This window comes from Phytophthora infestans, genomic scaffold (assembly GCF_000142945.1).
Source record: "Phytophthora infestans T30-4 supercont1.45 genomic scaffold, whole genome shotgun sequence".
Taxonomy (NCBI): Eukaryota; Oomycota; class Peronosporomycetes; order Peronosporales; family Peronosporaceae; genus Phytophthora; species Phytophthora infestans.
This window is the reverse complement of record NW_003303714.1, coordinates 386,980-458,728: the sequence shown is the minus strand read 5'-3', so window position 1 is coordinate 458,728 and position 71,749 is coordinate 386,980. Positions and strand designations below refer to the sequence as shown.

The window sequence follows — 71,749 nt, the reverse complement described above, 5'->3', positions numbered from 1 at the left end:
TTGGAACAATCTCGCAACACCCGTTTCGGATCTGTGTAGGGAATGTTATTGCTTTGTGGATGTATGTGAGCCAGAACGTGAGAATTGGAGCTGTAGCTTTGTCGGGTACATACAAACTAGAAATTGATGGAGGTATCAATGCTACCGCTATAAGCATAGGTGGAGTATCTGTCGCTTCTTCGGCTGATACAATTTCATCAGTGGTGTCACAGCTGGAACAACTTCACCTAGTAGAACTTCGGTTCTTGATAGCTCATCAACCATTGTTGGCATCAATTCACTCAGCGCAACGGCATTAACTTCTGTCGGTCTCAATCTGAATGGAGTTGCTGTGACTGCAGATGCGAACGAGCACAGCTATAATAATTTAACCACCCTAGGAACGTTTCAGATATTTAAAACAATGACATTGGATAGTTCTGGTGTAGGCTTGATGCCTCTGGGCATGTCGAGCACCAATTATTTGCGTTTTTACGGAAATACACGCTAATCGTGAAACAATAAACATTTATCGAGTATCTGATACAAATGGATCGGTCATAGCATCGATAACGACATCAGCATCAAACAACAAAACGTACCCGGTGTTGAATTTAATATCAACTGATAATCCAAGTGGTGTTTCAGCTACAAATGCCGATTTATTTAATAGCAGTTGGAAGGACAAGCCAACAATGGGTTTAACGTCATCGACTCTGTTTCAATGTTGGAAATTCACAGCATACAAAAGTGGTTTCCCTCATTCATACACCCTTGCTACATCAGCGGATGTTTTTTGTATATATCCTGCCGGATCATCGCCTACGCCAGCAAGTGGTTGTCTTTACCTTGTTACAGACACTGTTAATAAAATGATATTCAACAAAAATACGCCATACACTAGTTCATTTGGAACAGCTTCAATTACACTAAGTTCTGGAAATGTTTATATTAAAGCTTCTAGTGCACTCAATCATTGAACCTCTAATTTTAAAATGCCGATTTTCATGGAATCATCAAGTACCACGCCCATTGATTTTGAATCGCAACTGAGCAACGCAACAAATGCAACCTCGACTAATAGCGCATATTTTGGAGCTACTACTACCAACGATTTAGTTTTGGTGACGTCGAGTTACAGTATCTTCGGCTGGTAGAGTCGGTATTGGAACTGGATCACCATCGGCAACATTAGATGTTTCAGGTAGTTTTTCATCGACTATAGACATTCGCATCGGGTGTTGCCAATTTTCCTAATCCGGTGGTATTGTTTCGCCTATTGACTCTCTAACATCGATTGCTGTATCTGTTAAATCCTCGAGCGCCGTTAGCTGGTGGTTTATATACAACATTGGATAAACGAATAAAAAAAGACATCAAACCAATTAGTGATTCTTTCGGACATTCCATCATGAATCTAGGCCCTGTTCAGTATCGTTATAAAAGCCAAGGAGACGATGTGCCATTGCAAATAGGATACATTGCCCAAGACGCTATAAAACTTGGTCTAGGATATATCGCTAATTTCAATGATCGCGAAGGATTGGATGTCGAAGATGATTCAGTAGATCGAAAAGATGTCATGTTCAGTATTGATTATTTAACGATATGCGCTCTGCTCGACACGTTGAAAACCCAACAAAAAGAGATACGAGAGCTTCGATAGTTAGTTGTAGAGTTACAAAAAAATTACCCAAACGAGCTATCAAATAGAGATATCATCAAGCCATCCTTTCAGTTCTGGTTTGTGATGGTTCATCGCTGCTGCCGACATTTTTCGACTTTTAGGCGATTAGGGGGCATTTTCACTATAATAGTATTTGATTTTGCGCAAATCGACTTGCGCTACATATCTGAATTGCATATCGTCGTAACAATTTATTTGCAAATAAGTTTTTGTAGCTGTTGATGTCTGCTGTATATTCTTTTTTTATGTCCGGAATCATTTTTTTATGTTTTCTCTCTTTTAATGTCTTCTTTTGTTTCTTCGTCGTCGCTGCTTTCCTTTTTCGTGTCTTCATCAAATAGTTCTCGATTAATCGAATACTCTGTTTCATTTTCAGCTCGCTTATAGCTGGACGTTTGTCGGTGGGAGATTTGTTAGGAGGAGTTTCAGTTAGTTTTCGTTTAAGCTTTTGTGTATCTTCCATAACTTCTTCAGCAACGGTTTTTGCCATTTTTGCGCGTCTTCGATTTGAATCCTCAGTTTGAAACTTCTTTTGTCTGTTAAGATACTTCCAAACTTGCTTATCAACGGCTTCTTTGAGCGTCTTTTTTTTCTTTAATGTAGGATGGACTTTTAATGGATTTTTGTGTGAGTTGGTTTCGGCAGGTATGTATGCTTTTGTTTTGCTTGATTCAGCGCTCTACTCATCGCCCATTTCAGCCGTTATTTTTTTTCACCCTTAATAATTTTTGGCGAACCTTTTGGACCACTCAGTAGCTTTTTCGTGACTTGATCATACTCCTATTCACGATTCTTACCCATTACTTGCTGAAACAAATTCGCAAGTGAATCAGCACTTGCATTATCCAACGACTCGTTTTGAATTAAGCGTTCAGTTTGTTGCCTTGAGCAAAATCATTCTTTGCAATGGTATTGTAATGGCGATCATATGCGTTTTGCTTGGTCTAATTATCAAAGAAAAACTCCTGATTGATTTCGAATTGGTCACGTATATTGAAGATGATTAAAAAATGGTTAATAAGAATTACATTCGATCTTAGTGTTGAACTGTCCCTTGCGAAACCGTGCCCATAGCCGTATCAACGCTTGCTACAGCTTCACGCAATATGTGGTAATAAATGGTGAGAGCATAGCTACAGTTGGAAGTACCAGACACGATAATACTCTTACTAGCACCATTTTCACTAGGAGGACGACGACAAAAATCAACACCAACAAATCGATACAATGACTCCCATTGACGCTGAGATAGCCAACTAGCCGATGTTACATCATCAAGGCCACCATCAATGCCAGACTTCGACATCTCTTGCACAAACAAATCATATCCAAAACTCACAGGATTGTTCCAGATAGGGACGTTTCCAACAGTTACTAGAAGATGTTTCAATGCAGCAAATGGACTTGTCGCAGCAGGTACAGTCGAGAATGGGCTACGGAAGGGATTGATTAAATCTGATACAGTATCACCTGCGGTTGGATTCGTACTAACAGGTTGCATGATTAAACGCTTTAGGTTAGCCATGGCATTACTGACCGTCCAAGTGCGCCTGTCGCAGCAGTGAATTTATTATTAATCCGCTCGAAGTATCGGAATATTTTTCTCTGAGCTAGTGCATGGTCGGCGCTTGGGTTGGGCGAATAGGTTGGAGTTAAAAGACTTGAAAATGATTGCGATGGCGTGATGCCAGCTGCAGCAGTGGGTGTGCCAGTAACATCGGTGTAATCGTAAGAGTTACAGCAGACGCAGGGAGAGCAAGACCACCGGCCAGAGTAGTTGTTTTTGCACCACTGCTAAAATTCCAAAGCACTGAGCAGGTGTTGATTCATATTGTTGCTCAAACTAGCAATAGTAGCAGGCGCAACTACACCTGCAGTACCAGTTGTAACCAGCGTAGTAGATAATCTGTTGTAATTCAGGTAAATGAAGCCGCGCGTATTCTTCTGTATTGGGCATTTCTTGAAATGGTCAGAGATATCCCGCAATTTGATGCAAGTCAGATAATGAGCAGCGTAAAATGGTGAACCAACAGCAACGGCTCCAGCAGGAGTCACATAGACTTGGGGTTTCGACACGGCTTGAAGATTTGCGCTACCCCCCATAACATCGAATGCAAATTTTGAGCTTTGTCAATCAAAAGCAGTAAAGAACGATCGTTCGGCGGCTTCTCGAATAGAGTAAGTGTTAGCCAATCCAAACTCACCAGCGCTTGTAGTAGCTGTTTTAAACGACGAAGTGGCAAAGTTTGACGACGAAACCACCTCACAATCATCATTCCATTGGAGCAACACGTCCTTCTTCTTCAGGCGTTCCGGAGGTGCTGCAATGACCGCAATGTTCAGTATGTAACGTCTAAAGTAGCTGGTCAGCCCCAGGAACGCCCTCACAGTATGCAGGTCATGAGGCCTCTCTATGTTCATCATAGCCTTCGCCTTTTCGAGGCTCGGCATGATGCCGTAGGCGTATCAATATGGCCTAGAAACACCACTTGGTCGCGCCCCCTATGGCACTTCTTTATCTTTAACTTGAACCCAACGGCTCTAAAGTGTTTCAATACTTGACGCACGCGAATCAGGTGAGTCGGGAAGTCGTCACTAAACACCACGCAGTCATCGAGGTACACGTGGCAAGTCCTCCACTTAAGGTTGACGAGAACGCTCTCCATCAGGCGTTCAAAACCCGGAACGGCGTTACACAAGCCGAACGGCATGTCTAGTTACGCATAGAGCTCAAATTTGCGCGTGAAAGCCGTTCTCTCCGCGCTGTCTGGGTCCATTGGAACGTTCAAATACCCAGAGTCAAAAACCGTGGTAGAGAATAGAGAGGCGTTCCCGAGGACGTCCACAATGTCATTGTAACGGGCCAGGTATTTACTTCGTTACTTGCTTGCACTATAGTGTTGAGGAAGCTCGCAATAGGACGACTGAGTCTTAGGTTTAAGGAAAAATCAACTCTGACTTTATTTTAGGACCAAGGCCACAGCCCTGGCCACTCAAATACACGTCGTTGTCCAATTGGCTAATAATGGGTCTGGCTCCCCATATATCAGCTATTGGCATGACAGCATTTCAGCACACGCTAGTCGTGTGCTGATGCACCTTCTTATGTAAAGAAATCTACCTACTTATGTAATGGAGGGGCCCATTACATTACCCCCTCTTAAAGTTGAACTTACGCAACATAAGCACTGGTGAAGAACATTGGAGAAGACTGCTGGAACGGCAAAGATAGCGGCGACTCTCGCGACATCAAGCCACTGGCGTATCAACAAGATACACCACGCTCGGCATCGAGCGTGCAGAGCGAGAAGCCATCTCAGACAACAGCTTGGAGGCCACCGGCGCTGGCGCTGGTGTCGACACACGTGGGCTTCGAGGAGTCAGGTCAGGTTCTGGTGGAGTGGAGCTTGGACCTTTGGAGTTGCCCTGAGGCGCATCGAGATCTTTGCGACGTCGTGTCCGAGCGGGTAATGGAGAATGCTCACGCGGAGTACGCGTGAGTTCGATTCCCACGGAGATCAAACTCCGCGACAAGTGCACGAGCAAGTTTTTTTGCAAGGAAACGCTGGCACGATGATCACCACAGACGCAAAGACTGAGCGCCGACTGGAGACTTCCTTGTGCTTGGGGATACGCTCATCGTGGAACGTACACGATGTTCTAGCAGACATGAGGATCACGAAGACAGCGCACAAGGTACTTGATACCGCGAATACGGGGATGACAACCACTTCACTCAGTTGACGGAGCGACGATGTGCGACTGCACAGCGTACGCAAAAGTATCCTGTAGACCCAGGCGACTGCGACCTCGGAATATAGGTGACCTGCGAGCTGGGTTTCACTCGTCGTCGTGGAACCTCGCGTCACTCACGCACACACTCACTCACTCACTCACTCGCTCTCACTCACTCGCTCTCACTCACTCACTCACTCACTCACTTGTTCACTCGGCTTACTCACCGAGTGGTCAGCAGTAGTTGGTCCCGGTTCGATCCCGGTGTCGACTCCAGTTTTCTTCTTAATCATCACGGCGAGCGCCTCCGTGTACTCGCGAAGGCTGGTCGTCTTCTTCTCTGCGGGTACCAAAACCCGGCTCACTCCCGCTTCGGAACGTGAGTGTCTTTTCGTATTCGTTCACGATGTCGGGAACGTCCTCCAGCAAGCGACAGCGCGGCTCCCAAGTAACTTCACCTGGCGAGAGCCCCAACCAACGCACGCGATAGTGTTGTTCCTTGTCCTGTGGAAACGCTTCAGTGTGACCGTCATGGGTACCATGACACTGGCGAAAGTCGTGGTCGACGATTCGCTCAACGATCCAACGCTAAGCGCCCGAAGAGTCGATCCAATGAGGAGGACCATTTCGCTGGAATGTTACCGCGTCACTCGAGGACAAATCAGCGTCCGGGATCTCGTACGGATGGTATTTCTTTAAACGTCCGACGTAGAACGTCGGATGTAGCCGTAGTGTCGAAGGAATGTCCAGAGTGTAAGCGTCACCAATGGTCTTGATCACCGTAAACGGCCCAATAAAGCGCGGCGCGAGTTTGTTCGCGCCGAGGTTGGTAACCGCAGAGTTTTTGATACCTTCAGTCGACAGGAGCACTCGTTTGCCTGTCGTAAACGTGACCGTGTTCTTGCGGCCAGCCTTATCAGCGTTCTCCTTCTGCTTGTCCATTGAACATAGCGGGTGACCGCTTGGCGCAGTAGTACAAAGTCGGAGACGACTGCGGAGTCGATTGGTCGCGCCGCATGCTTCGGCGCGTAGTTAGCCGGCGCAAGTGGGCTCAATGCGGAACGTGTGACTGCGTTGACCGATGTGGGGACTGGGGATACACTCGAGATATCATTAGCAACCGGTGTGTGTACCGGTTGACCCAGTACGGTGTTGCCGCCGGAGACATCGGAGCTGGCGTAGACGGCTTGTCGAGAGCTTCTTCCCCACCCAGAGTGGAGACACACGGCGCTGTGGGATGGCCCACGGCGAGAAGAGCAGGGACACGCGGGTGTCGCGCGCTGTTAATGAAGAAGGGCGTCAGCCCAGTCGACGCGTGTACCGCGTTGTTCAGCGCGAACTCGGCCAGAGGCAGAAAAACGCTCCAGCTGGAGAACGACGTCGCGTAGCTTCGAAGGACGTCTTCGAGGACGCAATTTACGCGCTCCGACTGGCCGTCCGTTTCCGGATGGGCTGCTGTGGACATCAACAGCTTCGAGCCCAGTAGCTCGAAGAGCTTCGACCAGAAGGCCGACGTGAAGCGCGGGTCGCGGTCGGAGACGATGGATTCAGGAAGACCATGATGGCGGAAGACCACATCGATGAAGTGCACCGCGGTATCTGCCGCGGTGATCGTATCCGACACCGGAATCAGGTGGAAATCTTGCTGAAGCGGTCTACGAACACCAAGACACCTGAGCGTCCTTAAGCATCGGGTGGGAGACCGAAGATGAAGTCCATCGACACCGAGCGCCAGGCCTCGGTGGCCACCGGTAGAGGACGCAGGGGAGCTTGCGAAGACGAGGCAGGTTTCACGCGCTGGCAGATCTCGCAGGTACGCACCCACTTTCGTACCCATTTGTACAGGTGGGCCAATAGAAGTCGCGTGACACAGCGGCAAATGTCTTCTCGCGACCGAGACGAGCACCCAGCGGGGTATCATGAAACTCATGGATAATCCGTGAGCGCAGATCGGGGTCGTTAGGGACAACGATACGTGGGGTATCGAAGTTGTCGATGCTGTACGTCAGCAGCTCGTCCTTGAGACGATATCGGTGGATTTTGTTTCGTACAGAGCGGGAAAGGGCTCCCAGTGTATCGGCGCTAAGAGAGCGGAGATGCTCCAGGATACTGGAGCACATCGAGTCATGGTCGTAAGCAGCTTGGATCTCGTCGAGAAGTGGCATTACCGGGGAGACGCTCGTCAGGTTGACGCCTGACGCCTCGCACGTGGCACACTCGTCTACATCGTCTTCATCCAGCGAAGCTTGTCGACCCAATGCACCGCGTGGGTCGAAGTCGGGACGCCGAGACAAAGCGTCGGCGAGAATGTTGTTCTTGCTGGGTTTGTAATGGACAACGAAGTTGTACTCAGAGAAGAACGAGAGCCAGCGGGCCATCCGCTGGGAGAGATGAGGACTCTTCATCGCTGTCCTCAGCGATGCATGGTCGGTGTACACCGCGAAGGTATCCTCACCCAACAAGTACACTCTGAACTTTGTCAGAGCGTAGCGTATCGCAAGGATCTCCTTGTCGTAAACAGGGTAGTTGCACTCCGCCGGCTTCATCTGCCTGGACTGGTAGCTTACGACACGCTCTCGACCTTCTTCATCGAATTGCATCAGCGCACAGCCGATGGCAAAATCGCTCGCGTCGCAGACGACGTGAAAAGGCTTCGCGTCATCCGGGAGCGCGAGGATTGGGGCCTCGGCGAGACTCTTCTTCACCGAGTCGAAGGCGGCTTGATGTGCGGAAGTCCGCGACCACGACACATCTTTCTTCAACAACGAAGAGAGCGGCTGGATCAATCCGGCGTAATTCTTCGTGTACTTGAGGAGATAATTTGCGAGACCCAGCCATTGACGCAGTTCAGTGGGATTCTGTGGCGTAGGCACGCACATATCGACGACACTTTTTTGGGGTCGGCGCGGACGCCGTTCTTGCTCACAAAGCAGCCAAGCACCGGAATCTCCGGCGCGCAGAATATACACTTCTTCAAGTTGGCATATAGCTTGTTTTCGCGCATCACTTGGAAGCCTTGCCTCAGATGCTTCAAGTGGACTTCAAGCGCGCTGAGGCCTCCCTCAGCGCGACTGTGTACGAAGATGTCATCGAAATAACTCGGTGCGAAATCGCGGAGCGGGCGCAGCACATGGGATACCATGCGATTGAACGTGGCGGGAGCATTCTTCAAGTCTTGTGGCATAACAAGCCACTCCCAGAGCATACCACTGGGAGTGCTTACCGCTGTGAGCGGTATATCGCTCAGCCTCATGAGGATTTGGTAGAGCCCATCGGTCAAGTCGATGGCGCTGAAGACCTCACTACCCGACATTGCGTCGAGCACCATGGCCTTCCGAGGAATCGGCGTCTGGCCAGGAATGGTAGCGTCTTTCAGCCTGTTGAAGGCATGGACGATGCGCCATCCGCCCGTGGCTTTCTTCACACAGAAGGTCGGACTGGAGTGCGGCGATGTGCTCTCACGCACATGACCCGCCTTGCGGCGGCTCTCGAAGAAGTCATCGATAGCTTGGACCTAAACTCGCGGGAGCGGCCACTGCCGCGTCACACAATACTTCGAGCCGGGCACGAGATCGATCTCGTGGCGAATTCCTCGGTCAGCTGGCAACTCAGCTGGGATCTTATCCGGAAATACATCTTCATATTCGCGGGCGGACTCGTAGACTGGATTGCCGGATTCGCGTAGCGCTTCCCAAGACTGCGCTGCGAAGCGCTCCTCGCGGGCCGACTTCGTCTTTGGACGCGAGACGTCGTCACCGGCTGCATTCACTTCGGCGTCGGTGATCAGGCAAATCTGTTTAATTTTATCGGCTTTGAGGCCGCGAAGAAAGTTCTTCCAGGAGAGACCTGGAAGTCGAGTAATCGACCCTGCCTCGCCAGGCGGGTTTGCAAGCTCGAGTGTTCGTCGGCGGCCAGAGGTACCTTCCACATACTCAAGCACGCAGACCGACTCCGTCGGTGAGCTGTCACTTGGTACGGGCTCTCGGCGAGGTTTCAGCCGACGCCGCTTCGCCTTCCTCTTTCGCCGCCTCGAGTGCGAACTCGAGGATGATAAGTCGCTCTCGCTGAGCGAGATGTCACCCTCCTCTAGCGGGAGCCCCTGCTCGACCGCGGTAGTGTTCAGCGGGAGCGCCAACTGCTCGACCACCGGCTCAATTGACGGGAGCCCCTGCTCGACCGTCATCTCGTTCGTCTGCGGGAGCCCCTCCTCGACCGCCATCTCGTTCGTCTACGGGAGCCCCTGCTCGACCGCCATCTCATTCGTCTGCGGGAGCCCCTCCTCGACCGCCATCTCGTTCGTCTGTGGGAGCCCCTGCTCGACCGCCAGTTGGTCTTTATCCCCGCGTCGCCGCGGGGATTCGTCAGTTAACAGCACTGCGCAAGCCGTACAGAGAGGGCCATCGCTCACTCTGTGCACAACGTGCGTCGTGGATGAACGGTCCACGACGGTGACGTGAGGCCAATCCTTCTGGGCGACCAGAAGGTGCGTGATCACCTCGCTCACATCATAATCACTGCGACGCTTGACCGACCGGGCCAGCCAGTCAATCTCTGGTTGATAGCGCGTCAACCACGGCATACCCAAGATGCAGTCAAACGCGTAATTCATCTCAATGACAAGGAAGTCGTCGTTGCTTCGGAAACCGTCGAACGTGTACGGAATTGTAATCTCGCGCCGCGCGACGCGGTGTGATTTCCCATCGGCCAACTTGACAGCGACATCCCCTCTACCTTTGCGGACAGTGATGTCCGACGGGAGTACCGACAAGCACGACGCGCGGAAGAAGTTGCTGGTCGCTCCTGAATCAAGGAGCGCTCGCAGTGGTCGCCGGGCACCGGCGACATGAAGACTGACAATGATCAATCTTGAATCGCTCGGCGTGGTGGTGGCATGAAAGTGTGCATGCAGCACAGGAGGGCTAGGAGGTTGGGTTGCCACCGGGGGACTCGGACCTCCATTTCAGCCAGTTAGGTGCCCCGCACCTACTGACCCTGACCTTTTTCTGGCTGGTCAGAACTCACGGGCTCGGCATCGACATGCGCAAGCCCTGAAGCTGGCGCGCGGCACTCTGCCGCGCGATGACCGACCTTCCGGCAGCGGAAGCAGGTGCGAGAACGACTGTTCCGAACACCGCTCCGACGCGCTACATGACGCTGGCGATTGCTCGTCGCATCGATAGCGTCGATGTCCATGGGCTCGGGCGCAGAATCCCGAGCTGAAGCAGGTAGCGCGTGAGCGTATGACGCCGCAACCACGTAGTCCTCGCGTAGGGAGAGGGCGAATGCCTCTTCGAGCGTAGAGGGGTCCGATCTTGTAAGGCAGTAGCGCGTCATGCCTTCGCGCATACCATACACGAACACATGAACCTGGGAGGCCATATCGATCGGCTTAGACACGATACCCGACGCGAGGTGTCGTGTCTTCTGGACGTAGTCGCGCATAGTCATCGTGCCTTGCCGAAGAGCGAAGAAGTCTGCTCGAATTCGGGATTCATCTTGCGGCAGCTCGAGCGCGAGCCGAAGGTCACTCTGGAGGGTATCCAGAGTGGGGAAGACGTTGGGATCGACAACCAACTTGCCGAGAGCCCATTCCTTGGCTTTCCCAGACAGCTGCGAGAGGAGGAAATGGACCTTCGCGGAAGGCGCCTCGATCAACCTCGAGGCGATGGCGATGTCGATCTCTCGAAACCAGCGATTCAGCGGAAGTCGATCATCTCCGGCACCGGAGTAGGTGGACGTCTCTAGCTTCACGACGTCATTCGTGGAGATACGCGAGGGAGTTGACACTCGCCGATTCGCATCGGCGAGCACGCGTTCCATGAATTATTGTGCTGCAACGCGTTGCTCGTCGGGCGTCGCTGAGCGCAGCAGCGACGTGACGACGGCTTCTCCGGACACCGCCGCGAGGCGGTGGAGAGCTTCCCACTCGATCCGAGTGAGATAGAGAAAGCACCAATGCTTTTCGACGAGCAAGGCGAGTAAATGTATGTGGTATCGGCCTTGCTCCAGAGACGTCGACACCGCCGCCGCGCTCAGTACCTAGTCCAGTGGGCCGATCTCCCAAGCAGAGAGAACTCTTGGGAGTTTCAGTCAAACATCAGCCATGTTGCGCATTGGCAGCAGCTGTTGGCGGAATTCCGGCGTCGTACTTCAACTCGAGGCGGACCACGCGATTAAGCGGTGGGGGATGTAATGGCTGTACCAAATCCAGTGGCAGAGCTCAGCGATATCTACAAACATCAACGGCCTGCTCTTCAGGTGTCACCAATCAAGCCGAAGAACATAGTTGCGTAAAGCAGTGCCTGATGACGAGACCATTTCCAGCCTCCCAGAGCTGCCACGACACTGCATGTGACTACGGCACAGCTCGCGTTCACGCGAGCTGGCCTTGCGTTTCTTTATCTGTCAAGAAGGTCCAGGTAGGGGAGAGCATTAGAAGCTAAAGGCCTGGCCGTTTGAACTCATTCTGCATTTTGCTTCAGTCTGAGCAAGTGGTTCACGCCACACAGTCTAATCATAATACTGTAATTGCAACTAACAACACGGCCAGAATGACTATCTCATCAAGTGGTAATATCGCTATGGCTGATACAGTTTCTGGACTACAACTAGATCTAGGTTCAACTGGAACGGGTCTAAATGTGCCGAATTTAACGTTTAGAGGAACTACATTTCCCGATACTTTCTACACTGGGATTACTCTTGGTGGAGCCGTGGCGTCAAAAGCTGTTATATTGAATTCAACTCTTGATTATTCTGGTCTTCGTGATTATCTATTACAAGAAAGTTTATTGCTTCAGCATCAGTTGCTTCACTTTCTATTATATGTAATACAATAACTAGAGATAATGGAGCTGGAAGCTCGATATTGAATATTAGCTATTCTACATTGAATATTGAAGACTCACTATGACAGCTGATGCTATCAACTAAATTGCAATGATTTAACAACTCTGGGTACATTTCAAGCATCAAAATCAATGACACTCGATAGTTCAGGTGTCGGGTTGATGCCTTTAGGCACATCAAGCACAAATATTCTGCGTTTTCACGGTGGAACTGTGAATCATGAAACTATGAACATTTATCGAGTATCTGGTACAAATGGATTGGTCATCGCTTCAAGAACTACATCCGCCTCAAACACCAAAACGTATCCGTTGTTGAATTTAATATCAACGGATAATCCGAGCGCATTCGTTGGAGGTGTTTCTGCTACAAGCGCTGATATACTTACTATAAATTGGAACGATAAACCAACTGTGGGGATTTACGTCTCAAACGCACAAATTTTGTTTTAAGATTGGCAATACTCAGCCGTATAAAACTGGTTATCCTCATACTTATACATTAGCAACAAGTGCTGATGCGTTTGCTATTAACCCCTCTAGCCCCGCCGCCTGTATTCTACAGGATATAAATTTTCGTATCCTGTATTCTACAGGATAACAAAAAGGCAATTTTCCTCATTACAATAAGTAAGTGTTTCCATACAAACTTCAAGTGTCCACTGAATTATAAAGTTTTAGAATCACGTTGCTAGCCTCGGGGCAATAATTTGTGGCTACGACTTTTTCGAGATTTAGGGAGAGCGAGCGGCGCGCAAATTTCGCGCCATTTGCGAATCGGACGGACATCAGCAAGAACGGCCTCATGCCAAAGCGGCAGCACATCCGGCCAATAACTTGGGGCAAGCTCTGGACGAAGCTAAAAAGGTTAGGATGGCAATTCGAGCGACCTAAAGGGCTATCCAGCCAAAACCGATACTTCACGCCAGAAGGCTGGTCAAGAAGACCAAACGCTACGCATCTTGTCGACTACTTCGATGGGCCAGATGAAGTATGGAAGCATTTACCCGTGGAAGGTATGTCGATTGGATGGTACTGACCTCCAATCTAGTGGCTAATATTCAAAAGTTTTGTATGATGAGGTTCCCTTCTGCCAAGCGATCCGCATCTGCATCGGCGCCTGTTGAGAAGCAGCTGAACATGGAACCTGCTGCATCAACTACGAAACCTTCGACCAAGACTCAGTCAACCTCCCGGGCCAAACCAGCGGAGGCTCAGACCAAGTCTCCGGTGAAGCACTAGCCAAACCTCCACGCAACGCCCCAGCTAAGACGTCGTGCAAATCGTCTACGACGGTTTCAGGCCAGGCGCCGCCCAAGTCACCTGGCAAGACCCCATCCACGCCGCCGCCCAAGGCTCCAACCAAAATTCAATCAGTGACGCCGTTCAAGTCACCGGCCACGACCTCATCCACGACACCGGCTAAGGCTCAGGCCAAGCAATCACCAGCATCTACAAACAAACGAGCCAGGAAGCCCACCGCTCCAACTATTGAACCAACGTCATCGACGCCACCGAGACCGACTCATGTAGCCGCAGCGACAAATCTGGTGGATTTATCGACGGGTGACGACAGAATGGAGTCTAGAGACGAAGACGAATTTGTATTGGAGGATGGCGACTATTCTGACGCGGAGGTTGCCAGCGAGAGTTCTGTAAGTGATGCTAGTGATCCCGAGGAAACAAGTGATGAAGAAGATGCGGTGGATTTGTCGGTGGGTACGCCCTTTGACAGAATGAGCAAGGAGGACCTGAGCGAGCATGCGAAGACGGGCTGGACAACATACTTCGAAGCCGAAAGAAAGTGTAATCCTGTACGGTACAGGTTTGCATTCATCAAACTCTTTGTACTATCCTGTATTATCCGCTAACTTTGAAAACTGTGTGCTGAATGCAGGCAGCTCTCTCGATTTGCCTTCGGCAAGTCTGACCAACTGCACAGCAGCTCCAACTGAGATCGCGCAAGCACTCGGGTGTAATATGGAAGGACTCTTCTTTCTCTTTCTCCCCAAGGAGATGTGGATATCCATACCAAAGGAGTCCAATCGCTATCAGCGCCAGTTTCGGTCCCAAGCTATTGAATCGATCATGATTCGCCAGCGCCGCATGAAGGAGAGACGCCCCGACTGCAAAATGAAGACTCTGCAACAAGTGAAGAAGGAGCTTGACGCATTCAAGCCTATCCAGCCGCATGAACTGGTGCATTTCATTGGTCTACTATGTGCAAGAACATTATGTCCGCATCGCGAGAAGCTAGCAAAACACTGGGCTTTCGATGCACAGGGCGCGGTACCAAAAGGCACCTTCGGACGTTTCATGTCAAGAAAACGCTTCGAAGCAATTGTGCGGTTCATGCACTTTAGCAACAACAACGACGCCTCTGCAAAGCAATACAAGACTTGGAAGATCAAGCCCATTGCCGATACAATCAATAAGACGTTCAAGTTAGGCATGAGTGTTGGACAGCGCATTGCATTTGATGAAGGTATGATACCCATGAAGAGCAAGTACAACCCCATGCGGCAATACCTTCGTGCCAAGCCCCATCCATGGGGTACCAAGTGCTACTTGACGTGCGACGCTGCAACGGGTTACTGCTACAGGTATGTCAAAGAGAATCTATGTATTCTACAGGTTAGCGTCTAACAAGTTGTGATTGTTATCCTGTGCAGGGCTGAAATCTATCAAGGGCGGCTGACGAGTGATAGTGCTGATCTGAACCAGGGACCAAACGCGGTAATTCGCAACCTTGATGCTGTGCTCGACGGACTGCCGAAAAAACGACTCGTCATTACGGATCGGTTCTACTCGAGCGTGCTGCTGTCTTCGATTTTCTACAACGGGGTCTTTATCACGTGGGCACCATTCAGACGAACCGGCGCGGATATTGCAACACGACTCCATACAAGCAAGCCAAGAGGCCAAAGAAGATGAAGAGAGGGCTGTATCGAATTGCACAGTCAAAGGTAGAGCCAAGCATGGTGGCCGTTTCGTGGATGGACAACCGTCCCGTTCACTTCATTGCCACGGGCTGCGGTACTGGTGTGGTAAGTTTGGTAAGACGTGCAGGCGCTGACACTGTTGACGTCCCAGCACCCCAGCTCGTCAAGGACTACCAAGAGGCATGGGAGGCGCAGATATACATGATCAGCTGCGGCTCCAGCGATATTCAATACAGGTACTACTATTTGTATCCTACACTACTTTGGTTTCATATTGACAATTGTTATCCTGTACACTACAGGGAGCGATGAAAATGAAGAAGTACTATCATACTATCTTTCTCGGACTCATTGACATGGCGTTAGTCAATGTCTACATCATCCATCGCCGTGTCAAAGCAAGATTGAACCCAGGTCGTGCTCCACCCACGCACGCGGAATTCATGAGATCTATGCAAGTCGCATTGCTGAACGTGGGAGCTGCCGACTTCGAAGGAGACCTATCTGTCGAAGCTTTGGTTGATTCAAGCGTTGTGCCGTCGACACACCCTCGCTACACACTCCCGGCCCATCGCACACCTCGCCAAGTGGATATTTTTCGCACGACAAGAGCAAAAATCGGAAAAGAATCGAGCAAAAGACGTCAGTACGGATGCAAAGTGTGTTCATTACTTCGCCCGGCAAAGACACCGTGGGAGACTACGTTTTACTGCGTTGAGTGCTCAGAGGAAAGGATGAATCGCCAGTCGGGGGCACGAGGAAAGATTTACCTATGCCAAAAGGTTCGCCAGCACGACCCGTCGGGATCAGTAAACTCAGCAACTTGCAGCCAGATTTGGCACAACCTTTGGGGCGCTGGTGCTCGTATACCCCCTGGATTGAAGACAATTCGCATGCGCTCACCAAGCGGCTCAAGCTCGCGCCGCACTAGAGAAAATATTGATGACAGCGACGAAGAAGAAAGCTCGGCCAACGAATCTTCAAGGGAGGCAGAAATCGAGGTTAGTGCAGGAGACGTAGGCAGTATTGAAACTGCGTGCATCTATTACAAAGCTGTATGGAGTGTCAACCGCGTAACACTAGGAATGATTGTAGTCCGTTTGAGTGAATGCATTTGTAGAATTTTGGAATTTTTCTCTACATCTTCATTGTGTTAATCCTGGTTAATACAGAGTACACGATCCCGTACATTGACTGATAACCTGTACGGAACAGGGTAGATAAGGAGTAAGGATTGTGAGCTTCGCAAAACTCCGCAAATAGTAAAATCAAGATAAAACACTATCCTGTATAGTACAGGGTAACTTTTGCCCTAAATCGCGGGGCTAGAGGGGTTAATGCTGCTGGCTCCTCGCCAACTCCTACAGGAGCTTGTTTATACCTTGTTTCAGACACTGTTAATAAAATGTTGTTCAACATCAATACGCCATACTTCAGTTCGTTTGGGACTGCTCCTCTCACGCTAAACTTATGTAATATATATATTAAAGCATCTAATTGAACTCAACGATGGTTCTTCTAATTATGATATGCCGATCTTCATGGAATTGTCTAATGGATCGCCTATTGGGTCTGGAATACAACTAAGCAATGCAACGAATGCAAACTCCACTAATACCGGTAAGGGAAGTCATCAATTTAGGGCCGCCCTGAAAAAAAGTCACATAACGCGGCAACTATTTGCACAGGGACACAAAGCGAGACCGTGTCCGAAAGCTTGTAATCTGAATTTTCTTTTCGTATTTTTTGCGGCCAATGACCAATAGCATTGATCGTTCAGGACACGGCAGCAGAAACTTTTGTCGCATCAGTTCAGGGCCGCATTTAACCTTAACTTCAGTATTAAAATGTTCAGCTGGTGAAAATTTCAAGCCCATTCAAGCATAGGGTTTGATCTCCCTTTCTTTTTATGTTTATGCGTCTTGATAAAATTATGGAGGATACATAATTATGCAAGAATAATCAAACGTCTGTCATTACCAAAACAAAATCAGAAACGTCAAGTGCTGACAGCTCAGTCGTTTAGACGCTAGCTTATTGAGGGCCCATTATGGGAGCAGGGGTGTCGCGGGCTCGAGTCTACTCGTTGCCGTTAATTCTCCGCACTGAAAAGGTAAGTTATCAATTCTTAAACATTGTGTAAAGATTGCAACTAACTTTTTGTTGATTAGCTACACTACGACGGAATTGACAATATGTTGGGCTGCGCTCGTCTCTTAAGGGACTCCATCGCCTTTGCCTTCGGTGGCGACTGCAGATTTTCTGCGCGACTTGGTACGTGTTCTGCTGCTGGTGGCCCAAGCCATATTTGCAGGCTTTATTGCGTTGGGTTTGTCAATCGAATAATCATCGTCCTCGTCAACAACCTCCTTTATCAGATTGCAGAGTTTCACTTTTAGTGTCGCATTAACTGCAAGTTGCAGTCTGCAACGTCCAGAGGCTGCAATAGGTGAATGGCGTTGGGCGGAAGCATGTCCTCTCAAGTATCTTGGTTTGCGCCGCGACCTCGGGAACCGCCGCACCGCTGAGTATTTTTGCCACAATGGCAGTCTTGGTGTCAGTAGAGTAAGTGTGGCGAGTCTTAGACATGGCTTGGGTCGGACAAATAAGAAGTGAGGCGTTTGTTTTCTTCTTGCAAATGTTTGAACGGAGTGGATGGCGCTCAACAACCTCATTTGGTTGGAGGAGCTGAATAAAAATATGGCGCCAAGAGTTCACCCCTTTTGCAAATTAAAATTTTAAAGGTATTTGTACTTAGCTTATTATAACCAATAGTTTCCAAGTTCAATGGAGTACTGTATATGATTGGCAGTAACTTATGCGGCCCTTAACTGGTTCGCGGCCCTAAATTGATGATTTCCCTTGGTGCATATTTTGGAACTACTACGAGCAACGATTTGGTTATGATGACTGCAAATACACGAAGAGTTACAATATCTTCCGCTGGTAGAGTTGGTATCGGGACTGGGTCTCCCTCAGCAACATTGCACGTATCAGGATCAAACTCATACACAGTTGGTGTTGGCGGAACATCAAATTGTTATCAATACAACGTACAAGGAAATATCTAAAACAATCTTGGACTAGGTTCGGCAAGTGTTACGGTCCCTGCCATATTCTCGTCTTCAATTTTTTGTGTGCAGTCCATATACACAAGTTCTGATAGACGACCCAAGGAGAATATAACACCTATTTCAATAAGCTTTGAACATTACGATAAGCTGGAACCCGTCCGTTACAACTGGAAAGGAGAGAGCAACGCAAAACTTGGACTGATTGCACAGGATGCAATGAAAGTGTGTGGAGAAATGGTCAGTATCATGCCAAACAAAAATATGAAGGCAGAAGGAAATAATGATTTGGAAGGATATCAATATACGCTCAATTTCTCTCAACTTAATGCATTAAATGCTGCTGCCATCAAACTTCTAATAAAAATCGTTAATGAGTTTAAAAAAAATACTTGAACAACGTTCCGTTTCGATAAAGATTCCATTGAGCCAGCCTTTCATTTCAGCTTTGTACTGATTCATAGCATCTCGCTTCATATGATGCTTTCTTGGTGGTTCAGGAGCATTGGCTTCAAAATAGGCTTTGCCTTTGCGTTGATCGACAGCCTCGCCAAATCTATGTCGAATACTTTCGTTTAATTTTGCTGCAAATTGGCTTTTGTAGCTGTTGATATCGTCAGTATAAACGTTTTTATGCCAGCATTCGACCCGCGTAATCTTTTCTCTTCTTTTATTTCTTCGTCATCACTGCTTTCACTGACATCCGAGTCTTGAAAGAGTTGCCGAGTAATTGAAGGTTCCTCCTCAGCTCGCTTAGCAGTTTTTTTTGTCGCTCGTTTGTCTGTGGGAGGTTTATTTGGGGGAGTTGTAGTTCGTTTTCGTTTTGAAGCTTTACGGATTCGTTCATGACTTCATCAGCAAACTTTGCTGCCATTTCTTGACGTCTCCGATTTGATTCCTTTCTTCGGAACTCTCTTTGCTTGTTTAGATGTTTCAAAGTGGGGTCATCCACCACTTCTTTTAATGACTATTTTTCTTTAATGTTTGCTCAAGTATTGACTACCTTTTGCGCTACATCATTTACTCCACTAAAGAAGTCCTCGAATGATTCTTCAGGTGCAGTGGGCTCATCCATATTAAAGTCTGCATCAGTTGATTTCGGGACGTATGTATGCTTCTTCTTACTAGATTTGGGAGTTTCACTTGCTTCACCTTTGATAATTTCAGGAGGATATTTAGAACCTTTCAATTGTTTTTTTGTGATTTGATCATACTCATACTCACGATTCTTCCCCATCACTTGCTGAAACAAATGCGCAAGTGAGTCAGTGCTTGCATCATCCAAATTCTCTTTTAGAATTAAAGCCTTTAGCTTATTGCCTTGAACGAAATCGGACTTCGCCATTGCATTGTAATAACGATCAAATGCATTTTGCTTTGTCTGGTTATCGGAGAAAAAGCCACTCATAATTGATTTTGATTAGGTCACGTATATTGAAGATGATTAAAAACAAATGTGGTTAAATAGAATTATATTACGAAGTTGTCAAAATCGGCCTTGAACAGGACCTTGCGAGACCGTACCTATAGCCGTATCAACGGTTGCAACGACTTCACGCAATACATGGGAATAAATTGTAAGGGCGTAGTTACAGCTCGAGGTACCGGACACAATGATACTCTCACTGGCACCATTTTCACTTGGAAGGCGGCGGCCAATATCAACAGCAACAAATCGGTAAAGCGATTCCCATTGACGCTGAGATAGCAAACCAGCCGACGTTACACCATCGAGACCACCATCAACACCCGACTTCGACATCTCTTGCACGAACAGATAATATCCAAAACTAATCGGATTGCTCCAAATAGGGGCGTTTCCTTCGGTACCTTGTAGATTTTTCAATGCAGCAAATGGACTTGTCGTAGCAGGTACAGTCGAAAATGGGCTACGGAAAGGATTGATTAAGTCCAATACAGTAACACCTGCGGTTGGATTGGTAATAACACGTTGCATGATCAAGCGCTTTTGGTCAGCAATACCATTACTGACCGTCCAAGTGAAGGAAGCTCCTGGAGCAACTGTGAATTATTTCGTAATTTGTTCGAAGTAGCGGAACGTTTTCTTATGAGCCAACGCATGGTCGGCGCTTGGGTTGGGAGAGTAAGTGGTAACAAGAAGCCGAGAGAATGATTGCGAAGGAGTGATACCAGTTTCAGCAGTGGGAGTACCATTAACGTCGGCGGTAATCTTAAGAGATACAGCAGATGCAGGGAGCGCAAGACTACCAGCCAGAGCAGTTGTCGTTGCACCACTACTTAAATTCCAGAGCACTGGGCACGTGCTGCAAAAATTCATGCTGTTGCTCAAACTAGCAATAGAAGCAGGCGCGACAGCGCCAGTACTACCAGTCGTAACCAAAGTAGTAGATGAGCTATTGTAATTTAGGTAAATAAAACCGCGCGTGTTCTTCTGCATTGGGCATTTCTAGAAATAGTCACAGATATCCAGCAATTTAATGCAAGCCATATAGCGCGACGTAAAACGGCGAGCCAGCAGCAACAGCACCAGCAGGAGCCACATAGACTTGGGGTTTCGATACGGCTTAAAGATTGCACTGCCTCCCATCACATCGAATGCAAGCTTCGAGCTTTGTTGATCAAGAGCGGTGAAAAGCGATCGTTCGGCGGCTCCTCGGCTCGAGAAAGTGTTAGTCAATCCAAACTCACCGATCCTATAAGTAACTGTCATAAACGAAGAAGTGGCCAAGTTCTCGAGCGATTGTGCCGCTCCGCTAGACCCTTGGATTATTGTCGTGTCATATTCATCCAATACAAAGCTGCTCGTTGGACCATGTTTCACATACGTGTTATAGTCCGTTTCAGTGATAGCCTTGAACGTTGTATTTACATTTTTGTATGAACTTGATTCGTTTGTACGGTGGTTCCATCAATAACAACCTGAACACTGTCAATGAACTGCCACGCACCGGCCTAAGGAAGCAGTTGATCCACAGTACAGGCAGCAGTCGAAGTGACCGAACCAGCACCACCATTAAGAATTCGAAGCTTTACTAGAAGCTTGATAACGCTTCTTCCCAATTGACAAATGCAACTTGCAAAGAGATCGTTGAAAGATTAAATTGGATTTCTCCGGCGTACTGACCGGTGTTAGACGTTGAGTCCTAAATATATGTCCATTTCTTATCACGGAAGAGTGTCTCAGCAGGAGCTGTTCGACGTAATGCTCAAAAGCAGAATATTAGATGCAGACGACATAGTTTTATGTGATTATATTAATGGTGATTATATTATACTGATCAAAAAATAAAGAACCATGAGCGAAAAAAGAATTTCTAAATTGTCTAGAACGACGGATAATCAACTCATGAAACTTGCCAATTCCCTTGGCGTCAAAGTGGATCAAATTGATTTCAAGCAGCATTTAGACAGAAGCAAAGATTATTGTATTCTGAACATGGGAGCGCCTCAGATCGGGTGCAGTCATTGGATGGCAGTCTCAAACAATGATAAGGCGTACTTCGATTCCCTCGGCTTACCTAGGTCACATGTGATACCAAAGGATTATTCTTATCGTGAGGTTGAAATACCGAATTCTCGGTTTGGACACTGTGGGCAGTATAGTGCTCCTATTATACTATCTGCAGCACGATCAATTAGATAAGTTCTACAAACTCTTCAAAGATCACTATGATAATTTTTGATCATCGCATCAATAAAGACATGGATTCGACATAATTTTCATCATGTCTCGTTGTAATATACACAGAGGCACGCAATGAATGTCCAGTATATAGACGCACAAGATCCACAGCCGCAGCGTGGTCGAGGTCTTGGCTCGTGTCGAACTTGGTCGTTGGAAGGACTACGAAGTGCTTCCAGGTATAACTGGCCAGGTATTTACTCCGCTACTTGCTTACACTATAGTGTTGAGGAAGCTCGCAATAGGACGACTGAGTCTTAGGTTTAAGGAAAAATCAACTCTGACTTTATTTTAGGACCAAGGCCACAGCCCTGGCCACTCAAATATACGTCATTGTCCAATTGGCTAATAATGGGTCTGGCTCCCCATATATCAGCCAATGGCATGACAGCATTTCAGCACACGCTAGTCGTGTGCTGATGCACCTACTTATGTAAAGAAATCTACCTACTTATGTAATGGAGGGGCCCATTACAGTTATCAATCAACTGCATCGGGTAGCTATCCTTCACGGTGACAGCATTCAGCTTTCGATAATCAATGCAATAGCGAATACATCCGTCAGCTTCCTGATCAGACGACCGGACTTGCCCACGGGCCTGATGAGGCCAAGGTCAAGTCTCCTTCAGCCTTCGACACGCGGTATGGCGGCTGTTTGATCGACGCATGCGCTCCTGTGTCGATGTCAAGCTTGAGAAATTCCGTTCTTCCTGGTTTCTTCATAGTTTCGACAAACAAATCCCGCAGGTCTCTTAGCATTTCTGCAAAACGTCCTCTCGGCTCAGCACCAATTGACGAGTCTTCAACGTCCACCTCGAAGCTGTCTTCCTCGTCGTCCTTCATGGCGGTTGTCATTTTTTTCCTCAGGCATTCCAACCTCAGATGCTATGGCGTTTCTCTCAGTACTCAATACAGCTCTGACATTCTGAGGCGTTCCACCTTCGATTGGAACGTGTGCCACGAACATTGTATTTTGAACGATCGTCAGCAGAGACATAAGCTCCGGACTGGATCTCATCTGCTTTCAGTACAGGCGTTATACACCTCCACGAACACTGTTCCTTCCGTCACTGTGCAGAGCGTCCTAGCGCATTTCAGAGATTCGTCCGCCCCTGGAACGCCTTCCACCAGCACCTCAGAGTTGTCCTTCACTATTCCACGACACTTGATCTCACTAGCGCTTGACGGCCAGGTTCTAGACGCACCGTCGACGATACTATGGTCGCATACGTCTCTTTCATCCTCGTTTCGCCCAAAGAGATCACATCCCCAGTTCTCTTTAGCGCAATTGTCTGCTCCTCCAGGTCGATCACCGCGCGAACGCCCTCAACGAGTCCGTTCTAAGCATCGCGTCCTCGAACAGACAATCAACCACCACGAACGGAATCGTTCCAAGTGTCTAGCAGGTCAATGACTCCGCACAGTCGAATTGCATGCCCTAAAACGATGTCCAAACTTCCCGAATAAGGTCTCAGAGACTCGGACGCTCGTCCGAATCGTTTCAGCACTCGCTTGTCCACAAGGCTGGCGACCGGACCCGTGTCGGCCAGCATCTCCGACAGACAGCAGTCGATGAAGTCGTCTGATAGGGCCTGCATCCCGCCGTCACTGCAGATGACGCGCTTGTCCGTCGAGGCGACACTTTCATTGCTACCCACAGCGTTACCGCCATTTACTTCGCGCAGCCCCGGTTTCCTTCGCTTCTTCGGCGCCCCCCTTGCGTTTGCGAGATACACTTCTGGGGCCTCTTCCGCTATTCGAGCTCCTCGTCGATGATTGGCAAAGTGGACTTCACCCTTTTTCGTAGATTTGATCTAGCGGTCGCATTGACCAGTCCAACTATTCCGGGGTTCCTCCTTTCCCTGTCCCACAGCTTGTAGCGAATGGTCGGGACATCCGTCTTAAAATAGTTCCGGGCCCAAGTCATCGCCCGATTTAGGAACGCCTCTCTAGGCGCGCCACTCCTGTTTTAGGAGCTCGTACACTCGACTTCGAATTTTAGAGCGCCATCTGAACGAAAGCACTCCAACTTTCTTCCCAAGACCCTAGCGGTCGGGACGGCAGGATCGTCGAGTCCAACACACACATTCTGCTCGAACTCGCGTTCTTTTGCTTCCTCAGCCGTCTCTTCCTAGCTTGCGGTTTCGTCCACCTTCCCTTTGACCGCGCTAACCATAGGCGGCAGCCGTTCCGACGCCTCACTAGCCTCCTTGGAGTCTCGATTCGCTCGCTTTGCACCCGTAGAAGCCTTCAGCTTCCGGTCATACCAATCCAGCTAATACGCAGGTGTTCTGAGCTCTCCCAACGAGACTTTTCTCGTGCGCTTCAGTATTATCTCTGAGATTCCTAGTATCGTACTCATTTCCGCAAGAGTCGGCGTTCCCTGTTCCTCGGTGTTCCATTTCGCTCGCAGCAGAACGCCCTGTTCATCAACGGGATTCAGTCGCTTCTCAAGTTTCTTCTCGTACTGGACGGGTTTATCCTTTGCTCTATGACCTTAACCGAGCTCGAGCATATCTAGCTCCTCGTCGGTGAACAGGCAGTCGTAGCGTCCAGTAGACTCCACCTCCTTAGTACTTTCGGTCTCTTGGATGGTAGACGCACTATACACCCCTATTGCCACCGAAATTTGTTTTGCCCTTGCACCCGCGGCGTCTTCAGTCGTCATTTCCAGGGCATTTTCTTTGATCTCAGACGGCGCACTGAAGCGTTCCGTTGCTTCAGTCTCGTTGTCCATAACTTGTTCGGAACGTTCAGCCGTTCCATCTCCTCGTTCCAGGGCCACGGCCAAGCGTTCCGTTTCTTTTTCCGCGCTCACTTCTTCTTGCTTCAGCTCCTTTGAAGAGCCCTCAGCTTCCCAGTCTTGCTGAGAGTCGGTCCGCTCTGTCGGCCCCCGCGCCTTTCTCGCCCCCAGTGTTTGTCCAACCCGTTCCGTTGCGCCGTTCCCGTTGCTTGTTACCAGTTTGGAGCCCACCCACGTTCCGTTGGGCTGCTCGCTTTGTTTTTTTCTCATTTCAAGCCAACCCATTCCATTGCGTTGCTCTTCGCGTTCGTTTTCAGTTCCACAGTTTCAGTATTTGCGCTTAAGGCGTTCCAGCCTTGAGCGTCTTTCACATCCGTTACACTTCCTTCGAGAGCCCTCTCAGATCTACTCGTATTTCTTCTAGATGGACCCTCATCTCTTTGCGTGTCGCCAATCAAATAAGAGGAAGGAGCGACACTTCTTTCACCTCCCCCCTTCTCCCTTCATTGCTGAGGCGTTTCGATTGACGCAGCGTCGTTCTCTGCAGCCGCGTTCAGCGTTAGACTACGCAATTGGTCTAGACTAGGGCACCTTGCTACCGCGTGGCTCTCATCGCAGAGAAAGCACTCCATACGACGGCGTTCCCCGTTCCGATATGATCCCTGGGGTCTGGACCAGTTACACTCCATAAAAAAGTGACCCTCTCGAGCAGGTCTCGCGACCGCACCCCACTCGTCCGCAGCGACCACATACGACCTCGCCTTCCGTCATACGGGTGTCAGGTCCGAGTCGAATCCTCAACGGTCCCAGGTTCGACGGGGCGTTCCCTCCCATCGAAGCGTTCTGAGTCAGCGAGGCGTTCCTAACCGAGTTGGAACGCATTGAGCGCGAGGAGCCGAAGGTACCACAGCACTGGTGTATCCTTGCTGCACCCCAGCACCCTGTAGTTGCTACTGCATGGACTGAATTATCAGTTGTAGTTGCTGCAATATCTGCGACTGCGTCGAAGCTGGATTGTTCGAGCGGGTCACAGGTATTCCTTCGTCCGCGAACCCGTCCTCCTCTTCAAACGGCATGGGCAGAATCTTGTAGATTGGCAGGTCACAGGTCCCTCTGATCGTCGCGATCATATTACCATTCAACACCGCCTTCATCTGCATGTTATGCAGGCCGTCCAGGAAGAACTCGTACCGCATGCGATGCTCATGGTAGTTCAGGGCCTCGCACATGGTCGAGATACGGTCACCCCACTCTTCAGCCCACTCACCGCGACTTCGCTGGGCGTTCTTGAGGCAGTTCCAGAGTTGGGCAGGGTCTGGCAGATAAATCGATTGTGAAATTTCAGATGAAGGGTCTTGAAACTGTCGATCCTTGAGTTATACCACCACTCCTGACCCACTGTACCCCTGATGCACTGCTCGAACGCCATCAGTCGCATCTGACTGTCCATCTCATACGTTCACTTCTCAAAGGAACGCCAGAAAGCAGCCGCTCTCTCTCGTTCGGATCCGTCTCCGAGTAGAAAGAACGATCACCTTTACGGCGTTCTGCAACTCGTTCGGAAAACCGACGTATGGAACGGCTTGTCAAGAGTAAACGTCACGTTCCAGAACACCCTCGCGCCGATATGCATCACTTTGGGTACCTGCGCTTCCTCCGAGGCCTTGGTTTCTCATGTACACCGAGGAGGCTCCACCGGTCGCTAGGGGCATTCCCATCGTATACAGACTTGGATACTCAGGAGTCGGCGCTACGGGAACGGCAGGCCCGGCGGGTAGCGTTTCACCTTGGCCCCACCAATTAGTAGACTGATTCATCGACTGGTACTGCGAATAGAGTGCTCCCGTCCTAGGCGTTCCAGTTACCATGCCGTTCCTGTAATGACTAATCCTCTTCGGAGATACACCTCGATACGCGGGAACGAGTCCAAGTGACATACCAACTGACATTGCGGTCTTAGCTAGCGTCGGGGATCTGGAATCGAAGGCCTCTGGTACTCAATTCGGTAAGCGCTTGAAGGCCGTTCCAACTCTGCACGTGCCGATCTAGTCGAACCAGGCGAGTAGCGTGCTTCTGTTTCCGCTGTTCGTGAGCGCGGCGCTCCAGCGTTTTATCCGCGAGAGACCGATAGCCTCCGGAACACCGTTTCGACTGAGGCTTCCGCCAGTACTTGCAATATCGAGTCGTTGGATGACGTTCAAGACCGGGTAGACGCCGCTACGGACCGAGCCGGTGTCGACGCATACTTGGCCGGCGTCGACACGGGCTTTGCAAGCGTTGAAATTGATCTGGCAGACGCCGTTATCGATCGGGCAGGCATTGATACTGGCCGAGACGGCGCTACCATCGTTCTGGTCGGTGTAGACACAGATCTCGCAGGCGTAGCCACGGATCAAGAAGGCGTTACCACCTGGGCTTCAGACCGTCCCGAACGGTGTGTAGTCGTTCCCGGGGTCGCTCTACCTCCTCTAAGCCTCGATTCCGAGGTCACGATTGTTGGTGTGGCGGTCTCCATGGTATTCCCAACACCTCTAGGTGGCGTCAGTAAGGGACGCGACGGATCGAACGAGAGCGCCACTTCTCGAGGCACTCCCGCAACTATGTGTTGTACATGTTTGATACGATTTTCTTAGAGGTGCAGGCGAGGACAACAAATCGTCCCCGCAAAAAGACTGCGCTGAAGCGACTCAAGACCAGATGCGATGCTGCGCATTCATGCCGTGGGCCTTATCGGCAACGTGTTCACATTTTCTGCTACATTTATCTTCAAAGAACATGCCATCGGCAAGGAGTAGCTCGTTCAGTTTCCGAGCTCGTAACGGGCCGCCATCAAGACATAGCATGTAATTGAGAGACGATGTTTTCTTTGTTCATTAGATTTTTTCTCCAACATGTTTACTTTGTCTTTCTGTCCCAGTACACAGCTAAAAGAGGGACTCGCCATTCTTGCGGACTGCATCCAGAAGGTCTGCTTGCTGCAGAAGTCGCACATCACGTAATGAAATATGTCCTTGTGAAGTTTCGTGTTCACCTTCTGGGCTCCCGGCCTTTTGTGATCTACACAGACCACGCATCCTTGAGGACGGCGACGAATTCGTCTCACCTCTCCCAAAGGCTGCTCGTCTTCGCGGAGTACAGCTTCCTCGACGAGTATAAGCCGGGCAAGCTCAACGTGCTTGCGGACGCCCTCTCTCGGCGTCCTGACTACGAGTTGGCCCACCAAGCAACGGCATCTTCCGACACAATCGACGACGTTCCGGATCAAGAGTGGAACGCAGGTCGGCTGATCGGGGCGGGAATCTACTTTGGACCTCCACGTGGGAGTGATCTACGGAAAGGTAATGAGCTTAGTGCTCAGTCTGGCGCTTTAGCAGAAGATCAGTCGTGATTCTTTTTACAAGAGATGTGCTCAAGAATATAACAATAATTTTACATTTACGTGATTATCCTAAGTTCCTCCGTCGGCCTGCTAGATAGACGACCCCGACCTAACAAAGATTACCGCGACAATTTGGTGGAGAAACAGGGTATCTTCTCGCCGAAGAATCGTAGGAGCGTAAGCGCAGAGTGATCCGCCCCTTGGTAACAGAACGCCATGGCGGAGGAAAAAGGAAGCGGGAACACCATGAGTGCCCCGTTGGTCTGGTGAGAGACACGGCGGTGAGACAAGAGAAGAAGGCGGAGGATAGTTGTCACCGTTATCACCCGAGTCGCTGTCCCAAGCCGAGATCTACGAAGAGGACAAACGCGCGCCAAGCGTCGTCGGCAGCTAAGCGCAGGAAGGGACTCGCGCTAGAGGAAGCAGAGGTGTTGTTGCGGAGACGGGAACGTCTCGCTCAGTCGACTCTGGAGATCGAAGCGACGCTGAGGAGGAAGCGCTTAGCTACGAAGCTAGGATACTGGAGATGGTGAAGGGGCCGCCCAGGAACTGAGCGTGGTTGGGTGGCCTCTTAATGCATCTAGCTCAGCGATCTGGGCAGAGTGAGAAGCTGAGGGCGGGCAACGCGGCAGAAATTATATGATAAAACAAAGCGAGGGGCGTTTTAGCGAACACCTTTACCACGTCTTGAGTTGGCGATGTGTAATGCGATTGCTGTCTTGTACAAGCCTGGATACTTGTACGAGACCGTTGCAGTTATTCCGGAAACTGATACGAAGCACAACATCACACGAGTTAGAGAGCTTCTCGCGCGGTAGGAAGCAAAAGGTATCCTTTCGAGATTCCTTTCTACCCCCTCCCCCCCCCAGGGTAAGAAGGAGTTATTGGACTATGTCCAAGCGTTGAGAGCTCTTATCGCCGGAATGGCGGCGGACCCTCTTCCGGAACTGGTCAGCGTGACTGTGTTCATGGAGGGACTTCATGTGAGCGCAGCTCGAGCGGAAGTGTTCCGTGTACACCCTAACGCTTTCGAAGAGGCGGTGGATGTGGCATTGAATGCCGAGCACAACCTCAGATCGGCTCGACCTGGTTATAGTGCAAGGGCTCGAGCGGTCCAGAGCCGATGGACCTCAGCTATGCTGAAGATGAAGAAGCGGAGCTTCTTGCTGCGGAGCAGCGTGCCCGCATCCGCCGATGCTGTGTGTGCGATAGCACTAAGCACTTGAGGGTCTATTTCCCTCTGCGCAAGAAGCACGTGGGTCCGGCGAGCCAACCCCCCGGGTCATCGCCGGGAAACGGCAACTCCCAGTAGGCGCGAGGCGGCCTACTGGGGAAGAACTGAGTTCTGTTGTGCCTCGAGGAGGTAGAGGTTAGGTCGGCTCGACCTGGTTGGAGCGCCGGTGGCGCGAGCTCTTCGAGCGGAACAGAGCCGATGGACTTCACCTATGCTGAAGACGACGAAACGGATCTTCTTGCGGCGGAGCAGCGCGCCGGCATCCGCCGATGCTTTGTGTGTAATAGCACTAAGCACTTGAGGGCCTACTGCCCTCGGCGCAAGAAGCGCGAGGCTCCGGCGAGCCAACCCTCCGGGTCATCGCCGGGAAACGGCAACTCCCAGTGCAGCGGGGCTGCCGTAGCGTTAGCGTCAGAGGAAGATGTTCGACTCAAAGAGCCACTAATAATAAGATCCTTATCCAAAGGATCTTACAGCCCACGACCAGGGTCCAAAGTTAATACCTTAACTTTTTTGCTTCAAATCCGGAAGTGTTTTATTTATTATTATTGCGGCCAAGCCACCTAGGGGTAAATGTGTCTGTTTAACTATATAGCATAGTTAAACCTAATCAAATACATAACGTGTGGCTTTCAGCCAACGTACTGAGAGACCTTGTTAGCTCTCCAACTTATCTACTAATAGCTTGTTAACTCTCCGGGTACTCAATACCCCTGTGTGCTCCACACCATGTAACTCCAATACACTCTCCCCACTAAGATGAGAACATCCATGTTCTCGACACTTCCTCAGTGAGGACGCGTCTTGTCAAGACGGCGGGGGTTACTACACCTCACACCATCGTTGTACAGCTCCACGAACTTACAAACGCCTACGCATCGTTGATGCCCAGCTTCTCGTCGTCGGCCCACGGCCCAATGTTCCAAGCGCAGCGCGCATCTTGCTCTCAAGCGGTATCAGACTTACGCTCGCGCCCCAGGCCTACTCCAAGAGCTGCAAACGGGTTAGAGCTATGCTTTTGACTCATCCGAGTTGTCGACAACAGCTCAGCGGTTGAACACTCGCTTCACAGGCGATAGGTTGGTGGTTCAATCCCACCGGGGCGCCGCCCTCTCGTTCCATGAACGATTGTCCACGCTTGGACAAGCTTAAGGGCAACCTCAATGGCTGAGCGTTGGCTTTGAGAGCCACAGGTCGGTGGTTCGAACCCACCAGGGCACAGCCTTCTCGTTCCATGAACTGCTGTCCTTGAATGAACAAGCTTAAGGACAACACCCTTTCAGCTCAGTGGTCGAGCGTTGGCTTTAAAAGCCAGAGGTCGGTGGTTCAAACTCACCCGGGCGCAGCCCTCTCATACCGAGTAGTCCGTTCTCCGACTGACGTACGGGCATCGCCCTTATAGCTCAATGGTAGAGCTCCGGCCTGTCAAGCCACGGGCCAGTTGTTCGATCCCCGTCCGGGACACCACTTTCGCTGTTACAGCGCATCCACATTTGAATCATGCTCATCGATCAAGTTGTTTCAAAACAACTATGCGTCTACAGAGACGCTTGTGCCTGAACCTTGTTCAGCACAACACGAAGCACCTGCTTCCTTCGGGACCATGTCCCTAACACCACGAGAACTCTTCACCTCCTGCTCCCGCTGCGAGCACCGCTCATACGTACGAGCTGGCTGCTGTAGCCACTGGTCAGAGCCTGAGCTCAACTAATGTCCTGATCGCTTCCCACTCTAGTGGGAGGCACCCAGCGCCTGGCGACGCTGTCGCACGCCATGGTGGCGCTTCGGCACATGATGTGCCCGGTCGTAAGCGTCAACGACGTCAGGGCAATCTTGCCGGAGGATAACCTCAAACTCCCATGAGTTCTGTGAGTGAGGGTAACCTCTCCACTTCACGAAGTACTGGGTACGGCCCTGGCGTCTACGCCGCGCCACAAGGCGCTCCACGTGAAAGTGGAGCTCACCATGCTCATCGAGCAGAGCGGGAGGAGGCCTTGCCTCAGCTGGGCTCTCGCGGGGAGAGTCAGCACTTGCCGGAACGGCGTCTGCGTCCATACGACGCCGGCGTCCACGACGCGAACGTTCGTTCACCGCCCATCGGTCGATCTCGAAGCGATGATTCACCTTGTGGATAGGTTAGAGCCACCACTGTTGACTCACAATCAGGTCTCGGACCTTGAGCGTCCAGGCACTCGGCTAAACGTTCAGCTTGCCTTGATCCTGCAGCTCGAGCACTTCGCTCCGCGACCTGTGGCTCTTCCACATGCTGTTGATCAGCCATCTGTGGGTCCACCACTTGCTGTCGTTCAGCCTCCCGTGGCTCTACCATCTGCTGCCCTACAGCTGTCCGTGGTCCAGCCACCGTTGGCGCTAACGCCTCCGCGCTCACCTGCTTAAGCAAGCCAACATAGAAGACCAGATGCGTGCGCATCTTCTTCGGAAGGTTGAGCGTATACGCTAGGCCCTTCCTGGCCACGACCTTGAACGGTCCTATGAACCGAGGTCTCAGCTTCTCTTGAAGACTGCAGACACTGCATGAGTAGGTAGGTTTTTAGCGTTTAATAAAACTTGGTCACCGACCTCAAACCTCTCAACATTGCGTCTGCTCTTGGCATCTGCATGTTCCTTCTGCGTGTCTTGGCTTTCAGCCATAGCGTCGCGTACTTGACGCATTACGCTCAGTCTCGAAGAGACAAAGTCATCGACTTGCTTGCGAGCCGCAACAGGGCTGACATCAGCTAGCCGCTCGGCTATCCCTCCCCTATCAAGCCCTGAGCCACTGCGTGGCGGCGTCAGTGGGACGTGAGAGTAAGCCAAGCCGTTCATATAGAACGGAGTGTAGCCTGTCGAGGCGTGCACTGCATTATTTAATGCGAGCTCAACGAGTGGGAGCATCTGGCTCCAGCGTTTTGGCGCCTCGGCGCATACGCTTCGGAGGATATCCTCCACAACGCGATTCACGCGTTCGGTTTGACCATCGGTCTGCGGATGGTCCGCTGTGGACATGTCCAAACGAGTGTCGAGCACGCTGAAGAGGGACGTCCAGAACTTCGCGGTGAAGCGCGGGTCTCTATCCGAGACGGTTGCCTCAGGCAAGCCATGTTGGCGAAAGACTCGGTCTAAAAACAGCAAAGCTGTACCTTCACCATCTATGGTGTCCGGCACCGCCGCTAGATGAGCCCTCTTACTCAATCGGTCTACAAAGACCACAATACCCGTGTTTCCTGCCTTGTCCTTGGGAAGGTCAAACCCAAAGTCCATACGCATGGACTGCCAACATCCCTTGGGGACAGGCAAACTCGCCAATGGCGCTGCCGTGCTCGGCGCGGCTTTGCCCGTTGACACGCCTCACACGTGCGTACATAGGTGCCGACCCACTTATACATCTTGGGCCACCCGTACATCGAGCTCACCGAGCCATAGGTCTTCTCCCGACCTAAGTGCCCGCCCACGGGCGTATCATGAACCTCATAGAGGTTTCGATACTATAGATCCTCATCATGAGGAGCGACTACACGAGGGTTATCCTCAGAGTCGGTGCTGTAGTACAGCAGGCCGCCATCGAGCGAGTATCGATGCAGCCTCGCGCGTAAGCGCCCAGACAATTCCTTGTCAGAATCTTTAAACTCTTCGCTCCCAAGAGCCCGTAGCAGCGCTACGCACATGTCGTCTTTTGCATACGCTCCGCATAACAAGTCAGGCACTGACGACGTCACTGTCGTGACATGAGCTAACTCGTAGTCCGGCCTGCGCGAGAGCGCATCGGCCACTACATTAAGCCGCCCGGCTTGTACTTCACCTCGAAGTTATACTCGGCAAAGAAGGAAAGCCATCTTGTCATTCTCTGACAGAGATGAGGCGACTGTGTAGCAGTGCGTAGCGACGCATTATCAGTAAAGATCACAAAAGGCTTGAGCCTAGCAGGTGTACCCTGAATTTGACTAGAGCATACTTCATTGCAAGTAGCTCTTTGTCATGAACTGGATAGTTCTTCTCTGCAGCTTTGAGCTGGCGGACTCAACCGCAATCACGCGTTCACGCCCTTCGGCATCTGCTTGTAGTAAAGCAAACCGATTGCAAAATCGGAGGCGTCACAGACGACGCTAAACGGACTATCCGGGTCCGGTAGCGCAAGGATCGGAGCCTGGAAGATGCTCTCCTTCACAGCCTCAAAGGCTCCGTCGTGCTCGACGTTCCAGCACCATGGTGCGTCCTTCTTAAGGAGATCTGATAATGGCCGAGCCATCTCCGCGTAGTTCGCGCTGTACTTGTGCAAGTAATTGGCTAAGCCTAGCAGTCTTTTTGGTTCTTGGGAACCGGCCAGTCCACGATGGCCTTGACTTTGGCAGATTCTGCCGTAAGCCACGCTTCCCAATGAAGCACCCGAGGAAAGGTATCTCCTCCGCGCCAAAGACGCACTTGTCCAAGCTGGCATACAACTTATTAGCGCGCATGCACTCGAGCACCGCTTGCAAGTGGTCAATGTGGTTATCCACGTCTGACTTTCCGTGCTCGGTACGACTATTGGACGAATATATCGTCAAAGTACGTCTGAGCGTACGCCCGGTGGGGCCTAAACAGCTGCGTCACAAGACGATTGAACGTTGCTGGTGCGTTCGACAGCCCCTGGGGCATGACCAGCCACTCCCAGAGCATACCGCTCGGAGTACTCACCGCTGTTAGCGGAATGTCACTCGCTCTCATGAGCAATTGGTAGTAACCATCGACCAAGTCGAGCGCACTGTACAATGTACAGCCTACCATGTTGTTCTGCAGAACATCCTTGCGAGGAATCGGCGTTTGCGCCGGGATAGTGGCCGCATTTAGCTTGTTAAAAGCATGAACAATGCGCCACTTGCCGTTCGGCTTTCTGACACAGAACGTGGGTGTCGAGTGCGGAGACTTACTCTCACGCACCATCCCTGCCTCGTGCTTCGCACGGAAGAATGCGTCAATGGCGTCACACTGCTCTCTCGGCAAAGGTCATTGCCTTGTTACACAGTATTTGGTTCCAGGAACCAGGTCAATCGCATGACACACGCCTCGATCTGGAGGCAGGCCCGTCGGTGGGTCTTTCGAGACAACGTCTCCGTACTCCTTCACCACCGGGTAGAAGGATCTTTGAGGATCGCCGATCCACTTCTTGCGCTCAGCGCCTTCTTGGTGTCCTCTAGGACCGCGTCGTCCACGACGGATGAGGAGTCCAACTCCTTCTCAGGTCCCAGCAGGACCACCTCGGCTAGCTCGCCTGCCTTTAAGGCTTCGCCAAACTCGGCAATGGACATTTCGTCCAGCTCTAGCAGATCTTCTGCCGCGGGCAGAGTGTCAAGGCTGATGTCGCCTTCTACCTCCCCCGTCGCTCCGTTCACGAGTGTATACAGCTGTTCACAGTAATTACGTGGAGCGTCACCGCTCGTCACGTTGGACACATCGGCCGACGTCGAAGACGTCACAGACGCCCTGCGTCTTCTTCTCCTCTCCCTCCGCGACCGAGCCCGGCCGGATGAGGGCGGTGTGGTGACATCACCACCACCGGGTGCAGCAGCACCATCACTCCTCGAAGAGGATACAGTGTCTCGCAGGCCAATCGGCTGAAAGCCAAGAGGTTCTTGACATTCACACAGTGAACTAGGTGTCACTTCACCTGCGTCTTCTGGCCCACGCCCATGATGCCTCGACTCGCAGTCGACAGCGACCCTCGGGCCAGGCAGCGGTAGGTCATCGACCAGATTCGTACCACTCAGTGAATTACGCGCCACTCCCCGCTCGTCCTCACTAGGACCCAGCAGTTGGTTATTGACCTGACCTGCACCGCTCAGCGGATAACGTGCCGCACCACGTACGCCCTCAGGGCAAACAGCAACCTCGTTGCTAACAATTTCGAACATACCAATGTCCAGCACTTCGGCCGCCTCGGCCTCGTGCTCGCTCCAAAAGCGCTTCTGCTTCCTAGCAGAGGTGGGTTCATGACTCACCAAAGCTCCACTAGGAGCAGAATGCGACGCACCCAGCATTTTCGACTTCCAGCCGATCCATGGCTCATGGCGTTCCAGTCATACAATGCCAAGGATGAGGTCACACCTCGCATCCAGGTCTAAGACCAAACAGCGTTCCACGCTATCGAAGCTCTTAAACTTCACTCCAAGGTCGACAGAGACCTTCGACACAGTTACCAGTGTCCCCGTCGCGAGACGGACAGAGATCGTATCTCTCGTTGGCACTTCCAGTGCTTCAGCATACAGCTGACTCCCTTCCAGAGTGGAGCGACGGGCGTAGTTGCCCGAGGCTCCCGAGTCAATCAAGATTCTCCATGGCTTTGCAAAGCCCTTCACGTTCGCTTGCACGACCAGCAAGCCCGGATTGCACACACTCTTCTCGTAAGAGAGCTCAGCTCCCATCGGGGCTGAGCCCCGTTGCCCTCTACCTCCTCGAGGCACAACAGAACTCAGTTCTTCCCCAGTAGGCCGCCTCGCGCCTACTGGGAGTTGCCGTTTCCCGGCGATGACCCGGGGGGTTGGCTCGCCGGACCCACGTGCTTCTTGCGCAGAGGAAAATAGACCCTCAAGTGCTTAGTGCTATCGCACACACAGCATCGGCGGATGCCGTCACGCTGCTCCGCAGCAAGAAGCTCCGCTTCTTCATCTTCAGCATAGCTGAGGTCCATCGGCTCTGGACCGCTCGAGCCCTTCCACTACAACCAGGTCGAGCCGATCTGAGGTTGTGCTCGGTATTTAATGCCACATCCACCGCCTCTTCGAAAGAGTTAGGGTGTGCACGGAACACTTTCGTTCGAACTGCGCTCACATGAAGTCCCTCCATGAACAGGGTCACGCTGACCAGTTCCGGAAGAGGGTCCGCCGCCATTCTGGCGATAAGAGTTCACAACTCTTGGACATAGTCTAATAACGCCTTCTTACCCTGGGGGGGTAGCAAGGAACCTCGACCGGATACGGTACGCCTGATTAAGCGGCGCAAACTCGCGCGAAAGCTGTTGCTTCAGCTGATCCCAAGTGGGAAATGCAGCATCAACAGACGTGCCGCACGTTAGTGCCCATTCGCGAGCGCGACCTCCAAGCCTGGAGATAGCCAGCGCCACGCGCGGATGCTCAGACTGGAGCAGGGCCGATCCCATGGCCATCTCGACCTCACGGGTCCAGAGAAGGAGATTCTCTCCATCCTTCCCCTCGAAGGTTTTGACGCTCACCATGAGCGGTTTCAGTCTCATAGACTCTTCACGTGTCATCGACGCCGCCGCCGTTGTGGCGCTCATCTTCTCTTGGACATGCTCCAAGAGCGCGTTCTCGTAGCGGGAGAACGATTCCAGCCTGGCGGTGACCGCCTCTGGACCTTGTGATGCAAGATGAGCCACGCCCTCCGGGCCAAGCAAGGACATAAGCTTAGTAAGCGCGTCCTGCTGCGCCGGGGGCAAATTCGCGAACACGGGGTGTTCCATCCTCGCAGAGGATATCGTCAACCGACTCAGGAGCGGAATGGACTACAAGTGCTACCAAGTTCTGCGGGGCTGCCGTAGCTATAGCGTCAGAGGAAGACGTTCGACTTAAAGAGTCACTAATATTAAGCTCCTTATCCAAAGGACACTTACAGCCCAAGACCAGGGCTTAAAGTTAATACCTTAACTTTTATGCTTCAAAACCAGAAGTGTTTTACTTACTATTACTGCGGCCAAGCTGCCTAGGGGTAAACGTATCTGTTTAACTATCTAGCATAGTTAAATCTAATCAAATGCATAAGGTGTGGCTTTCCGCCAACGTACTGAGAGACCTTGTTAACTCTCCAACTTATGTACTGAGAGTTTGTTAATTCACCGGGTACTTCGTGCCCCTGTGTGTTCCAAAACCGCTACACTTTCAATCAAAACCAGTCATTTCCTCAGTCACAATCGTATTATCCCCAGTGAAAGCGACACCAGCGCCACTGCCATGGCATCGCCACCAAGCGCCCGAACTACTCGTGGTCGAGGGCGGCCACAAAATCAAGACGTTGATTCGGTGGCTGCGTCCTGGAATGATGAAGACGTGGGTGTGCTCTTCGAGCTCAGGTACTTGACGACGGCCGCGCGGTTTGAAGGTGCAAAGACCTCCAAGCAAGTCAACGAAGACTGGTCGCTAGTAGCGAGTCAGCTATGGGTCAACATTTTGAAGGTGTTCACGACGACGACGCAGTGCTGAGCTAAGGTATGCTAAGTACAGCTAGATGCCATTGTTGTGCTCGCTAACGTGTATTCTTGCTCTTGTCTAGATGCGGGACATAAAGACGCGCTGGACGGCGACTCGCCGAGCTGCAGCAGATACTGGAAATTGCACCTCGTGAGCCCAAGCACATGGACGTGATGACTGAGTAATGGGGCGACTTAGCTGGCATGGGAAGCGTGTCTCTGCTCAGCACGGATGAGCCTGACACCTCTACCCACATCGCCAACGTCAATGCACATCTCCAATACACGGAAGCGTTCCTTTGCCACCCCGAAAGCGCGCTCCGCCACCATTCGAGTACTGGAATGAGAAAAATTAAATCTGCGTGTCTTGGTGTCTCGATAGGCACCATCAAATGTCTCGGGGTATGGCGTCATAAGCTAAGGCCGAATTGCGTATCCTGTGTCCGCAATCATGTGTGTACCTGGCGGAATCACCTTGTCTAGTGTCTTTCCGAGACGATTCGCGTTCCAAATCTTTTGATCAGACCATGAGCCTGGCCGGATATCAATGTTCATAAAGAGGCACCTGTGGTCAGCTACTGCTTGGATGTTGAGAGCAGGATAGAATTTCCTACAGTAGAATCCTTCGTAGTCGGCAGGCCTATTAATCGCAAAGAGAGAGCCGTCAGCCGCACGGATGACGCCTGGAAACCCTATCATCGCGCGGAAACCACGCTCAACATCTTTCCATTGAGCTGCAGTGCGGGGGAGGTGTATGAAGGTCTTGCGCGCCTTCCGAATCTCCTTGCATAAAAGACCAATCACTTCACCTGCCCAAGAGTGTGACACGCCCAGCGCGAGCCCAGTGCCTCTATAGCCCTTTCCAGTTGCCAGAAAATGTAGCAGCTAGCGACTTTCTTTTCGAATCCGTGTAGTTTGTTGTATGCGTCGACAGTGTGACCTTGTAGAACGCCACGAAGAATGAAGAAGATGGCTCGAAATGACGCTTAGCTGCAGCGAAGATGACGACGAAACCAAGCGTCATACTCGCCTTGAGCGAGCACCACGTCAAAGTCGATGTTGTGGAGCGTTAGAATATTTTCTGGGGGTGCTCGTTGGGCCGTGGCAGTAGCTTGCGCAGCAGTAGCTGCGGCTGTAGATACCGCGACCAGGAGCTCACGGTGCTCCAGTGACGGGTTGATGGTGGTGGGCCAGCCAAAACCGGTGGTCTTGACAACAAAACACCTTCTTCAGGGTATTTTGCTGCAAATCTGCAAAGAATCGTGTCCGACCAATCAGATCAATCCATAGTTGAATTGAAAGCCACTACAAATAAAAACCACTTTTTCCCGAGCAGCCTCTTATAGCTCAATGGTAGAGCTTCGGCCTACCGTCTTACCCCGCATATAAGGCATATGTGCTGTAAATGAATACAACACTGCTGGTGTGCTATATTCGTCTAGAAAGCCTATGTGTTGTACAACGAACAAATTGTTTGACTTTGAAGAAGCAAGTTTGTGGGTCCTGGAATCTGGCTTGGTCGTTGAGGTTTGACCCTCCTACGCGATCGGGTAGGGCTCAAACCCGCCTGCGTGCAGTTCACATGATGTTGTGATTGGTAGCGGGTCTTTTCTTCCTGTTGTGGCTTCGTTGTATACGGAGGTTTTGCTTGTTAATATTATGAATTCTACTATTGTTTTTTTATAAGAATCGCTTGCACAAATGCATTACATGTAAATTACATGTGATTACATGATGTAATCACGTGTATTATATTATGTATCCACCTACTTTCACTGCGAAATATGATCCGGAGCAAACCAAGCACAGCGTTTTCAGAGGATTTTCAACCGTTTACGAGAATTTGGACACCAGCTTGTTGTCCTTTTCAGCAGTACGTACCTATAGCTACGTCGCTCAGCACTCATGGCTGTGTAAATTATAAAATAAGAGAGCTAAAGCCAAGTACAGCAGCACCGACAAGTTTGTTCAAAAGGGTGGTTGGTTGGGAGCTCTCAAAGAATATTCATTGGTTGGTACAGCCTTGTGTTTTAAGTAGGTTTCAGCCACATGTGTTCTAATTAAGTACATGTAGGTGGTCAAATTGAGGTTTAAGCTAGATGTCGAGCGAATCCCGTATTTTATTTAGAACACATATGCCTTATATGCGGGGTAAGACGGTAGTTTGTTCAGAAGAGTGGTTGGTTGGGAGCTCTCAAGAATATTCATTGGTTGGTACAGCCTTGTGTTTTACACATGTGTTCTAATTAGATAGGTGGTCAAATTGAGGTTTAAGCTAGATGTCGAGCGAATCCCGAATTTATTTAGAACACATATGCCTTATATGCGGGGTAAGACGGTAGTGGTTCGATCACACACCACTCGTACCCATGTGGTGTCAACACCATGTAACCTAGTATCTGTAGTTGCACTAAGGGAGGAGCGCACGCTACCGGTAGCGGTCGAGTCCGGGTTATTGCCACTTTAAATTATGTGTACTGCTATTTTAAAAAAGTGTAGATCCACCCAAAATGTGGACGGGACCACACACACAGCAAACGGGTCACCACCACCACCTTAAAATATACGACCACCACAATAGCACGATCACTGCCAAAGTATTGAAGTGTTGAAGATACAGAAATAGATAGATATACACGCTCGTCGAACTGTCGCTCATTTAAAATTACGTGGAGACAAACAACATGGAGAATGAGAACGATGATCTTTTAGATGGAGCAGGCCAAGATCCCTGCTAAACATGCGCAACAAGCGTCCTTAGTGGCGGAGGCTCAAGCCGAACCGCTCATGTGGAGACCTGCGTTCTCGACTCTGAAATGTGAAAAAGTTCTTGAGTGTTCACGTCGACTACTGAACAACAACACGCTACTATTTAAGCTGGTGCGGTGGTTCAATTTCCGCGTCGAACACGACCGAGTTCAGCTTAATAGTGTCGACATTCCAGACACTGAGGCTTCACTTGACAGCAACGAGCCAGGGAACCCGAAAAAATAATATGCGTAAAAATTAATCCTAATTTTTAATTTAATTATTAATTTATGGCTGTCAACAACGGGAACAACCCCAATTTAGAGTAAGGTCTAGTCAAGTTACAGCGTGGGGACGCGCTGAACGTCGCAGAAAAATTAGCCTGCGCTGAATTTAGGTCGCCTGATCTCGAACGGTCGTCTTCAAGAGCCGCCGAAGAGCGTTCTATTGTGAGAGCGGCGTTCAAGAAACGCAATTGCGCACTACGTCGACGTCGCGTACATCCCGCCAACGTCTAACGAGTGTGAGCGCTTCTTCTCTCTCGCTAAGCTGGTGCTGTCTGATCTACGGAAGCGAATGTCTCCAGCCAGGCTCGAGATGATAATGTTTCTGAACTACAATCGTGACTTGCGAAGTTTTGCAAATAATTGAATTTTTAATTTTCTCAGCTCACATCGATGTATTAATTTAAGTATTGCATCTTCGGGTTCCCTGCAACGAGCACAAGTGCAAAGTGGCAGAGCCAATTCCAGACTGTAGTGACCGATAGGCTCAAGACGTTGGAGAGATGCTCTTTAGCGATGCATTGCTGTACTCGGAGCCGGACCAGACCGCAATCTTCATGCCGATGAAATAGGCCTTCCGCTTGGCAGACAAGGACTGTAGCGGCGAGATCGACGCGGACGAAGTGGTAGACATGCTGGAGACCATCTTCGCCCAGTCTGGCGCGGTTAAGCAAGGCGAGATCCACAAATACGTCGAGGAATTCATGCGTGTAGTGGACAAAGATAACAGCGGCTTGGTGTCGCTCGAAGAGTTCGTCGAGGCGCTGGAGAACGGCCTCAAGCTCGAGGTGGAGGTGTACACGCAATGTAGACCCAAGGCCTCGGCTCTGGTAGCCAGACCGGAGCATGTGCTGGCAGCTATCAATGAGAACGAGGACGACGCGGGAGATTCGAGCGAGAACGACGAGTCGAAGGTCGTCGACGTGGACTCTGGCGACAAGATTCAGTCCAAACTTCCACCTTTGGATGTGCAGGAAGCGAATGTCAACAATTGTCGAGCCGCGATGCCGTCACGTGAGAGCTAACGCAACTCGTCCCAAGCTTCGTCCGTTGAGAAGAACAAGAGAGTCTCGTCGGCTGCGTCATCGGCTCCTGCCATGTGTCGCGAGCACGACGTTCTAAATGTGGAGGATTCCTTCAGTAGCGATATTGCGGCGCAGATGAAGACTGCGTACGTGGAATGGCTGCTGGAAGAACGTCGCTACGAGAAGGTGTCGATGGAGGAGCTCTTACTTCTCAACTGTCTCGCCAGTGGGGCGGAGGGTATTGCCAAGAGTCTCACAGAGATGGCAGAGATCGTCGTAGCCTCCTAACGAGAAAATTCGCATACAAATATCGAAAACAATACATTTTTCTTTTTGATGAGGCCACAAAAGTCACTGTCTTGTTGCCTCAACAACAGCGTCTTTGTAGCCTGGAAGGTTTTGCTCTGATCCAGACCTGCTTCATCACGGGCGTGTAGCGTTCCGGACGGTAACCGAGTGGGAACAACATCTCGAGCTACATGAACATCGGAGCGGTGATCAGAGCCTGGTCCAGGCTGTCGAAGAGTGCCGGTTTGCGACGATCGAAGACGCCGTGACCAATGAGCTGCATGATCCAGGCTGTGGGCGTGGATGGCCAATGCGTGCATACTGTGCACGTCCATGGCCTTGGCACCCTCGACAACGAAGTAGTTGGCAAGTACGATCCAGACGGAGATGATGGCGACGACTAAGTGCCAGTACTTTGACTACGAGCGCGACCCAATCAGCCCTTCTTCATGTCGAGCTCATTGCACTGCACCAGCAAACATGGTAGATGAACGCAGAATCAACATGCTAGAAACGCTCATTTTATAACATCAATGAACGTACTTGTGCTTCTCTTGGAGCTGCGTTGGTGGTCGGTCTTGGGTGCCGCTACTCTGGACGGAGTGTGGTGCTGGAGCTCTTGGGCTCAAGTTGGAGAATGACACTGCAAAGATAGCTTAATGGTTAAGGGGCACGTGGACTCCACCATCCCAGCCACAACCTCGTAGAGTGTGGTCTCTGCTCGGATTCCAGCCGAAATGTAGTGCCATGGCACGCTGCAAGGGAAAGTGAGGCGTCGTTGACAGCGACTTGTTGTTGCTGCAACTACAATATGATCGCTACAACTTAGTGCTCGAATCACTTCACCTATGCTAATGATTCGAACAAAAGCACTGACATGGAGTGTTTATTCGCTTTGTGCTAAGTGTTACTGCTTCCTATATGCGTGGATACTCCACTTTTATTTTGTGAGTGATAGCTGTCCACCATTCGTGTGCATTCTCCCTTTATTTTGGTGGCGGTTACAACTTATTTGGTGGCGTTACACCTACCTCGTAGCGGTCCAGTGGTCGGAGATGCCCCACAATGGAGAGGACTCGGACCTGCGGGTTCTTGCGACGCGTGGCACAAACTTGTGTGGTTGACAAATCAGTAATTATAAACTGTAAAATATTTTTAATCACAAACATGGTCAATCATGGTAAAAACACATTGAAAACACATTGCGAGAATCATGGAGCTTCTGTATTTTTGTGAGCTTCGATCTAAGCGACATCCTGTTTCTCGTCCTCCACAGGCACGTGAACGCGATCAACGCCCACGATCCAGCGGCCTAGCTGCTTGACGCACGAAGCCAAGACGCCGTCGTCTTCAGCGATGCCCTCGTCCACCACGAGCTCTTTGTCGGTCTCAGTGGGAGGCTGGAGGAACCCACTATATGGCACCAGACTCGTTCCCTCTTCCTTTGCCGCTGCTGGCATACTCGAAACATCTACTGCGTGCTCCTTCGGGCCCACGCGCTCATGGCTATCCACCACCGAAGTGGACAGATCAACCTTCTTCATCTGTTGCTCGTAAATCCTACGCTCCATCGTGCCCGTGCTCACAAGTCGATACACGTGCACAGTTTTGGCTTGGCCGATGCGATGCGAGCGGCACATTGACTGAAGCAAGGCAGCAAACTGCAAGTTAGTTCCACGTCATTACAGCAACTAACAACGGTAACTCTGTTGCTTACCTGGTGATCGTTGGAGGGATTCCAGCTAACGTCGAAGAGCACCAGGCGGTTCGCTGCGTGGAGGTTGATGCCCTCTGCACCAGCACGTGTAGACACTAAAAGCAGCTTCACTGGAGAATCAGGCGAAGTGAAGCGCTGCACAAAAGACACAACAACGGCTAGTCAGTTAAGGCAATCACAACCGGAGGCGCACAAGAACTGTCATGCGACATACCTGAATGTATTCCATACGTTTGGAGCCATGTGTGCTGCCGTCGATCTGCAAAAACCATTCATTGGATGTCACGTTTGACACCGCAGCGACGGTGCCGGTTTTGCGAGCACGGGATGATTTAGCTCCAGCCTGGTTTCGCCGCTTGCGTAGGATTCCTGCTGGGTCACGATTCGGGCGCGGGGCTACTCGACGACGCTTCGGTTTGCTTGCAGGACCGCTGTTCTTTAAGCGCTTCCGTTCATTTGCAGCATCGTCAGCAACACGCGATGGACTGAAGGCACTTGCACGCAGGAAATTGGAGATGACCTTCAAGGTCGGAACGCTCTGGGAGAAGATGACCACTTTATCACCGCAAGCGAAACTTTCTTCCACGATACGCAAAAGCACCGCCATCTTACCACTGTTTTCGAGCACTTGTGTGTGATACGCACTTGCCATAGGCTGCACTGAAGGCACAACAACTTCTCTGTCGTTGCCGAAGATCACAGAGCGCGCCCACTCGTAAGACTTTTGCGTGTCCGTGAGTTTCTGGCGCTTCCTACGCCTCTGAGCAGCAGCAATCTGTCGCTTTTCCTGTAAACGCTCTTCACTCTCCCAAGCCCAGCCGCTCGAATCGTCCAGAGCGTCAGTGCATTCGTCGTCTTCTAGTAGCAACGCGGACCCATCACCCTGGGAAGGACAGAGCTTTGAGTAAATAATATCCGGGTGGTTCATCACCTGCAGCAGTGCAGCATACGCTGTCAATAGGTCAGCCGTGGTTGCACCACCATCACCATAAAACTCGAGAAAATCACAATATAAACGGTGCTGTAGTGGCGAAAGCTTGCAATACACGATCCACTCTATCTTAGGTGGAAGCTGGGATCGCAACAGCGCCTTGCCTCGACGCAACACGACACTCTGAAGCCGCTGAATCAATTCTTGGGAACGAGCCACATTTCCCTCTAAAATGGGTCGCTCGTATTTCGCTCGGAACTCGTCGTAGCTACCTAGAAAACCCTCCCGCGCAAAATTGACCATGCACCAGTACTCGGATAGTGAATTCTGCACCGGGTAGCCAGTGAGGACTAAACGTCGAGGGCTTTGAATCTGAGCCACACTCTGGCACAGTAATGAACTTGGGTCTTTCATCCGGTGACCTTCATCCATGACAACAAGATCAGCTCCTGGAGCACACAGTAGCTGGCGAAACTCACGTGCTGTGCGCTGCACTTTGGCCGTCTCATGCGCTGAAGTACTGGTGATTTCCATAGTGGCTGAAGCCATTCGCGAGCACACTCGGATAGATGTATCGCGCTCTGTAGCGCAGCTCATCGGCGTCGTCGTAGGGTTCAACAATCCACGAAACATTTCGTAGCCCATTAGCAAAACACCACCCGAACTCTTCCATCGTTGTAGTAGTCGCAATCGACCCGCAGTAGTACCTTTTGTTGTGGAAGAATCCAGCGTTAGCACAGGACAGCGCGCACGCGCGTCGGTACCCAGCCATTTTTGAAACTCGGAATCCCAGTTAGGTAAACAAATAGCCGGACACAGCACCAGCACCGTCACCGGTGGTTCCTCATCCTCGTGGTTTTTGTCAGGTTCTCCTGCTTCCTTCAGGCCTGCTTTGTTCGTATTGCCACCAAGCGACGTGGCGTCAATGCTGCGTCGCTTACGAGCGTCGATCTCGTCAGCTATGTAGGAATAGATAACAGTGATAACTTGCAGCGTCTTGCCAAGCCCCATGTAGTCTGCCAAGATGCACCCACGGCCAGCAGCCACGTGCGAGTGTAGGAACTGCACGCCTTCCACTTGGTGCGGCTTCAGCAAGGGTTTGATCTCTTTTGCAATCCACACACACCCTTCGCTCGTCTCTTGCTTATCACTGGCAATCGAACCTAGGAGTACGCGCCCATACTCATCGGTCTCTTCGTCAACAATATCTCGATCTTGGTACGAGATCGGCGGGCTCGCAACCTCCACGCTTGTAGTTTCGTCTTCGCCTAACATTGTGGTGTCATCTTCGGTGGGGCAAATACACGGCATCATCATGCAGCTCATACACTGCGATGTGGCGTTGGCCGCGAATAGCTGGCGCAGCTTCGCTTTCGCTGTCATGGCCCCAGAATTTTGACCTCCGTCAGTTTCCTCCAACAAGTCTACAGCATCAGCAACGTCACCTACACAAATGCAAGGCAGAAGACCACAAGTGCATCCGCTACCACCCATCACACGTGTCTCTGTTGCTTTACGCCGCGAAGAACGTCTACTTACCAATGACCGATCTAAACAAGCATGTGAAATATGTGTACCACATATGGCTACATGAAAAGTATATTGAGCCTAAAACAAGTCTGAAGCAGGTGTCACTGAACGCAGTTCAATCCCCGAAGCTGCGTTCTGGTTGACACCAGTACTGGTATCCTTGTCTTGTGCTCCATTCTTAGTAGCTGTAGAAGCCGATCCGGTCAAACGAAGAGAATTATGGCCAACAGCACCAGCTTCGCCGAAAATGTCCTTGAACTCGAGATCATCGGCGGTGACATCGTTGTTTTCGAGCTCGACTGGTGTATAACTAGCGTCTTGAGCAATTACATCAGTTCCGCCGGAAATGTCATTAAATTCGAGATCTGCGTCAATTTCATCTCTCGACGTCATGGCGGTGTTCGATTCGTTGTAGGCAACTGAAAAATTCTCACAGGTGACTGAAATCTGACTAGCCTGAGCGCTACCGGAGTAATTCAGCGCGACGCCAGCCCCAGTTGAAGACTCGTGGCATTGTTCAATCTGTTCATCTGAAACGCTTTCCGATTCGGTTGGCGTCGTCCTTGGTGCGCTGATTACTGCATCAAAACTGCCGCTAAAGTCCTCGCTTGGGGTGAATCCTTGTTGCTGTGGTTCGCTGGTGCCACCCTCCCCCCAGCCACCGAACGAAGTTTCTGTAGTCTTGTGCGGGGTCGAGAAGGTGGCAGTCTCGTCCTCAGCGTCCAATACCATTTCAGTGAGCGCAATGGCATCTGCACTAGCGGTGGAAGCTGGGTCCGTGTGGACCATCGGAGCATCCGCAGGGTCACCTTGTTCAATCTTTTCATCTGAAACGCTTTCCGATTCGGTTGGCGTCGTCCTTGGTGCGCTGATTGCTGCATCAAAACTGCCGCTAAAGTCCTCGCTTGGGGTAAATCCTTGTTGCTGTGGTTCGCTGGTGCCACCCTCCCCCCAGCCACCGAACGAAGTTTCTGTAGTCTTGTGCGGGGTCGAGAAGTTGGCAGTCTCGTCCTCAGCGTCCAATACCATTTCAGTGAACGCAATGGCATCTGCACTAGCGGTGGAAGCTGGGTCCGGGTGGACCATCGGAGCATCCGCAGGGTCACCTTGCTCAATCTGTTCATCTGAAACGCTTTCCGATTCGGTTGGCGTCGTCCTTGGTGCGCTGATTACTGCATCAAAACTGCCGCTAAAGTCCTCGCTTGGGGTGAATCCTTGTTGCTGTGGTTCGCTGGTGCCACCCTCCCCCCAGCCACCGAACGAAGTTTCTGTAGTCTTGTGCGGGGTCGAGAAGTTGGCAGTCTCGTCCTCAGCGTCCAATACCATTTCAGTGAACGCAATGGCATCTGCACTAGCGGTGGAAGCTGGGTCTGTGTGGACCATCGGAGCATCCGCAGGGTCACCTTGTTCAATCTGTTCATCTGAAACGCTTTCCGATTCGGTTGGCGTCGTCCTTGGTGCGCTGATTGCTGCATCAAAACTGCCGCTAAAGTCCTCGCTTGGGGTGAATCCTTGTTGCTGTGGTTCGCTGGTGCCACCCTCCCCCCAGCCACCGAACGAAGTTTCTGTAGTCTTGTGCGGGGTCGAGAAGTTGGCAGTCTCGTCCTCAGCGTCCAATACCATTTCAGTGAACGCAATGGCATCTGCGGTGGAAGCTGGGTCCGTGTGGACCATCGGAGCATCCGCAGGGTCACCTTGCTCAATCTGTTCATCTGAAACGCTTTCCGATTCGGTTGGCGTCGTCCTTGGTGCGCTGATTGCTGCATCAAAATATGCCGCTAAAGTCCTCGCTTGGGGGGATCCTTGTTGCTGTGGTTCGCTGGTGCCACCCTCCCCCCAGCCACCGAACGAAGTTTCTGTAGTCTTGTGCGGGGTCGAGAAGTTGGCAGTCTCGTCCTCAGCGTCCAATACCATTTCAGTGAACGCAATGGCATCTGCACTAGCGGTGGAAGCTGGGTCCGTGTGGACCATCGGAGCATCCGCAGGGTCACCTTGTTCAATCTGTTCATCTGAAACGCTTTCCGATTCGGTTGGCGTCGTCCTTGGTGCGCTGATTGCTGCATCAAAACTGCCGCTAAAGTCCTCGCTTGGGGTGAATCCTTGTTGCTGTGGTTCGCTGGTGCCACCCTCCCCCCAGCCACCGAACGATGTTTCTGTAGTCTTGTGCGGGGTCGAGAAGTTGGCAGTCTCGTCCTCAGCGTCCAATACCATTTCAGTGAACGCAATGGCATCTGCACTAGCGGTGGAAGCTGGGTCCGGGTGGACCATCGGAGCATCCGCAGGGTCACCTTGCTCAATCTGTTCATCTGAAACGCTTTCCGATTCGGTTGGCGTCGTCCTTGGTGCGCTGATTGCTGCATCAAAACTGCCGCTAAAGTCCTCGCTTGGGGTGAATCCTTGTTGCTGTGGTTCGCTGGTGCCACCCTCCCCCCAGCCACCGAACGAAGTTTCTGTAGTCTTGTGCGGGGTCGAGAAGTTGGCAGTCTCGTCCTCAGCGTCCAATACCATTTCAGTGAACGCAATGGCATCTGCACTAGCGGTGGAAGCTGGGTCCGTGTGGACCATCGGAGCATCCGCAGGGTCACCTTGTTCAATCTGTTCATCTGAAACGCTTTCCGATTCGGTTGGCGTCGTCCTTGGTGCGCTGATTGCTGCATCAAAACTGCCGCTAAAGTCCTCGCTTGGGGTGAATCCTTGTTGCTGTGGTTCGCTGGTGCCACCCTCCCCCCAGCCACCGAACGATGTTTCTGTAGTCTTGTGCGGGGTCGAGAAGTTGGCAGTCTCGTCCTCAGCGTCCAATACCATTTCAGTGAACGCAATGGCATCTGCACTAGCGGTGGAAGCTGGGTCTGTGTGGACCATCGGAGCATCCGCAGGGTCACCTTGCTCAATCTGTTCATCTGAAACGCTTTCCGATTCGGTTGGCGTCGTCCTTGGTGCGCTGATTGCTGCATCAAAACTGCCGCTAAAGTCCTCGCTTGGGGTGAATCCTTGTTGCTGTGGTTCGCTGGTGCCACCCTCCCCCCAGCCACCGAACGAAGTTTCTGTAGTCTTGTGCGGGGTCGAGAAGTTGGCAGTCTCGTCCTCAGCGTCCAATACCATTTCAGTGAACGCAATGGCATCTGCACTAGCGGTGGAAGCTGGGTCTGTGTGGACCATCGGAGCATCCGCAGGGTCACCTTGTTCAATCTGTTCATCTGAAACGCTTTCCGATTCGGTTGGCGTCGTCCTTGGTGCGCTGATTGCTGCATCAAAACTGCCGCTAAAGTCCTCGCTTGGGGTGAATCCTTGTTGCTGTGGTTCGCTGGTGCCACCCTCCCCCCAGCCACCGAACGATGTTTCTGTAGTCTTGTGCGGGGTCGAGAAGTTGGCAGTCTCGTCCTCAGCGTCCAATACCATTTCAGTGAACGCAATGGCATCTGCACTAGCGGTGGAAGCTGGGTCCGGGTGGACCATCGGAGCATCCGCAGGGTCACCTTGCTCAATCTGTTCATCTGAAACGCTTTCCGATTCGGTTGGCGTCGTCCTTGGTGCGCTGATTGCTGCACCAAAACTGCCGCTTAAGTCCTCGCTTGGGGTGAATCCTTGTTGCTGTGGTTCGCTGGTGCCACCCTCCCCCCAACCACCGAACGAAGTTTCTGTAGTCTTGTGCGGGGTCGAGAAGTTGGCAGTCTCGTCCTCAGCGTCCAATACCATTTCAGTGAACGCAATGGCATCTGCACTAGCGGTGGAAGCTGGGTCCGGGTGGACCATCGGAGCATCCGCAGGGTCACCTTGCTCAATCTGTTCATCTGAAACGCTTTCCGATTCGGTTGGCGTCGTCCTTGGTGCGCTGATTGCTGCATCAAAACTGCCGCTAAAGTCCTCGCTTGGGGTGAATCCTTGTTGCTGTGGTTCGCTGGTGCCACCCTCCCCCCAGCCACCGAACGAAGTTTCTGTAGTCTTGTGCGGGGTCGAGAAGTTGGCAGTCTCGTCCTCAGCGTCCAATACCATTTCAGTGAACGCAATGGCATCTGCACTAGCGGTGGAAGCTGGGTCCGTGTGGACCATCGGAGCATCCGCAGGGTCACCTTGCTCAATCTGTTCATCTGAAACGCTTTCCGATTCGGTTGGCGTCGTCCTTGGTGCGCTGATTGCTGCATCAAAACTGCCGCTAAAGTCCTCGCTTGGGGTGAATCCTTGTTGCTGTGGTTCGCGGATGCCACCCTCCCCCCAGCCACCAAACGAAGTTTCTCTTATTGTTTCTGAGGCCGTAAAGGCACCGAAAAATGGGCCTTGAGTCGGACTCTGCGTGGGTGGGGCTTGATTGATACTTTTGTATTCCCAGGCAGAGAAAGGTGAAGGTGATTGATCTCGGAATGTATCAACGTTTAATTCGTTGAATGTTGTTGGGATGGACCACGTGCTGTCGCCGGTAGAACGATCTATATATGTCTTGGAATCGCTAAGAGAAGGCAAAACTGTAGCAGCAGCTCCACGCTCACTTGTAGTATCATTCCAACTAAAAACGCCAGATGCTGCACTTCCGATATGATCGCCAAACGGGTCCTCTGTCTTCTCGTTTGCAGTTGTAGCAACGTTCGTCGGTGCTATGGTTTCATCGGATACCCTGAAATCCGAAAAGGGATCATCCAGCACATCTTGAGCTGTACCACCCGAGAACGGGTCTTCACGAAGAGTAAAGAGCTGGTTATGGAATCCATCACCAGACGTAACTCCCTGTTGTCGTGCTTGTCGTGGTGTCTTTTCCGCGAAAGACAAAACCGCGTTTGCGTGTTGAGCAATTGGGTTTTGTCCCTGTGCATGTGCCTCATCACGAATCTGGGCTAGAGCTCGGATACTCATACGCTGCGATGCAGCGGTCTCCAGAAGCGCCTGCTTCGCGAGGCGCAGTATCAGCGCATGACTCCATTCTCCAGACTGAACAGCATGCTTTAGACATCCTTTGCGGTTACTGAGGAACTGCAATGTACATTGCTTGACGACAAGACTGTCTGAAGCGCCAGTGCTAGTAGGTGCGCACTGGTAGTCAAGAACCTCATTGATAGATGAAAAAACGACTTCGCCTAAGGATGCGGGAGCACATTCAGGCAAAGCAGTGTGCCAAATTGCAGTCAGTAAAGCAGCGTGCCACACACAAGGTCGCACTCGAAACCACGCCAGAACAACTCGAAGACACCCTAACAGAAGTGGTTTCTCGACTTGATATCCATACGATTTTAACGTGGTCACACAGCGACGGAATAGTGTCCAGGCGATCGCAGCGCGGCGCTCTGGTTGAATATGACCAAACGGAAGTGTTTCAAGCTGCCAAAAGATACTTGTCCAGTGGCCTCCACTGTCTCCAATTAGCTCAGCACTGCTATAACGAGGAAGTAACCAAACAAAGGCACGAAGAGCTTCACAAGCAACAAATGCATTGCTATGTTCAGTCAGCGAGTGAATGCGTAGCGTAAGCTGGCTCAGATAGGTCGGAATCTCCATCTTCTGCCCTTCTACGGGACCCAAGCGAAGTACGCCAGCGTCTATGTGCTCTGCTACAAACTGCACAGCGCGGCACACTCGATGCAGCGTAACAGTACTGCGTAGTAGTCCCGATGGGTCGAGAGTAGCTGGAAGCAGGGGTAGCAATGCGGTCGCTACTACCTCAAAAATGCACTTCGAACCCCAATTAGGTTGTTTTCGAAAGCTATCCTTCGGCGAAGTTCCTCTCAAAGCCTCCTCCACGGCGACCAAAATAACTGCGGGGGCCACGCCTGCTTTTGTGGTGGTATCATCGGCTATTGCTGTTTGAATAACATCCATAAGATACTCTTCAAGCTGTGCTGAAAGCGCGTTCGAAATAAGGAAGCCTTGTAGGGCAGGGTTCTGATCATGCGACTGCTCTGAAGCTGTTTCGGACAATGTTTGTCCCAGTGTTGAAATGATATTGAAGAGTCCGGAGTCGTTCGGTGCGGTGCTGTTCTGTTGCTGTAATTGGTGAGCTGGCAGCCGGAACATTTGACCGCACAGACGCAGCAGGTATACAGAAGTCATAGAGTCTCCACCGAGCAACGAACGAGGTCGAGCCTCCAGCAGAAATAACTCGATCGCTTTGGCCACGGTTACTGCGCTTGACGGTCGGTCTTCGCTCAGTACTGGTGACATCAAAAGCGACAACAGCGTCTTCGCAGCATGGCGAGACGCTGGGCCCGCCGGTATCATAAATGCAAGCTGCGCTAGCTTGTTCGCCACACATGCTTGTTCTTCTGGTTCCGTATGGAAGCGTACAGCATGGCAAGCTCCTGCCACAGCACCAAACTGCGCAGGCACTGGAGGGGGTAGCCGTTTCCCCTTAGCATCTGCAGAATTTCCAGCATATGCAAGTACTGGTGATTGCTGCAGCAGTGCCGCAGTGTAACTCACCAGATGTTCTCTCTTCTGAAAGACCCGACAGAGCTGTGCGTACACGCGCAACGTAGATCGCTGGCGTGGTAGCAGCAGCCCCGACGGCGTCGTCACGGCCGTCTCCAGTGTCAACAGAAAGTTGGCCAGCACTTGCTCCGCCGCATCTACACTTTGATTCTGGTTTATCTTCTGCGCGTCCGTGGGCCTCGTTGTCATCTCTTTCTGAATCTCGAACTGATCGATTAGCCGAGTCAGGAGGCAGAGTGCAACGCGGGCGATGCGTTGGTGCTCATCCTTAAGCAGTGTGATCTCCTTCTTGTCTTTTAGCTGTGGTAACAGAGTGCACAAGCCGCTGAGCAGCGACAGAGGGATACGCGCGCCTCGTCCTGCCGATGTATAGAAGAAGGTAAGCGCACGCAGCACGTCCGCCATCTTTCGCGATGCGACATCCTTGGTTCCCAGTAGCTTTGCCAGCTCGTTCAGCAGCTGCTGCTCCGACGAGCACTTGTTGCGCAAATATCCGTTCATGTGCGTAATGAGCTATGGCCCTTACCGGTCGCTTCAAGATCTCTTCTTCAAGTATTTTTTAAGCGAAACCCCTCACGCAGTTCCGCCGTTTGTACGGTTTTGACTTGAAAGTACTTTTTACACCGGCTGCAGTATCTTCCTAAGCCTAATAGAGAGAGCATAAAAGTAGCCGCTCCTAAATTAGGAGTCCTAATATTGTCAAAGGCACTCGTTATTTCGCCCGACTGAGGTAACATAGCATCGACTTTTATACGTGTATAAATAGTATAGTACGGTTAAATTGGAGTAAAGGTAGGACACTAGCGCGTTTGCACTCGTCTGCGGACTTATAGCCGTGGGCCCGCCCCTCTCTTCGCTTGCTGCGCTGCGCTCAGGGGGCGCCGCTGCCCTGCCCCGGCCTCTAAGTCCTCAACTCGGCAAGGCGCTGTAATTCCGAGCGAGTGTTGCCAAGACCGTCAACTCCATTTTATGCATGTTGGGGAGTATAATTGTATAGTCGGTTAGCCAATCGGGCGAAATACTCACTGTCATGGCACTCGTTATTTCGCCCGACTGAGGTAACATAGCATCGAATTTTATATGTGTATAGATAGTATAGTACGGTTAAATTGCGCCGCTGCGCGGCCCTGCCCCACCCGGCCTCTCAGTCCTCAACTCGGCAAGGCGCTGTGTTTGGGTGTGACGGGGTCACACAGCACCTTGCGCTAGAGGAAGTTATCTTCCGAGAGTATACAAACTCTCAGTGAACGGGTCCCCTCTTTAATTAAAAAGAGCGAAGTGACTAGATTGTAAACTGAGTATATTTATAGGTAGGTTAAGTTTGGGTTTAATACAAACTATAAGTTACCTATAGAAATGCAATGTCGCTACCAATGATTGGCTTTGAACGACCTTGGTACCTTGTACCAAATATCCCGGAGTATGACGTGTCATACTCCTGAAGTGTGAAGTGTCATACTTCATGTAACCAGGGTACACTTAGGGCTACGTACCCCGCTACATCCTCCCCCACTTAGGTTCGGTTTACCGACCAATCAGAATGAAGAGGTGTTCGTCACAAACTCTCATTCTCAAAGTCGAAAACCATCGACTTGGCCGCGCGAGCGCGGCGGAGGCTCACTTCACAGTTAGAGCTTTGAGCAGCAACCTGTGCGCTCTTCGTCTAGGTCCCCACTTCGACCTTTATCATGCCTCGTGGCACTGCAAAGAGCGGTGCTAAGACACGCTCCAAGGCAGCTGCCGGTAAGGCGCAAGCCAAGAGCACTAAGCCTCACGGCAAAGGCTCTGCACTCAAGGAGGCTACTCAGGTGGCCTCCGAGGCGATCGGTTCCTCGTGTGACGTGGCTGGAGACAAGCGCGCAAGCAAGCGCCGCAGTCCGTCGCCCTCGTTTTCAGACAATCGTCCGAACCCTCGGTTCGTGGAACGTGAGTTCAACTCGGGCAGTAAGGACGATGCCGAGTCCGAGAGCACTCATGATGCTCCTGCGGGCTCTGTGGGAGGGCACATCCCAGTGCCCAGTGAGCACAAAGATGACAGCGTGCAGTCGCCCTCTGGTGATCACGGTGATCACAGTCCCAGGACCTCTGTGCGCTCTGAGAGTCCGGATGTCAAGGCTAAGGGCGCTCCCAAAGCCGGTGGCGATGAGGAAGAGAATCCTCGCAAACGTCTCTCGCTTGCCGAGGGTCTTGCGCGTGCTAAGGCCTCAAAAGCCGAAGGCGCCAAGCCCTCAAAGAAGCGTACAGCCTCTAAGTCTCCACTCCGCGAGGAGAAGGAGACTCGACGCTCCTATCAGAGTCTCTTCGACTCCTCGGATGAAGAGGAGGAGAAGGAGGAAGAAGAGGAGGAGGAGGGTGCTATTGTTGAGCCCCGGGAGGTCTCGAATGACCTCGACCAGCAGCAGAAGGAGTTCCAAGCTGCCCAGCGTGTGCGTGGGGGTTCGGTGGCGGCACCCGTCAGCCAGGAAGCTGCCATCAACTCAAGAGGGTATTGGCCTCCCGAGGAGAGCTCTGGGGCTGACCTCTTCTTAGAGGTCCTCGTCGCTCCTCGTGGCCTTGTGGGCGGCCACACTTCTAGGGGCATCTATGAACGAGCCCTTGCTCAGAAAGAACAGTTGTTCGTCGACAACTTGGAGGCTGCTCGGTGTGTGCTTCTCGCGCCACACCGCATTCCCCTTAAGGACTTCACGACTTGTCGTAAGAAGCCCGAGACCCGGGGTGGTCTCTATCCTGTTTGGAGATACCCCTGGGTTATGCCCGAGAGCTGTCCCACGTGGAGTTCTTGTGAGGACATGTTCTGGGCGTGGGTGGAGACTCTTAAGTACTCACCCACAGAGTTACGGGAACTCCATGAAGATCAGCAGCTGTCCCACATCCTGGACCAGCGTGATCTTCGTGTGAGGTTTGCCCACTTGATCAGCAAGCGTATGCTGCCAAGGGACATCCTGAAGCGCGCGGCTTCTAGCGCTCACGATGAGCGCGGGTACGGAATGTATTCATCGTCCGTACCCCGTTCGGGCAAGAAGCCCCGGACTACTTATGAAGCTGCCGCCGCTTCTGTTCCCAGATTGCGACAGCCTTCGGGCAGTCAATCGGGAGCCGTTTAATTTGCTCCCACGAGTTCTCAGTGTGGGCATAACCCCTCCACTTCACGAGGAGCTGTCGCTTACCGCGACGCCGTCGCTCCTGGAGGATCCGCTCCACGTGGAATTGAACTTCTCCATTCCGATCGAGCAGGGGCGGAGGTGCCCTCGTACGAGTACGAGTACTCGGCGCCTCCCGAGAGCCACTCTCGTCCGAGTGCATCGACTGCGGGTCCGACACAGGACCCTGAGGTTGACCGCCTCCGTCAACGTGTCCTCGTGCTTGAGATTGCACTTGGCCTTGGGACTGGCGGTAATGCTGCCGCCCAGGCCGGGAATCAGGGCGAGCTCGCTCGTCTTGCGGGTCGGCTGGACCTGGTGGAGCGAGAGGTCGCGAGCCTGCACCTGCGGGTGGATCGCCGGGCCTCTTCGTCCGATCTGGACGAGGCCTTTCGAATGACCCGACGGATCGAGGCTTTGTTGCCACGTCCGGAGCCGCCTGCGGCACACTCCCAGACGTTCGCGTATGGTGCGTACCCGGCGTACTCGGCGTATGGCGCCGGGGTCCGCTCGTATGGAGCCCCTCCGGCGTACGGTCTTGACCGCAGCCTTGCCGTTCCGACCGAGGCTTTGGTGCCTGCTCCGACGCCCTCGTCGACGACCGTGACCGGCCCTCGCTTCGAGGAGCTGGGTCAAGGGGGGACTGCGAGTCAGCAACCCCCTGCGTGTCAAAGTACCGCTTAAGACGTCCGACATAGAACGTCGGGTGCGTCGTCATTGACTTTGGAAGGTCGATGGTGTACGACGCACCATGTCTGGCCAGGACTGCAAAAGGTCCGATGAAGCGATGCTTCAGTTTGTTGCTGCCGACAGAGCTGACAGTGTCAAGAGGTAGGTTCCTCGTGTCTAGCAACACTAAGTCCCCAACCTCAAATATACTTAAGTTTCCTCTTCCTTGTTTGTCTGAGTACTCCTTTTGTTTATCTTGGGCCGCTGCCATGGTATCGCGGACCCTGCTGACAATGTTCAGCTTGGTATCCATAAAGGATTCCACCTGTTTCCGCAGCGAAACTGGTCTCACATCCGAGACCTGGGAGGAAAGGGCTTTCCGAGCCACTCCCCCACTTAGAATAGAGGAGTCAGTGTCTCCTCGAAGAGTGAGAGGCACTCTGGGATGGCGGAAGCCGTTCAAGTAGAACGGCGTGAACCCCGTGGACGCGTGCACCGCGTTGTTGAGCGCAAACTCAACAACTGGAAGCTGCGTCGACCACGTACGTGGTGCTGCCGCGCACACACTGCGCAGAGTGTCCTCGAGCACTCGATTGACGCGCTCTGTTTGGCCGTCTGCCTGCGGATGGTTCGCAGTGGACATCTGCAGACGAGTTCCCAGTAAAGGGAACAGCGTTTTCCAAAACGCAGCAGTGAACCGTGGGTCTCGGTCCCAGACAATCGTCTCTGGGAGACCGTGATAGCGGAACACGCCATCGACGAGCAACCTTGCGGTTTGTTCGCCTGTAACAGTGGCGGGAACTGGAGCAAAATGTACTATCTTGCTCAGCCGACACACGAACACCAAAATTCCGGTGTTGCCGTGTCCGTCGGCGGGAAGTCCAAAGATGAAGTCAAGACTCATCGACTTCCAACAATCAGCCGGTACGGGCAGGCTCTGTAGTGGAGCCGAAGAGTGCCCTGCGGGTTTGACCCGCTGACATGTTTCACATGTCTTGACGTACCGGGCGACCCACTTGTACATGTGGGTCCACCAGAAGGACTGAGAGACCGACAGAAAGGTCTTCTCGCGGCCCAAGTGGCCGCTGGAGGGCGCGTCATGCGCCTCCGCGAGGATGTCGAGCTTCAGAACCTCGTCGTTGGGTACGACCACCCGTGGAGGATCAGTGGGCTCCACCCGATAATAGAGGAGGCCCTCCTTCAACTCATATCGGTGGAGCCGTGAGCGCTGTCGCGACGAGAGCCAGTCGGACTTCGCGCTCGTTCCGGCCTTAAAGAACTTAACGATAGGCGCGACAGCCTCATCGTCCCGATACGCCATGCGTATCCGATCATATAGATCCGTTGTCACCCGCATGATGTGGGCCAACTCATAGTCGGGACGCCGAGAGAGGGCGTCCGCAAGCACGTTGAGCTTGCCCGGCTTGTATTCGACGCGGAAGCTGTATTCCGCGAAGAAGGACAGCCACCTCGCCATCCGTTGGGAGAGGTGAGGCGAGTTAGTCGCCGTCCTCAAGGACGCGTGGTCTGTGTAGATCACAAAGGGTCTAGAGCCCAGAAGGTGAACACGAAACTTCACAAGGGCATATTTCATTGCCAGGAGCTCCTTGTCATGGACAGGGTAGTTCCGCTCGGCGGCTTTGAGCTGCCTGGACTGGAACGAGATGACTCGTTCGTGTCCAGCCGTGTCGGCCTGCAGCAATGCACATCCGATGGCGTAATCGGAGGCATCGCAGACGACGCTAAACGGATTCGTCTCGTCCGGCAGGGCCAGGACAGGGGCCTCTTGGAGACTGGCCTTGATGCTGTCAAAAGTATCCTGGTGCTCTTGCTCCCAGCGCCAGTCGACGTCCTTCTGAAGGAGACTCGACAAGGGCTTAGCGAAGCCCGCGTACCCTGCGCTGTACTTGTGAAGGTAGTTGGCCAAGCCCAATCACTTTCGAATATCCTTCTGGGATCGGGGCGTCGGCCATGCTGCTATGGTCTTGACCTTGTCTGGGTCAGCCCGAACGCCCACGTTGCTTACGAAGCAACCGAGAACTTTGATCTCTGGTGACGCGAAAACGCACTTGTCGATGTTGGCGTAGAGCTTGTTCGCTCGCATCACGTCCAACACTCGACGGAGGTGTCCTAGATGCACCTACATGGCCGTCTTGCCTCCCTCGGCACGGCTATGGACGAAAATGTCGTCGAAGTACAGGTACGCAAAGGGCGGAACAATTGCGTCACCAGGCGATTGAACGTCGCCGGGGCGTTAGACTAGCCCTGCGGCATGACGAGCCACTCCCAAAGCATGCCGCTTGGAGTGCTTACCGCGGTGAGCGGGATGTCACTCTCTCGCATCAGGATTTGGTAGTATCCGTCTTCCAAATCCAGCGCACTGTACAGTACGCTCCCGGCCATGTTGTTCAACAACACATCCTTTCGTGAGATCGGTGTTTGGGCCGGCACCGTTGCGTTGTTCAGCTTGTTATAAGCGTGAACCAGACGCCACTTTCCGTTCGGCTTACGAACGCAGGACGTCGGCGTCGAGTGCGCGGATTTCGACTCCCGCACCATGCCTGCCTTCGCTTTCGCGGCGAAGAAGGCATCAATGACCTCGCACTGTTCGCGCGGGAAAGGCCATTGCCTCGTGACACAATACTTTGTGCCGGGCACGAGATCAATCTCGTGCCGTACGCCTCGATCCGGTGGGAGTTGGGTCGGTGGGTGTTTGTTCACCACGTCCGCGTACTCCGTCACCAAAAAATACACCGGATCCTTGGGGTTCTTGAGAATCTCAGAACCCAAGCGCGTCTGACGCTGCTTGTTCATGTCTTCCAGAACGCTCTCGTCCAAGACAGAGGAGGAGTTCAGCTCCTCCTGAGTGGTCTCAGGTCTCATGAGTACCATCTCAGCAATCTCTCCAGCCTTGAGGTTGGTCAGGAAAGACTCAGCCGTCATTTCCTCGAGGTGCAGTATCCTTGCAACCTCTGGCAACGGTTCCAAGTGGACAATAGATGTCTTGACGGGTAAACCTGTCTCGCCATCGAAGATGTGATAACACTCTTCCACCGGCCTTGTCGGAGGAGCCCGGGCCCTGGACTCCGAGTCGCTTGAAGCGACGTCGTTCGGAACGAAGTTCGGATCCGACTTGAGGCGGCGGCGGCGTCTTTGCCGACGGCGTCTGTGACGGGGAGCTGTGCTGCCCACGTCTAGGAAAGTCGTCGCTACGACATCCGAGGCACTCGTGGCCTCGTGTGGTACTGTTGTAACCACACAGGAAGCGTGTTCAACGCCTTCCTCTTCAGTTAAGGTCTGGGCGACCGCGTGTGGCACTGTGTTACCCACACAGGAAGCGTGTTCAACGCCTTCCTCTTCAGTTAAGGTCTGGGCGACCGCGTGTGGTACTGTGTTACCCACACAGGAAGCGTATCCGACGTCTTCCTCTTCAGTTATGGTCTGGGCGACCGTGAGTGGAGCTCTGTTACCCACTCTGAACACGCTGTTCTCAGTGTTCATGACAGCTGCAGCTGTCTGCGGAACTAAGTTACCCGCCTGTGGACCTAAGTTACCCACTTGGCCGGCGCCTCTTCTGGGCGCGGCCACCATCAAAACATCCTCGGAGTCGTCATATACGTCGACGACTCCCAAGCATCTGCCGGATGCTTTGGTACCCTGGCAGCCCTCGCGGGCGCCCCGGGTCCTGACAGAGGTGGAAACATGACTCAGACTCACCAATGCTCTGTCGGACTGCGCAGGGCGGCTGGCACCGATTGCCTTGCCTCGCCAGTCGATCCAGGGCTCGTGCTTCTCAAGCCAGGGCATGCCCAGGATCATATCATATGGATCCATATCGAGAACAGTGAGCTGTTCGAGGCTGTCAAAGTCCTCATACTTGACAGCCAGATCCACTTGGACGTTGGGGACAGTGACGACCTTCCCGTCGGCCAGTCGCACTGACACCGTCCCGTTGCCCTTGCTTTCTCTCAAAGCATCGGACAACTTGTTGCTGTTACGAGCAACCGTCTGGCGGCGTGCGAAATTCTTCGACGCCCCAGAGTCAATCAAGATTCTAAAGGGATGATCGTATTCCCGTACACATCCGTGTACTACGAGCAACCCGCCGCTGCTCTTCGCCGATTCGAGAGTGCGAAGCCTCTCAGGGGTTAGGTACCGTGGTACGCGCCACCCGCGCACCCATCACGAAGACTTAGTTCTTCCCCAGTAGGGCGCCCCGCCCCTACTGGTTCCCTGCGTTCCCCTGTCTTCGGGATCCTGGCTTTTGCCAGCGACCCTTGAGGACGGGCTTGGGGAAGGACCGTCTGCGGAGTCTTTCCGCGGGGCAGTCGCGCTTGAAGTGGCCCATCTTCCCACAGCCGAAGCAGCGGATTTCACGCTGTTCGGCGGACCCGAGTTCCATGTGAACTGGTCCGTTGGGGCTTGTTCGACCGGGAGCCGACAAGGAACTCCCAGGCCACGCTGAGGCCGGCGTACGCGCCTGGCGATGGCTGTACTCTTCTTGAAGAGCCACTTGAATCGCCTCTTCAAGGGTGCTTGACTGCACCCGGAACAGCTGAGTGCGTGCGGGGCCCACTCGAAGGCCGTCCATGAACACAGTCATCTTGATGTGTTCGTTGAGTGGGTTTCCCACTAAGGACACCGTGAGCTCCCGTATCTCTTGCACATACTCGTGCAGCTCGCGCCTTCCTTGTTTACACGCGAGGAAGCGCGAACGCTGGCGGTACTCGTAGTTCGCCGGGAGGAACGCGGCTCGGAGCTGTTCGCACAGCTGAGCCCAGGATGTGAAACATCCAGGGGATGTTGCTTCCCGAGTGTACACCCAACTCTTAGCACGACCGCTAAGGTTGGAGAGTGCAAAAGCAACACGCAGTTGCTCGGTCAAGATCAGAGCCGCGTCCATCGCGAGCTCTACTTCTCGGACCCAGAAGTGAAGGTTCTCGCCTTCCTTCCCTTCATACGGCTTAACCTTCAGCCGTATTGGCTTCGGGTGAAGCGGATTTGCTTCTGCCGCCGGAGCCTGCAGGTTCTCCCGCACATGCGCGATGAGGCCCTGCTCGTACGCGTCAAATGCATTGACGCGCTCGAGCTGCTCAGCCGGTGTTGACACCACCAGGCTCTGCAGGGCCTCCATCCCGAAGATACCTGCCATCTTCCGAACCGACTCGAACTGAGAGTCGTTCAAATGGGAGAAGTCGTTCCTATCCATGGCAACGAACTTCGGAGAGGTTCAGGTAGTCTACCCGCGGTGGCGTGGATTGACTACAAGTGCTACCAAGCGTGACGGGGTCACACAGCACCTTGCGCTAGAGGAAGTTATCTTCCGAGAGTATACAAACTCTCAGTGAACGGCAGTTCACAGGTCCCCTCTTTAATTAAAGAGAGCGAAGTGACCTGAATAAGGTAGATTGTAAACTGAGTATATTTATAGGTAGGTTAAGTTTTGGTTTAATACAAACTATAAGCTACCTATAGAAATGCAATGTCGTTTGACCAATGATTGGCTTTGAACGACCTTGGTACCTTGTACCAAATATCCCGGAGTATGACGTGTCATACTCCTGAAGTGTGAAGTGTCACACTTCATGTAACCAGGGTACACTTAGGGCTACGTACCCCGTTACATTGGGATTGAAAATTAATTCCGAGCGAGTGTTGCCAAGACCGTCAACTAAGTCCATTTTATGCCTGTTGGGGAGTATAATTGTATAGTCGGTTAGCCAATCGGGCGAATACTCACTGTCATTGTCAAAAGTGTCCCGCCAAATCGGGTCTTGATGATTTGGCGGGCATCTGGATACACCCCTGGACACAAATTTACGGCCACCTCGTCGAGTGTCCATAACTCAGTCAGTTTTTTTTTTGACGGTGCGGTTTTCACACAAGTTGCAAAACATGCTTCAAAATAGCAAGGATGTGCTAACGCTCGCGTTTTTGCACTTTATAGGGAGGCTCACATACAAAAAAGAGATTTGTCAAGCTGGACACAATTTACGGCCACCATCGGCCCAATACAAAAACCTTTATAAAATAAAACATGTGTCATTTTGGCTGACTAGAAATTTGTATGGGCTGAGTTTTGTGGGCGATTAAATGGACACTAGGGATCGAGAGCTCAAAGTAGTTGCATGGGGGTGTACAGAACAGTATTATATGTAGTGTGTTGCACTCGCACCTCTGCACGATCGATATTGATGATAAATTTTTAGCTAGTGTCTATGGACCCATCCGCATTTTTTTTTAATATAGCAGATCATATGGAGAACACCGTGTAGTCGTCGCGATCTTACATTTAAAAGTTCATTTAAAGAAATGGCCATTTATAGAAGACGGCTACATGTAGCTACATGTAGCCATCTTGGTGCTTTATGACCTGGATTCTCACTACACAACTCACGGTAATTAGTCTGACTGGAAGAAAGGGTTCGGCTATCGATGTTTCACGCTATTTGATGAAATAACGTGGTGTGCATCGAAGTATAATCAATCAGCTGCATCTGTTCAAGGGGTCTGCGCCGACTATCGTCAATGACTTTAACATTGCTTGTTTATGCTCTGTATCCCTTTCACACTAATGAGGAAAATACGAAAGCTCAATGTAGCACCCGAGTGCTGTCGATGCTAGAATAGGTGGGTTTGACGGGGTCACACAGCACCTTGCGCTAGAGAGAGCTGGCTTCCGAGAGCTTACAAACTCTCAGTGAGCAGTTGTTCACAGGTCCCTTTGTCTACCGGTAAGGGCGCGAAGTGACATATTTAAGGTAAGCTGTAAACTGAATATATTTATAGGAAGGCTAAGCTTGGGCTAAAAATACAAACTATAAGTCACCTTTTGTAAAGCAATGTCATCAGCAAATGGTTGGCCTCGGACGACCCTGGTACCATGTGACGTGTCCCACCTCATGTTACTAGGGGCTCTGTACTCCAGGAGGCTACTTAAGTGATCTGGTGGCGCGGCAAGCGTGCAAGCAAGCGCCGCAGTCCGTCACATTCGGTCTCTCCAGACAACCGTCCAAACCCGCGGTTCGCTGAACGTGATTTCAATTCAGGCAGTGAGGACGAGGCCGAGTCCGGGAGCACTCACGATGCTCCTGTGGGCTCAGGAGGAGGGCACACTCCAGTGCCCAGCGAGCACGACGACGACAGCGTGCACTCGCTCGCTAGTGCTCATGGTGGTCACAGCTCCAGGACGTATATGCGCTCTGAGAGTCCTTCCGTCAAGGCTAAGGGCTCTCCCAAAGATGGCGACGACGAGGAGGAGAAACCTCTCAAACGTCTCTCACTCGCTGAGGGTCTTGCGCATGCTAATACCGCCAAAGCCGAAGACGCCAAGCCCTCTAAGAAGCGCACGGCTTCGAAGTCTCTATTCCGCGAGTAGAAGGAGACTGGGTACTCCTATCGGAATCTCTTTGGTTCTTCGGATGAAGAGGAAGAGGAGGGTGCCATCGATGCGCTCCGGGAGATCTCGAACTCCACTTACATGAGTAGGTAGATATTTTTTTAGTTATTACATAAGTAGGTAAAGTGACACACGGGTAGCGTGTGCCAAGGTGTCATCATCTGATTGGTCGATAGTGAGGAGCCAGACTCACGTATTGCCCAATCAGGTGTAGACATGTGTTTGAGTGGTTCACACGAGGCCAGGGGTAGCCGTCCTGGTTCTAATTAAATCAGTGCTGAATTTGACACAAACCTAAGATTTGGTTTTACTATTGCGAGCTTCCTCCACACTATAGTGTAAGCTAGTGACGGTAATTCTTACCCCGTTACACCTGGTAGCACTTGGTAGTCCTTCCAACGACCAAGGCCAAGCTCAGATCTCCGGGCCGACCCTGGAGCATGCTGCATTCCCCCATCTCACTCGCGTGGAGTGGGAAGCGCTTCATCGACTCGTGGCGGTGTCCGGAGATGCCGCTGTCGCATCGCTGCTGAGCTCAGCGACGCCCGACCAGCAACGTCTTGCAGCACAAGAGCTCATGGAACGCGAGCTCGCCGATGCGAATCGGCGGGTGTCAACTCCCTCGCGTCCATCCCAGAATGACGTCGTTAAGCTGGAGACATCTACGTATTCTGGCGCCGGCGAAAATCGGCTCCCGCTAAACCAGTGGTTCCGCGAGATCGACATCGCTATCGTCTCGCGACTCATCGAGGCGTCATCCGCCAAGGTGAACTTCCTCCTCTCCCGGTTAGCCGGGAAGGCCACAGAATGGACCCTTCGCAAGCTGCTTGTCGACCCCGAGGCTTTCCCAACTCTGGAAACTCTCCAAAGCAACTTGCGCCTCGCGTTCGAGCCCCCCCCCCCGCAAGATGCGTCTTGCGTTCGTGCAGAGTTCTTTGCTCTTCGGCAAGGGAATATGTCCATGCGTGATTACGTCCAGAAGACGCGACATCTAGCATCATGCATCGTGACCAAGCCAATCGACATGGCCTCGCTAGTCCACGTATTCGTGTTCGGCATGCGCGAGGGTATGACCCGTTACTGCCTTGCCAGAGCTGAACCCTCCTCTCTCAAGGAGGCATTTGCACTCGCGATTCGCGAGAATTACATGGTCGCTGCATCGTACACCGCAGCCATACCTGCGGAAGCCCGAGAGTCAACCCTCGAGCCCATGGAGATCGACGCCATCAACACGTTGAGCGATCGACGTCGAGGGTCCTACCGCGGAAGCGCTGGGCGAAGCAATCGTTCCCTCATTTTCTTTCGCTGTGGGAAGAAAGGTCACCGCGCGGTGGAGTGCCGCGTGCCAGCTTCCGTCGTTGCGCACGGAACATTCCTCGGTCGCTCATTCAGAAACGACCAGGACCAGTAGGTGCGGGCGCCCTACTGGCTTTAACGAAGGAACGGGCCCTCCGGTGGCAGCCCAACCTTCGAGCCCTCCCGTGCTCCAAGCACACACCAATGCCACCACTACGCCGGGTGACTCGAGACTGATCATCGTCAGCCTCCACGTCAACGATGCCCGGCGACCACTGCGCGCGCTCCTTGACTTAGGAGCGACCAACAACTTCTTTCGCGCGCCGTGTTTGTCGGCCCTACCCAAGAACGTCCGCGTCCGGAATGATCCGGGCGAGATTAAAGTCAAACTCGCAGATGGTAAGGCTCGCCGCGTTGCGCGGCGTGACGTGTCCTTGTCGTACATGTTCGACGGCTTCCGTAGCAAGAACGACTTCTTGGTGATCGAGATGAATTATGCGTTTGACTGCATCCTGGGCATTTCTTGGCTTGCGCGATATCAGCCAGAGATTGACTGGCTGGCCCAATCGGTCAAGCGTCGACGTGGATTCGACGTGAGCGAGGTCTTCACACACCTCTTGGTGGCGCCAAGAGACTGGCCCCACGTCACAGTCATGGACAAAACAGCAACGACGCAGGCAGTGCACAGAGCGAGATGGCCCTCTCTGCATGGCTTGTGCTACGTTGTTGGACGAAGAGCCCTCGCAGTGTCGCGAGGTGGATGATGAAGTGGTCGAGCAGAGGCTTCCACAATACAAGACGGTGGTCGAGCAGAGGCTCCTACAATACAAGACGGTGGTCGAGCAGCGGCTCCCACAACACGAGGGGCTCCCACACAACGAGACGGCGGTAGAGCAGAGGTTCCCGCCGAACGATTCGGCGGTCGAGAAGATTGGGCTCCCGTCAAACGAGGCCGCGGTTTACCAGGGGCTCCCGCGTGTTCCCGACCCGGTCGAGTACGGTCTCCCGCGCCTAGAGGAGGGTGATGCATCGTCAGGTAGCAGTGAGTCAGACTCGAGGGTGAGCTCGAGGAAGCCAAAGAAGAAGTCGAAGAGACGACGCCTGAAGCCTCGTCGAGACTCCACGACCAGCGATAGCCCGCCGATGGAATCGGTCTGCGCGCTCGAGAACGTGGAAGGAGGCCCGAGTCGGTCGTGCACTATCAAAGCTGCGAGTCTGCCGTGCGAAGCGGCGACGATCACACGCCTCCCAGGCTTGTCCCGGAAGAACTTTCTTCGGGACCTCAAAACTGGAGACGTCGAGCAAGTGTGCTTGGTCACCGAGGCTGTCTCGGTGGATGAGTTAGCAGATGCAGTCGCAACGGATAGTGAACGTTCACGGCCGCAAGGTGCTGAACCTAAGTCTGCTCGTGAGGAACGATTCCAAACGCAGTCATGGGAGGCCTTGCGGGAGTCAGAGAATCCCGTATACAACACCGCCTGCGAGTACGTCGACGTCTTCCCGGATGAGATCCCCGCCGAGCTCCCGGCGAATCGTGGGGTTCAGCACGAGATCGACCTCGCGCCAGGTACGAAGTACTGCGTCACCAGACAATGGCCACTTCACCGTGATCAAGTGAAAGCGATCGATGAATTCTTCGAGGGCCGCCGAAAGGCGGGTCACGCGCGCGAGAGTTCCTCGCCCAATTCAAGTCCAACGTTCTGTGTGAAGAAAGCTACAGGGGGGTGGCGCATTGTTCACGCATTCAGCGAATTGAATGATGCCACCATCCCCGCGCAGACTCCGATTCCTCGGAAGGACATGATACTGGACTCCATGGTTGGTAGCGTTATCTACAGCGCCATCGACCTGACCGATGGATTCTATCAGATCCTGATGAGAGCATGTGATGTACCTCTCACCGCCGTAAGTACACCGAGCGATATGCTCTGGAAGTGGCTCGTGATGCCACAGGGTCTGAAGAACGCGCATGCCACCTTCAATCGCATGGTTTCTCATGTGCTTCGTCCGCTCCGAGACTTCGCGCCGGGTTACTTCGACGATATCTTCGTGCACAGGCGCGCTGAGGGCAACCTGGAAGTACATCTGAAACACCTGAGGCAAGTATTCCAGGTGATGCGAGAGAACAAGCTCTACGCAAACCTGAAAAGATGTGTTTTCTGTGCACCGGAGATTCCGGTGTTGGGATGCTACGTGAGCAAGAGCGGTGTGCGCGCAGATCCCGAGAAGGTCTCGCCCATCTGTGCTTGGCCAACGCCTACAAGGCCCACTGAGTTGCGTCAGCGGCTTGGCATGGCCAATTACTTGCACAAGTAAACGAAGAGTTACGCTGGGCTGATCCAGCCGCTGTCCTCGCTGCTGAAGAAGAACGTGATCTAGGAAAGGAAATCGAACCCCCAAGCTGCATTCGACTGGATGAAGAGGAGCTTGGCGTCTGCGCCGATCCTGAAGCTTGCTGATGACTCGAAGCCATTTCACGTCGTCTGCGACGCAAGCGATTTTGCCATCGGTTGTGCGCTGATGCAGTTCGCTGATGGCGAACATGAACGCGTTATCAGCTATCAGTCGCGACAGCTGAAGCCAGCCGAGAAGAACTACCCAGTCCACGACAAGGAGCTCCTGGCAATGCGGCACGCTCTGATCAAATTCAGAGTGTACTTGCTCGGTGAACAGTCGTTTGTGGTTTACACTGATCACGCATCGCTGCGGACAGCAATGAAGAGCCCTCACTTGTCGCAACGAATAACCCATTGGCTGTCCTTCTTCTCCGAGTACAGCTTCGTTGTTCACTACATGCCGGGCAAGAAAAAAAGTTTTGCCGACGCGCTGTCTCGGCGTCCGGACTACGATCTCCGTGAAGCGCTAGGACATCAGGTGGCTGATGAGGACGACGACGAATGTGCGGTCTGCGTGTCGTCAGGCATCAACTTGACGCTGACCACGCCCACGCCCCCGCTGGGCGACGAGATTGGTACAGCGTACGATGATGATCCTATATACGGTGCCATCATGAAGCACCTGCGCGCTCCTAGTAGTGACACGCTTAGTGCCCTGTCAAAGACCACGCGTAATCAGTTAGATCGATATCGACCGGACGGCAATCTGCTGAAGTACAGCATCGACAGGGTCGATGAACCTCGAGTCGTCGTTCCAAACGACGCTGATCTACGTGCGCGCATAATCCACAAGTACCATGACGCCCCGACCGGAGGACATCTCGGTCGCGAGAAGACGTACGCGGCTCTGTCGAGAGACTTCTATTGGCCGCACATATACAAGTGGGTACGCAAGTGGTTCCGCACATGTGAAACTTGCCAGCGAGTCAGACCGTCTTCGACGTCTCAGGCCCCATTGCGCCCTTTTCCGGTCGCCACGGAAGCCTGGCGCTCCATTTCGATGGACTTCATCTTCGGTCTTCCGCCCGATACAGCCGGGCGCACGGTTGTACTTGTATTCGTCGATCGTTTCAGCAAGATAGTTCATCTCGTTTCTGTGGCAGCCCCGGTCACCGCGGAAGAGTCCGCGGCCCACTTCGGCGACGTGAGTTTTCGTCACCACGGCCTGCCGGAGTCGATCGTGTCCGACCGCGACCCACGGCCTACATCCGCGTTCTGGTCACGCCTCTTCGAGCGCTTGGGAACTAAACCGCTGATGTCGACCGCGGTGCATCCGGAGACGGATAACAAACAAAACGCGTTAGCCGAGTCCTTGAAGACGTTCTCCGCAACTACGCGACTTCGTACACGAGCTGGAGCTCGTTCCTGCCGCTAGCCGAATTTGCACTCAGGAACGCCGAGCACTCCTCGACGGGCATGACGCCGTTCTTTGTGAACAACGCTTGGCACCCACGTGTTCCGGCACTTCTCGCCGTAGGCCACCCCACAGATGCTGGCGGCTCCACCCTTGGTGGGGGAGAACCTCCTTCGGTCGACATGGATGCTGAAGCTGCGGTCAGTCCTGCGGACAGCGAGTCCGTGTCGTGGTCATCTTCAGTACGTGAACCGGTGTCTCAGCGCGCACTAGTAATCTCACCGGTGATAACAGGCCTGCCGGCGCACTCGACTTCAGGGTTATCTTCGGGTGTAGTCAGTGTGAGCGCCTTGACTCGCTCTCCGTCCAAGCAGACCATCGAGACTCCTCCGCGTACTGCATCTCCGATAACGAGATGGACATCGCGGAACTTGATCGATCCAGGCAGCAAGATTCGCGAGCAGGAAGTTATCACGGCCAATTATACACCAAAACCCTCGGTGCTTCCAGCCGATCGCTCGGCAATTGCGGAATTCTTCATGCAGAGGCAATCCATCTCAAGGTTCGTCCGCGACGCACTGCAGAACGCAGTGGACAAGCAAAAGGAACAAGCTGATTAGCACGGTCGAAAGAACGTGAATGTATTAAAAATAGGAGATCGCATTCTCCTATCGACCGAGGGAATCCGCGCTTCTGCCGTAACCAACCTCGGCGCCAACAAGCTAGCTCCACGCTTTATCGGTCCTTTACGAGTACCCAAGGCTGTGGGCGCCGCCTACACCCTGGACATACCGTCGTCACTTTGACTCCACCCGACTTTTTACGTCGGGCGACTCAAGCGATTCTTGACCCAAACCAGCAGGCGGAGAATGCGTCGGGCGACCAGACCGACGAGCCTGACGCGCCAGAGACACGTCAGTCCGCCAGGCACAATCTTCCGCCCGCTCAGCTCTAATTGGAGCGTCCAACGCATGGCTCGAAGCAGTCTCCACCTCGCCCTGGACGTACAGGGCGTACGTCGTATCACCGTGAAGGTCCACCACCGATAATTGACTCGGTGGGTGACGCGCGATGGATTGTGGAGCGTATCGTTGGCCACGAAGATCCCCACAACTCGGCTGCTCAGCGTAACGTCAGTAGTCGTGCTCCTCGCGCGGCCCCGACCGCGCGCACGCTATCTGATACGTTGGCTCGGTTATCCTCCAGAGAATGATACGTGGGAGCCCCGCGCCAACCTTCTCCGCGACGTTCCGGACGCGGTCCACGAAGCTGCTAGAGAGGAAGAATTCTGCGGGTCACTCCGCCGAGATCGTGAACGAGATCGAGAAGGCTCACGCGAACGATCCGTACGAGGAGGCGACAGCGATGCCGTGCACCGACGCGTGCAACGTCGGCGCGATCCGTGGCGAACACTGACATACCTTGTCAGTGCAAGAATGAAAACGCGAAACCACCCGCGACATCGAACTGGTGACCAGTGGGTTGTAATCCCGACACGCTACGACTGCGCCAAAATGACTTCGATTACCAGCGGCAACACGGTGGGTAACAAGTACCTGTTTTGGTGACACCAGTGGTGACAACGTGATGCTCACTTGGGTTGATCAAGTGGTTGACTTCCGTCGACAAGTCTCATGTCTTCGAGATGGCCGAAGTCGTCCGCACTGGCAGCAAAAACAACACTCGCGTGTGCGTGAGTGGATCCGCCTGGTGGAAATCGAACCCTGGCGCTCTGACTGGAATCCCCTTGCATTGACCACTGCGCCACGAAGTCGAATTCGTGAGGTTCCTCGTGCCGGTGATACAAGTGCATCAAGCTTGGTGTCTTCTAAGTCGCATGTGCGCTGGGCGCTTCGTCAATGTGTGTCTTGGGAGCCGAGAGGCACAGTGCCGGTCCTCGCAGTACATCCAGAGCTCGTGGCGCTCCTGTCGATCCTGGGCTTCCCCCTTGTTACCACCGCCACCGTCGCGCTGGCGCCGCCGCCCTTCGCGCTGTCTCCGATGTTTCCGCCTCGTCGGTTTTCGAGTTTTCTTCAAATGTGTTCCGTGCGCTTATGTTGCGTAAGCGCAACTTAGAGCGGAGGGTGATGTAATGGGCCCAGCACCAATTACATAAGTAGGTAGATTTTTTTTAGTTATTACATAAGTAGGTAAAGTGACACACGGGTAGCGTGTGCCAAGGTGTCATCATATGATTGGTTGATAGTGAAGAACCAGACTCATTTATTGACCAATCAGGTGTAGACATGTGTTTGAGTGGTTCACACGAGGCCAGGGGTAGCCGCCCTGGTCCTAAATAAATCAGAGTTGAATTTGACACAAACCTAAGACTTGGTTTTACTCTTGCAAGCTTCCTCCCCACTATAGTGTAAGCTAGTGACGGTAACGCTTACCCCGTTACAGCTGCCATCAACTCAAGCGGTTATTGGTCTCTCGAGGAGAGCTCTGGAGCTGACCTCTTTCTGGAGATCCTCGTCGCTCCTCGTAGCCTTGTCGGTGACCACACTGCTGAGGGCGCTTACAAACGTGCCATGGTCCAGAAGGAGCGGTTGTTCGTCGACAACTTGGAGGCAACCCGGTGTGTGCTTCTCACGCCGCACCGAATCCCTCTAAAAGACTTCACGACTTGTTATAAAAGGCCCGAAAACCAGGGTGGTCTCTACCCTCTCTGGGGCTATCCCTGGGTTCTTCCCGAGAACTGTTCCAACTGGAACTCATGTGAGGACATGTTCTGGGCTTGGGTGGAGTCTCTCACGTACTCACCCTCGGAGTTACGGGAACTCCATGAAGATTAGCTGCTGTCCCGCATCCTGGACCAGCGTGATCTTCGTGTCCGGCTCGCCCACTTGGTCAGCAAGCGCCTGATGCCAAGGGACAGTCTGAAGCGCGCGGCTTCTAGCGCTCACGATGAGCGCGGGTACGGAGTGTCGTCAATGTCGGTACCCCGTTCGGGCAAGATGTCCCGGACTTCTTACGAAACTACCGCCGCTTCTGTTCCAGATCGCGATGGCCGTCGGGCAGTCTATCCGGAGCCGTTCAACCGGCTCTCACGAGTTCTCAGAGTGGGCATAACCCCTCCACTTTGTGGTAAGTGCTTTCT

General features: G+C 52.3%; 2 protein-coding genes and 1 non-coding gene across 3 annotated transcripts; 1 reads left to right on the top strand and 2 right to left on the bottom strand.

The window, feature by feature from the left end:
• The first annotated feature begins 30,553 nt into the window (after positions 1 to 30,553).
• Positions 30,554 to 30,627, top strand: PITG_28887. Its single transcript has one exon. It is a non-coding gene; the product is annotated as a tRNA-Leu (tRNA).
• Positions 30,628 to 43,047: 12,420 nt separating this feature from the next.
• PITG_16299 (uncharacterized protein) lies at positions 43,048 to 45,991 on the bottom strand (the record flags this gene model as incomplete). The annotated part of the gene is made up of 5 exons (XM_002897319.1): positions 43,048 to 43,446; positions 43,521 to 43,655; positions 43,735 to 44,471; positions 45,159 to 45,827; positions 45,901 to 45,991. 4 exons carry the CDS (start codon positions 45,724 to 45,726, stop codon positions 43,048 to 43,050), a joined length of 1,839 nt encoding a protein of 612 aa, XP_002897365.1.
• A 4,831-nt stretch (positions 45,992 to 50,822) lies between these two features.
• On the bottom strand, positions 50,823 to 52,896 carry PITG_16298 (uncharacterized protein; the record flags this gene model as incomplete). The annotated part of the gene is made up of 3 exons (XM_002897318.1): positions 50,823 to 50,856; positions 50,903 to 51,866; positions 51,987 to 52,896. The coding sequence occupies 3 exons, from the start codon at positions 52,894 to 52,896 to the stop codon at positions 50,823 to 50,825; spliced, it is 1,908 nt and encodes a 635-aa protein (XP_002897364.1).
• Between the last annotated feature and the right edge of the window lie 18,853 nt (positions 52,897 to 71,749).